General features: G+C 47.6%; 1 protein-coding gene and 1 long non-coding RNA gene across 2 annotated transcripts; one reads left to right on the plus strand and one right to left on the minus strand.

Annotated features, from left to right (window-relative positions):
- Window positions 1-8432: 8432 nt before the first annotated feature.
- On the minus strand, window positions 8433-13927 carry LOC129147885 (uncharacterized). The gene is made up of 3 exons (XR_008555101.1): window positions 13832-13927; window positions 13219-13332; window positions 8433-8935 (listed from the first exon to the last, which is right to left on the minus strand). It is a non-coding gene; the product is annotated as an uncharacterized LOC129147885 (long non-coding RNA).
- Window positions 13928-21959: 8032 nt separating this feature from the next.
- HES1 (hes family bHLH transcription factor 1) lies at window positions 21960-24467 on the plus strand. The gene is made up of 4 exons (XM_008151612.3): window positions 21960-22323; window positions 22456-22551; window positions 22794-22881; window positions 23553-24467. Exons 1-4 carry the CDS (start codon window positions 22216-22218, stop codon window positions 24101-24103), a joined length of 843 nt encoding a protein of 280 aa, XP_008149834.1. The 5' UTR covers window positions 21960-22215; the 3' UTR covers window positions 24104-24467.
- The last annotated feature ends 46957 nt before the right edge of the window (window positions 24468-71424 follow it).

Genomic DNA, 71424 nt, shown 5'->3' on the forward strand with positions numbered 1-71424 from the left:
TTTTTTTTTAAGTATACTTTAAATTGATTTTAGAGAGGAAGGAAGAGGAAGAGAGAGAAACATCAATGATGAGAGAATCATTGACTGGCTGCCTCCTGTATGACCCACACCAGGGATAGAGCCCACAACCTGGGCATGTGCCCTGACCGGGAATCGAACTGTGACCTTCTGGTTCATAGATCGACGCTCAACCACTGAGCAACATAGGCCAGGCTTTTGATCATTTTTTTTTATCAGCCTCTCAGGTTATTAGCACAGAGTCTGGGACATCATTCAGTCAACATGACACATAACATGGGGTTTAGCAAATATTTACAAATGAAGGAACGAATAAATGCAGGACAAGGATATCTCAGGTACCAAGGAGCCACCCAGCCCTGGGCCAGGTGCCGTCCCTGAGGCATGGAGGGCCATGGGAGAATGAATATAACTCACCACATTGCACAGAACTTCATCATAACTGGTTTCTCTTCCCTGTGGATCATGAACGCCACGAGGCCAGGGGCTGTGTCTGTCTTATTCACCCCAAACTCCAGCAACACCTGCAATGCCATAGAAGGGACTCTAGGGATGGCAAGGAAACCCCAATTTTCAACTTTGATTTCCTCCAACTGTTATTACTCACTAAACAGAACAGCAGCCCTAACTGGTTTGGCTCAGTGGATAGAGCGTCGGCCTTCGGACTGGAAGGTCCCAGGTTCGATTCCGGTCAAGGGCATGTGCCTTGGTTGCGGGCACATACCCAGTGGGGGTTGTGCAGGAGGCAGCTGATCGATGTTTCTCTCTCATCGATGTTTCTAACTCTCTATCCCTCTCCTTTCCTCTCTGTAAAATATCAATAAAATATATTAAAAAATAAACAGAACAGCACATTATGGGAATTGTCGCATAGCCTGCCCCTTCACTGTCCTTCCTCTTGTTTTTTGTTGAGAACTAAGAACTGTTGGAAATGGGGTGGAGCTCTCTCTCCGAGTTGGAAGATTACCTGGAGCTGTAAGCAGGAACCACACAGGTCCCCCACAAACAGAGCCTCAAAGGAGAATGCTAATCCCCAGAGCAGGTGGCTGAGCAACAGGCAGCATAAACAATTCACCCCAGTAATCTCCTCGGAATGGAATTGGGCAGCATGTCTTCAAACCTTCTTATACAAACAATCTCCTTTAAGAGACAGGACAGAAAAGCGATTTCCTAAAGTTTTGAGACAAAATCAGTTATGCGACATGGAGCTCTGTCCTTGAATTTCACAAAAAGATATAATAGGTTGTCCCTTGCTCAGCTCTACCTCAGCACGGTCTCAGTTATAAATGAGTTTAGCCCTAGCTGGCTTGGCTCAGTGGATAGAGCATCGGCCTGCAGACTGAAGGGTCCCAGGTTCGATTCTGGCCAAGGGCACATGCCTGGGTTGCAGGCTCAATTCCCAGTAGAGGGCGTGCAGGAAGCAGCCAATTAATGGTTCTCTCTCATCATTGATGTTTTCTCTCTCTCTCTCCCTCTCCCTTCCTCTCTGAAATCAATTAAAAATATATATTTAAAAAATGAGTTTATTGTCACTATCTGGAGCTCTGGGCCTCTCCCAGGGCCAGACGTCCTTCTTCTCTCGGGCACTCACTGGCTCCGCTCTCGCTGGAACATCCTTTGTGAGGCAGAGGCTTTCAAGCTCCTGAATTGGACATTCTACACCTCAGTACCCAGGAGTCAACATGCATATCCCAGGGCCACTCCTGAGACTCCGGCTCAGTTGGCTTGGGGTGGCAGTCTGGAATCTACAAATCTGCATGCTAACAAACGCCCCAAGTTCATTCTGATGCTGAGAACCCAAGGCCTATGCTTTGAAAAATCGCTATTTTAGTCCCAGGACTAAAACTCTTCTCTGGGCTTCCCGAGGCCATTGAGCTATCCTCTTCCCCATGACTCCATCTGCCCCCTGGACAAACCTCTCCTTAGGCACAAGTCACATTAGTGTCACGTAACTGTGGCCTTGTCTCTGTTCCTCTAGCACATCACACAGTGCGTGGCCTGTAGGGGGTATTCAGGAAATGTCTGTTGAATCAATGAGTAAAGAAGTAAATGAGTGAGTGAGCAAGTGAATGAATTTAACATCAGCACCGAGTAAGTACAGCCCTTTCAGGTTCCTCCCAATTCTTCCACCTCTAACTTGAGGAAACCGTGACTTGCTGTTTGAGACCATTTTTCATTCTCTGTGTCCTTGTGGCAATCTCTCGGAGACACTGAAGTCAGCACCAGTGGTGAAAAGCAGTTCCACACATACAGCCTAAGGGAGCCCGTCGCGTTCTCCCCTAAAGCCCAAAGATGGGTGGATCGAAGACGTCCATCCACAGGTGCGGGTGCTGTGGCTCCCAGGCCAGAGAAAGGCACCAGGACCTTCTCTCCTGCAGGAGAGCCCAGGTCAGATTTGGGGAAAGTGTGTGTGTGTGTGTGTGTGTGTGTGTGTGTGTGTGGGTGGGTAGTGGGGGGGGGAGGGGGCGCGGTGATTGCCCTTCTCCACCTCTACTGCTGAGAAAAGCTTTGGGCTAGAGATCCAGGTTGGGATGTTAATGGTGAGTTTTGAATCAAAACACAATAAGCTCCTCATTCCTTTCCCATTCACATCTTCCATTCTTAAGGCTGGAAATAAAAGACCCTGCCTGTCCTGCGTCCTGCCAGACTGCCCCAGGCTAAATCAAAACCTTAAGCTGCTGCCATTCACCTGTGCTCTGTGCTGTAAGCAGGTGACAATGATCAGGTTGGGTGTTGAGGACAGTGTGATGTAAGTGGGGCTGGTGATGAAAGAGTTGCTGACAGACAGTGCAAGCAGACACCATGGGAACAGCTTGGGCTATGAGGTAATTTGGTCCAACACGTAGGCCCTTCTGTTTTCTTCGCCTTGACATTCGATGCCCCAACAGTTATTCAGTAACCAGAAATGAGGTGGGTCCTATGAAATTCCTGAATCTCCTTGGGGATGGAAGGGGGGCTGTATTTCTATGATCAAGGGCACGAGAAGAGAAGCCAGAACCGGAAACCTACCCCAGACAGGTGGATGAAACAAAACTCGGGGAAGATACTCAGAAGCAAGGGGCACCATTTCTGAGGAGAGAAAGACAATGACTCTGCGTAACATTTAACTCAGACAAGCATGCCCGTTCTTCATGGGGAAGTGAAACGCGCTCCCAGACTGATGCATCACTCCAGCCTCTGCCACCATCACCACATGGTCAACTTCTCCCTCTGTGTCTCTTGTTTTAAGGACACCAGTCAGATTGGATTTAAAAACCACCCTACTCTAGTATGACCTCATCTTAACCAATTACATCTGCAACTGCCTTCTTTCTAAATAAGGTCACATTATGCGGTACAGGAGGTTAGGACTTCAACATATATTTTGGGGACACAATTTAACCCATAAAAGGTAACAACCCCCAACAGCTGTAATCAGCCCAGCTCATAAAAGGAAATCCCAGAGCCCACACAGTCTACCTAGCTCCACTCAGTCCTGGGAAGGCCCTTAGCTATGGATACATCTGCAATTCCTCCCAAAGATGGAAATGAGACATTCATTCATCAATTCTTTCAGCAAATATTTACTAAGCACTTTTTAAGTGTCCTACACACACTGGCTATGGGTGAGAGATAAAAGACAAGGTCCCAGTTATTGATGAAGAATATTCGAAGAAAAACTGTTTAGTTTTGTAATTCTTTGTTCAACTGTCTCCAGCCTATACCGCTTAAGTATGAGCAGTTTGACAGCCAGGTAACCTGGCCCAGGTGGCCTTTGAAACAGGTCCCACATATTCTTAATTATTTGTGGAACTGGGCTGCAAGGAGCCTTTGGGAAAAGAAAAACAAGCATTCAAGGGGCTAAAGCACAATGTACTACAGATTAGAGGAGAGAAAAATCCAAAAGCCAGGGAGGCACAGGGAATACTCATGAGATTTTAGAGCTGGAGAGAATTTTTGAGAGCATCTATTTGGTGGTTTTCAAACTTAAACACAAAATCCAATGGAAATTTTTTTAAAAAATGGTATGAAGACATGCAATGTGTGAACAGGCAAAAGCCACATGGTTCTGGTAGAAGGGTGAGAGGGTTTGCAAGTGCCCCTCCTGCTCAGAACCCCTCAGGCTCTGCCCGCACTCCCTGGGAGGAAGCTCCTCCCAGGCATTGTCCTTAAACCATGAGACTACTAATGGGGAAACTAAGGCCCAGAGAAGAGGCAATGAATGTGGTCCTCAGGGACATACACTGTGAGTCTACAGCAGAGGCAGGACTACTCCAGAGCTTTCGACACCACCTCATATTCTTGGGGAAAGTGGATAGGAAGATGGGTTTCCACCCCCTGGTCTCCCTTCTCATCCAGACTCGCCTTTTCCACAGGCTCCTTCTTGTCCCCACACTGCTTTCCTGGTAAGGGCCTATCCAGTGCTGTGATCCTCTGTCCCTGGAGGCAGGGGAAGGGACTCAGTGGCTTTCTGGTTCCTTCCAGCCAGTGGAATTAGACGTCCCCTCTCTACAACCCTGGCGAATCCTTCAAAACTCCCTGGGACATGCCCCACTCTATCCCTCTGTGGAGGAGAAAAATCGAGGTTCATGAGACACAAATTGGAAGTGATTTCTTCACAAGTTTGTTCTAAAACCAGCCTTTTCTGATCCAGATGTTTCACAGAGACAGAATAAGTTGGGGAGATGCATAAACTTCCACAAAATATTTCCACCTCAATTTGGGATAGCTTAGGAGTCTATACCCAAAGAACAGCCAACGCTCAGGTTTCTTAGCCCAACCAACTCAACCCTGGGAGAAACTTCCAAGGAGACCAGGTCTGTTCATGACGTGTCCTGTCCACAGTTGTGGTCAATTTGCCCTCCATCCATTGGAATTACTCTCCAAAAACTCACTGCAACCTTGGGGGATGTTGACTCCAGAGTCACTCTCCTGCCAGTCAAAGGAAGGGCAGTAGTTTGGAGAAATCTCCAGAGAGTGGTGCCTCTAGGAGGAATGATGGGCCTTGATGTGTGTACTCCAGCCTCTGCCACTTACTACCAGATGACTCAGGATCAATCTCCTGATTACTCTTGAACCTGTCCCGCCCTGTAAATTGGGGGTTTACCCACAGTCACTCAGCAAACACTGACTGAGCACCTACCATGAGCCATGTGCAATGCAGAGCTGTGATGAATGCTGCCCCTCCCTACTTCACAGGCTGGTGTGGGGATCATCAGACTGTTAGGAATCTGAAAGTCAATGGTGGTGATATTTAAATGTTGTTTCTCCTCCAAGATCCCGATGGAGTGGGAGACATTTATTTTCCCAGCATGTCCTTTATTCCTCCAGACCTCTTTCTCTGATTTTATGCCAAAACAATAGGATTAGATTTCACGTTTTTCCTAACTTTCCATCACACCACCCATTTTGAGGGCTGAGTTGGCATCTGAAAAACCATGATCCCTGCAAATAGGTATTCTCCCGTTTTTCTTAAAAACAGGACTTTGCCTTATTCATCCTGCATTCCCAGCAACATAGTAGGTGCTCAGTAAATATGTTGGATGAATAAATGGGAAATCTTGCTTCCAAAGAGAAGAATTAATAAAATTAGAATTAAGAGGAAGAACACCTTTCCTGAGTTTATTTTACCTATTTCCATAGAGGTCAGCATTCTCTTTAATACTGTCCTGGCTACTGTGACTGACTCCATGCTGCACGTTCCCTTTCTGGCTATGGCATAAAAACCCTTCATTCTACAGGACATTGTGTGCTGTCCAGCAGCCAGTCCCAGCTTCAATCTCCTGACATCTTCCTGTTACACCAGTTACACAAAAGGGAGTGAGCGATGCGTGTGTCCCCTGCCACCCTCATACTAACTGCCAGGGCCCAGGGGAATATTTTCATCCAGCCTTTCTCCCCCTTTCTTTTTTTCTTTTAAGCTTCTTCTAGTGATAAAAGCTGAAGCAAATTGAAATTGGCAGCTCTGTGGTCTTCAAGCAATAGGAAAAGTACTAGAGATCATGTGAACCACACTTTTGAAAACTTAAAAAAAAAAAATCTAATCTTGCCTCAATAAAAAACGACATCATGTCACGGTAGTCGGCAGGGGGAACGGCTTGAAAGTTGCTGGCAGTGGCCCAGCAGAGTTCAGGGGTTCTGCTGGCTGCGCCGAATTCCCACGGGAAAGGTGGAGGGAGAGGGCCGCCTTTCAGGTGAGCCCAGGAGTGGGGTGGGGGGTAAAGCTCCCCCTGAAACTCCCTGTAATCCCCTGCATTGCTGTAATCGCAGCTCGGGGGCTGGCTTCCCCCACCCCTCCTCCCACTGGCCTTTCTTCCTGATGTAGCTTCTGGCCGTGTTCCCCTGGCTGACTTTGAGGGAGAGATGACGGCCAACCTGGGAAATCTCAGTGACAACGAATCTCCCTGTGAGGGCACAACACCAGAGCCAAAGGAGGTGGTACCCACTGCCCAATCCCACTGAGTGGGGTGTCTTTGCAAACTCACCCCTGTGTGGTCTGCGCCAAAGACAACCATCAAAATGGCAGGTTGGCTGTGCTGAGCCAGCCCTTCCGCATGGAGCTGCCTCAGCCCCGGGAAATGCAGAGCCAGGGCTGGTTTTCACGGCACTCGGGTTACCTGTAGTTGATCGTGACTGTCTACTACCAGCCCCTGACTGTTCACTAGCCACTTCCGAATGGGTATGTACGGGACAGGAGTGAGTGACTGCCTCTAGAACACGGCTTGGGGGATGGGGCCACCCATGGAAGGGTTACTTTTTTAAAAATGTATTTTTATTGATTTCAGAGAGGAAGGGAGAGGTAGAAAGAGATAGAAGCACCAATGATGAGAGAGAACCACTGACTGCCCCACACTGGGGATTGAGCCCACAACCTGGGCATGTGCTCCTACCGGGAATCAAACCGTGACCTGCTGATTCATAGGTCGATGCTCAACCACTGAGCCACTGGGCTGGGTTACTTTTGTACTGCTTAAAATTTCTAACCATATGCATTTTTTTACATTCAACCCTCAGTGATGCCTGTTTCTCCCTGTACTCCTCATCTGACTTCTCAAGCTGAAATACACAGGACCCCCCCCTCCCCCCAGGGACACAGATTGGACCAACAAGAGGAATTCTGGAATTTTAACTTCACTTGAAAGATTGGGCAGAGGGAGAGGCAAAACCAGTTATTTTTACATGAAAAAAAAAAGAATATATGTGAAGTATAATGCAAAATGTACTTGGATGACTAAGAGGAAACATAATGTTTTCATTCCACCGTATGCCATATACCAACAAACCAAGCACCATGCCAACCAAGTGCTCGGTGCCGGCTCTGTGTTCAAGAGTCCCTGAGCTGCAGGGGTGTCTGAGAGCCTGTTTATCTCCAGGGGCTGCGCCTGTGAAGCAGACGCTAGTTAGTGTCAACAACCAAGAGGGAAGGTGTTCCTAGAGGGGCTCGGAGTGGCAAAGCTGAACCTTAAAGGAGGGGAAGGCTATTGTTTGGCAGAGCAGGGGTGGGAGACGGTGAGCAAATGGTGGTGAGTTGGCCTGGGCAGAGGTGGGCCTGGGGCAGAGAGAAGTGGGGGTGCAGAGAAAATGCAGGTAGACCCAGATAAAGAAGGCTCCAATGAGGGACTGCAGAGCTTAGACTCAAGGTGGCCAGCCCGTGCTTCTCAATCTTATTCCTGAAGCCCCACTTCAAGGTGGGAGAGGGAGGATAGATGCCCTGGGCGTTCAGGAGGTGGCCCAAGGCTGCTGAAGACCTTTCTTAGCAGTGTTAGTTCTACTGTCAAAACACATGCACAATCCAATCACCTCTTTGCTACCATTCTGGTCCAACCCACTTCCATCTCTTACCTGGATGATGTCATAGCTTCCCAAGCAGGGTCTCCTTGCCTCTGCCCTTGCCGACCACAGAGCAGATCTTTTAATAATATGAAGTCACATCATGTGGCCTCTTTGCTAAAAATCTTGCAATGGCTCCTGCCTTCCTCAGATTAATAGCCAGGTCATTAGAATGTCCTCAGGCCTGCAGGACTTTGCAACTTTGCAAAGTTGGCCCCGTTACTTTTGGCTTCATCACTCTCTCACTCCCTTTCCCACTTTGCTCACTTTGCACCCATCACTCTGGCCTCCTGGCTTCCTTAGAGTACTTAGGCTAGATGTGGTCCTGCCTCCGAGCCTTTGTACTTGCTGTTTCTTTTCTGGAGAAAGCTTCACACACTGGCTCCCTCCTCTGCTTCAAGTCTTCTCTCTAAGGCCTTCCCTGACCATGCAATTTAAATCTGCACCTCCTGGCACTTTCTATCTCTCCTCCCTTACTTGATTTTTCTCTGCAGTACTTGTCACCATTCAATATACTATCAAATCCACTTATTTATTTTGCTTGTCTATCTTTTCATCTAAAATTTAGGCTCCAAGGGTATAGATTATTTTTTTATTTCTGCTTTATCACAATGTAACATCATGCAACTCCTCCTTACGAAGAGTTGCAATTTATAAATGTAGAAGGAATAAGGGAAATAACATGACTTTTAGATTGCCACAATATTCATTGCCACAGGTGAGATCCTTTGATAGATTTAGTAGGCAGAAGTGTAAGTGTAATAGCATATTTGCATTGCTTTGAAATATTACACACACACCCCAAAAAAGCTTTTAAGAAATACAAAAAGGCGTAACTTGATAATAGACAATCCTGGAGAAACGATCTTAACCTTGTTATCTTGTTTAACGACAGTGAAATACGTCATGTACGTCTGGGCATTCTTCTCAATAATGCAGCTCCTCAATATCGCCACAAGAAAACGTCAGACAGACCCCAGTGGAGGACATTCTATGAAACAACTGACTAGGACCCTTGAAAGTGTCATGAAAGACAAGGAAAGATGGTGGAGCTGCCACAGAGTGAAGCAGATGAAGAAGATAAGATAACTAAGCACACTGTGGAATCCTGGAACAGAAAGAAAACACAATACATTAATGGAAAAACAATGGTGACATCTGAATTAAGTCTGTAGTTACAGTATTGGAGCAAGATGGTTTCCTTAGTTTTAATGATCACTCCATCGTTGTATAAGATGGTAGCGCCGGAGAAGCTGATTCAAGGGTATAAATGAGCCCTATGTACTACTTTTGCAACTTTTCTATAAGTCTAAAATTATCTCAAAATATAAAAATATATTTAAGCATCATTGGGAAAATCTGGAAGTCTTTTTTCACTGAACTCTAGGCGTTGGGGCAGAAAGAAGGGGGAACAAGTCTAGGAGTTATTATTCAAAGTGGAATGTGGGAGAAGGGTCCACATAGTTCAGTCAACAAACCAGCTGTCATCTTTTGACTCCTCCTTCCCCATCATTGTCCAGTCGAGGCCGGGCAGGTCTCTTAACCTCGTGAATCCCTTCTCTTCAGCCCACCAGCCCCACTTAAGTTAAGGCAGGGCGCCAGCTTCCCCTCTGGATTATGGGTCAAAAGGCAGATCAGAAGAAAATGAATGCACGTTGTACGGAAACGGAGTGGGAAAGTTGGCTCAAACCTATCAGTAAGTGAAAGGGAAAAAATCCACAAAACTCCAAAGCCCTAGTCTTGGTCATTGTACACAACCTTTCTTCTCCGAGAGAAAGCGGTGGACCCCACACAGGGTTATCTCCGGTTTTTAGTCAAAGAATTCAGCATATTTGGGTGTTTTTTCATCTTCCCCTTTCATTTATTGTTTCAGGGTAAACACTCGTGATTCATAAATGCCTTACGAGTGAATCAGTATTCTCCTGTTCAAACCAGCAGAGGCCACATCAAACAATAGCCCAACAAGGTATTATTAATCATTAAATAGGCACATAGAAGACCACTCAGGCAAGGGAGCCATTTTTCTTTTTGTCTCCTTTTTTTTTTTTTTTTTTTTTAAGGGAATTAACAGAGCAAACCTTGACTTTGACCTATTTGAAAAAATTTTTTCTGGGTGTTGTGCTCTTTTTTTTTTTTTCTATTAAAGATTCAGTCAACTTCAAGGCTAAAAGGGTAACTATTTCATGTGGGAAAATGCTCCTTCCTTTGGGGGTCTTCCTTCCGCTATGAAACAATGGCTTGCATTTCAAATGTTAGCACTCGTTTTTCCACATTCACGTGCCTAAGAAAAATAGATGTGCTCAGCCATAGTAAGTAGGTGCAAGAGTCCCTGGTAGCATCCCTGTGCAGCAGCCATAATCTGAGTGTAAACTGGTAAGGGAGGAAGCTCAGATCACACACAGTCTACAGAAGAAGCAGCCAAGTCATGTCAAGCATACCTTGAGCACAACCGTCCAACCGTCAGGGGGCCTCCCTCTGACCCTGCTTTCTCCTTTATACTCTAGGTTCAAAAATGGGGCTCCTACCTCTGTGGAAGGCAGATCAATGGCATCACCTTCCACAGATGTTGAAGTGCTAAAACATTAGTGACTGGGGAAGAATATTTCTTCTCAGGAAGCATCCCTGACGAAAAGATAACGGAAGAGACGGATGAAGAAACTAGCAGATGCCGTCATGGGCCCACAGAAGTACGATGGCCACATGTCCCAGCTGATGCCAGTTGTCCTGACATAATTGTTAAAAGCATTACCTCCTAAGACTCAAGAGTGTCCCAGTTTGGACCATACATTATATGCTCATCTACAAGAACCTGCTGGAGCAGGAAAGACCTCAGACAGTCATCTTGCCCACCAATCTTTCTCTCATATAAATGCAACTGGGGTCCCGGGAGGGCTTGTTCACATAACTCTTTTGGATTGTGTCCCTCTGCAGCCGCCCCATTCCTTCCCGGGGAGGAGGGACGGGGGTGGGGGGAGGAGTCACCCACACATCTTGCTGATGCCCCTGCCTCCACCAGAACTCTGCTTTCCGTGGGCCCGAGGCTCATTTCAATGATCAGGGCCAGGCCACACCAAGCTCTACATCGGCCACAGACAAAGCCGCAACCACAGCGCTAGGGTGGTAGAGACCCTCCTCCCTGGGAAAGGAGAAGAAGCCAGATCCCTTTTTTGGTTTGTCCTGCTCCCACAGCCTGAGATTCATAAAATACCGGCCGGAGCTTCTGCTTTGTCAAATACTCATGGACCAATTTACCACAGCGGCTGTCCATTTCTTTGCGAATATTAACATCTTGTGACTTTTTTCCGATGAATGAGGGTACCTATGTTACTCGTCCAAGATACGTATATAGCAATGCTAAAAACAGCTGACAAGGTACACTGCATTTACAATATGCCAGGCATTGTTCTAAGCACATTATATGCAGTGGTTCTCATAATGAACCTGGTAATATGAATGTCTCCCCACATAACCGGTAAGTAAACTGAGGTACCGAATGACCATGTCCCCTAGCCAGAAAGCGAACAAGCTGGGATGTGAACCAGGGTCGTCAGTCTCCAAAGTCTTTACTTTTTAGCCACTTGCTAGAGTCTCTTTTCTGAACAGATATAGAGATATGTGTTCAACATTCCTATAAGAAATGGTCACCGGGTCAGTCAAATCTCAGCTGTAAAACACTTGAAGTTCACAGAGGAAGGTGCTATTTAAACATGAGGCCATTTCAGCTCGCCTTTATAGCCCCTTTATCAATATCACTCAGCATCGTAAAACAGCAGGTGTGGTGGGGTGCTCGATAAAAACAGGTGGTTTTGTGTGTGGTGTTTACACCTATTGAACCGAGTGTGTCTGGGCATGATTACTCTCTACTTCTTGGTTATGCAGAATCTTCCATGAGGGGTGGCATAGAGAGACTGAGGGCACACGCAGAGGTAAGCCATGGCCCTCCTCCTGGGGACCTGCCCGCTTCAGCGACTGCCCACCAGACTCTCCTGTCCCAGGTGTCCTCCTCTTCAGTTCCCTTCCCAGTTTCCAGAAGGACCAGGGATCTCCCACTGGCCTCTCTTGCCGTTGCATCTGCTGCCCAGTGGGGGAACCTGCCTGCTTAAATCTTACTTATTAACTATACACAGATATGGCAGACGGCGATTACAGTAGAATTATTTGGGAGCTCAGTATCTCACTTCTTCCCACGAACCTTACCCTGGGAATTGCTTTGTACTTTCATATGGCCATGTGGTGGTGTGTCTTTAATAACCATCAATAAAGATAGGCCTGGGGAAACACGGACAGCCATAGACTCCGCTAAATTCACCGGATTGCAACAGAGCAGGGCTGTCCGCAAGGGTACCCTGGCTGCCCAGAGGTAGTCACCAGGAGTGGTCAAAGTTAATCCAGCCCTCTGATTCAGCAACCAAAGAAAACGGGAAAACAGGCTGACCCTCTGAGGGTTCCATGACATTGCCAATAAGACATACCTAAGTCAAAGTTCGTTTATGCAATTATTCTTCAAATATTTGAAAGTTAATTCAAGTTAAGTTCGGGTCATTGGAAATTGGATGGTTTAAGCCCCTGACTGTACTGTCTGACTACCATCAACACAGGTTCACCAGACACAGAGAAAATAAGCGGAGACTCCTCCCATCTGTCTGATGGCAGGTACTTCTAGACACGCCGTCTGGGTCTGTCCCAGGTGCCAGACTTTGCGGGCAGGTGATGAGGGTGCAGAGGGTTGAAGAGCCACCCCGGACAACGATGGCAACTACTCGAACGTGGTTACTGGGCCCTCTGTGACTGTGGGAGCCCAGCGAGATGAGGCCCCAGCTGGATACATGTGTGAGAGGTGCACAGCGTGGCCATCTCCTCGGGAAGCCAGTAACACGCTGGGACTTTCTCGGGGCCCTCCCTGGGTCAGGCAGGCGGCCACACACCAGCATGTCACACAGAGCTCCCCTCCCCTGCTCCTCTGGCATTTCAGTCAAGGCTGGCCGTGGTAGTCCGACCCTGCAAAAAGGGAGGTTCTTTTCTCTTCCTCACATAATGTCTCACCCAAGCAGCCCCTGAACCTGGTCCAGGCCATGGGACTTTATGTTATGCTGACAGCAATACAGACAGCATAGAGCAAAGCTAACTAGAGAGGAAAAGCGATGCCGATTCCAGAGTTCTACAAGGGCCCTCGGTCACAGACCTGGTCTCCCTTGCCGAGGGCCTTCCAGGAAATCCCCCCAGAAGGCACTGGATGCTGAACCAAGCAGCTCCAGCCTCAGCCCAGGAGAAACTACGGCCATCACCTTTCCGTGTCTTTCCCAGAACCTGCTCAATCATCTTGTTGCTCCGTGAGATCTCTTCTCCTGACTTTCCTCCTCCCCAACCCCCCCTCCACCCCCGGCTTCTCACCAAGAGGAAGGACCTTTCCTCTTTGCTCCAAAGATGCATCCTCTGGATTACGAATATGCTACACCAAGTTGTCCCCTCTGTTCCGGTTTCTGGAAATCTCATTGTCACCTGTGGCTGAGAAAGAAAATGCGGTTCTCTCCTGGCCTCTAAGCTCCCTGCCCAGCCTTGTCTCTCTAGAGCAGGGGTGGGAAGGTGAGGCCTCAGGGCCATATAGGGTCCAAGAATCGTTTGGTCTGGTCCTGCCAAGGCATTAGGGGCGAGTTAATTAAATGTCTGACTGAATATAGCAGACGAATTTTTAAGATGATAATTTTATATGGCCCACAAATGATGTTATAAATATCCAAATGGCCCTTGGCAGAGGAAAGGTCCCCCACCCCTGCTCTAGAGGTACTATTTTCCAGAAAGCTCATCTGTCCTATACCCTGTGCCCCCCGTAGCCCAGGGCCCCGTCGAATGTCTCCTGCACTGACCACTTGAATCCTGTCTCTCCCCCCCATCCTCCCACCAAAGTCTTTCTAGATCATAAGGCTATATGTAATGACAACATGTCGCAATGGACTAAAAAGTGCCTTGTCAACTGTCAAGTTCAACAAAGCAGGGAAACAGGTACCTCCAACTCCGTGGAAGAGACCAGAAGGCCCCAACCATGCCAGCGCCCACCAGGCTTACGCTGCATCTGTGGCGGCTGCCCGAACATCTTCTCTTCATTCCCTAAGCCTGATATCCAAAAGGAAAATACAGGGTGGGCAAAAATAGGTTAAATTACCAGCCGTCATTACCTAAAAGATGAATCGTAAGTAAGGATACAAAATAATAATAATAATAATGATACAAATAAATACAATAATTAGTAAATAATATGAGGATGAACTGCTTCATATACAAAAAACTATAAACTTACCTTTGCCCACCTCTGTATATACTTCACATGCAAATACCATTCATAGGCCACTGGGAAAATCTCTTCTATTTCTCCCCTTTCCCTCTGCTAAATGTGAGTCAGCCAGCAGCTCGATGTGATCGTGCCCCAAGGCCTTCACTGTATCACCAGCATCACACCTTCTCTGGGCCTAACACAAGCCTAGTATTGACAGAACACAGATTCAGGGCTGGAAATATTCTCTCCCCCAACCTTCCTTTTCGAGCACAAATAAAGGAAACAGGTTGGCCATTGTAAGAAAGAAGGGATGACATGAGGCAAGAGGATTGTCCTGTGTGGGCCCTCTAAGTGGCTTCCTATCTCCTGGGACTCAGAAGTCAAGATCCCTCCTTTTCCAGAGGTTATGGAGTGATGAGCATATCCGAGAGGGAGTTACAACGCAGCAAGCCTGAAATGTAACCGTGCTCTGTGCTGGGCATATTCTGTCATACCACCAAAATCACTCACCAGCACGTAGCTCATCCGGAAAACCCGTCTTTCGTGGTAATGTTACTCACTTGCTGTAGATGGCATTTCAAAATGTTCTCATATAGAGATACAGTGGGGCGGTTTTCTGGACTGGTGGGCAGGAAACCTGAGCCTATTTTGGCTTTGCTATTCCTTCTCTGGGGAGGCTGCCTGACCTTGGGCAAGTCACTTCCTCCTGGGCTCAGTTTTCCAATGCCTTCAATGAGGGGCCAATTCAGTCGCTGTTTAAGTCCCTTCCCCTGCCTCCTCTCTCCCCTTTGCTCTGAGAGACAATGCAGAGATAATACTGACGGTGGTTTTAATTAAAATGTTATACACATTTGCCCCATATTACTTTTAGGCCCTAAATTTTACCTAAGTAGTTTTCCTGGCTAGCTGAGTTTTGCTTTTGTTTGTGACTTTTTGAGAAACTTGGTCTGATATCCCCGTTTGAACAACTATCAGCAATCCAAACCAACGCATGTCCTGGGTTGAAAGGGGCTAGGCTTTGCCTCCCTTCCTGGGCCTTCCAGAGCGCCCCCCTCCCCCCCGCCCCCAGTCACCAGCCAGGGTATAGTTCTGAGCCTTTTACACACAAGGGTACAAGTCAGATCCCTCGGGAACGACCTCCTGTATCCCGGGCTTGCAGGCTTGCCTCACTGCAATGCTGCTCAGAGGGTAAAAGGTTAGCCAAGAGCACATTCAGAGCCTTCCCACCACGCTGCTGTGGCCAGGCCAAATGTGGGAGTTAAGGGCGCCCTGCCCCCACCCCATTGGGAAAGGCTTTCTTGGCAACCATCCTCCTTCAGAGCCCGTTAGAAAGCACACATTCCCGTGGTCTCTCTGGCTCTAGTCGAGTTTTCCAAGAGGCGGTGGGGGTGGCGGAAAGCACTACAGGCTGCTGTTAGCCAATGTTGAAAGCTTCTGTCTTCCACCTCCACCCGCAGCTAGCCGTCCAAGGTCCCAGCTTGGCCGGGAACCAACTAAGCAGTTTTGTTCAGAAGTAGCGACTTATTTTTATCGAAGGTGGACTGCAGAGCTGCAGTCGTTTGTAATGCCCCCGCACGGCAACCAGGACTCTGGCTCCAAGCTCTAGGGAATCCTCGTCTCTGCCTGGACCCTTGGCTTTCTAGCCTATCCCTTTGCCACCCAAAAACTGGGTGCAGAGCAACTCCCGTGCCTCCGAATTAAGACAGAGAAAAAGTTCTGGAAATTCAAAGTGTCTTTATTAATGTGTCTATTTCCAATCCAGGCTTTGGCGGTGATAGCCCCCTCTGTAACCCCACCCTAAACTGACCCAGGACCACAGGACTGTGGTGTGACCGAAAGAGCTCCCCGCTGGCGGCTAGCCCCCACTCTGGCCTATGGTACTGGGGACCCTTGAGCCAGTCCCTTGCCCTCTCTGCAGCTGAGTATCCACTTGTAAGTGGTGACTGTCTGGCTCAGTTCCCTCAGTCTTTTGGGGTCACAAAAATGCTTTGAAATTCTGCTGAAAGCTATGGACCCCCTCCTCAGGGAAAAAAAAAAAAATAACACATCCATTCGTTCTTTCAAAAAGTATTCATGGAGAACAATTTTGAATTCCATTTCACGAGCTTTATAGGCTCTCCGGGAGTTCATCCATGAACCGTAAGGTAAGAAGTCCCAGTTATGAGTCCTGCTGTGACGCGCATAGATGGGACTCTTGTCTAGAAGAACCATAATAATGATTCTAGTAAAGGATCATAAAACGAGCCGTCAGGCAGGTGCCAGAAAACAAAGGCAGCCAGGCAGACATTACGAAGGTGATCTCAGGCTTCCCCTCCCCTTCGTGCTGTGGTGCCCCCCCACCCCGCACGCGCACAGGCAAACAGGCAAGCACCGCAGGCCTGGAATGTGCTGCTCCTGGGCACCGGGACCGCAGGGAGCCGGCTGCAGCCCCGGAGAGACGACAAACATCTCTTCTATCCTGGACTTTATTTTTCTCACGGTCTCTGAAAGGGCTGCGATCAGGTGATATGTGTGGGACTGCTCCCGGTACAGGTGCGGAGCAGGTACCAAGGGGAGGAGAAAATCCGCCCAGTGTGTGCTTACTCAAGGCTCTTTCAATAGCTCTCCCAGATAGCTCTTGGCAGGGCCGCGACCACGTCTCTGGCAGGCTGCAGGGAATCTGAGTGTGAGAAAGTCAGTCAAGCGGAGGAAAAGGGGGGGGGGGGGGGAGGGAAGGGGGGAGAGCTTCAAGTCCTCAGGCAAAATACCTTTTTTTCTTCTTCTCTCGCTCTCTCTCCTTTCTGTAGCTTTAAACCAAACCCACAAATCATTCAGATACTCCAGGACAAAGGGGAATCTCACTACATGTGGATGCATTATTTGTTTTAAGGCTTAAAGCAAACAGGTGAAGCAATAAGACAGAGAAGAACCCTTCTTGGGAGCAGAAAAGGGGAAAGAGGAAACACAGCAGCCTCTGGTCCTACCAACCGGGCATGATACAGTAGCAAAGATGCCTTGTGAGTTGCTGGTCTCACAGTGGGATCAAAGACGTGACCGCTGATGAACACGGTCCAATATTCTCTCTGCTCTGGGAGAGAAAGGAGGATGACTGAAAAATAAAGGTCGCTGCGATCTAAGAGGAGCCTTCCAAATCCAAAGTCTTTTCTCGAGTTTAGGAGCTTAATTCTCCACTTGAGAAAGGGGTGGAGAGTGTGTCAACGTGGTGCTATTTTCACTGCCCAGGAAAAGGATACGGAAAAATAGTCTGTGAGCACATTTGCAAAGAAGCTTTCTTCTTAAACAGTTAGGGTGGAGGGCCAGCAACTTCCTGGGTTGGTTTTTATCTTTGTTTGTTTGGCCCAAACACAAATTCATGGCACATTTTTGGTTACTCAACTGACCTGTCTGCCTATCTAAAAGTGTGTGTGTGTGTGTGTGTGTGTGTGTGTGTGTGAGAGAGAGAGAGAGAGAGAGAGAGAGAGAGAGAGTTAGTTAGTTGCTCATTCTCCCAATCTACACACTCCTAAAGTAGCCAGAAACAAGTTGCTGATTCACTGACTAAGGAGGCTGCTGCACGCACTGCAGTAAGACCCTAACTTGACTATATTCAATACTCATTCAACATTCTCCATGCACCTTCAGGGTGCCCAATCCTGAGGAGATGGAAGTTAGACCAAAAAAAAAAAAGACTTTTAGGCTAGAAAGGGCAGGAATGGTATACCCAGCTAGTTAGTTAGGGCCCAAGAGCAGACAGCAGTCAATGTCATAGCAGAGCTTCCTGGAAGAGTTACTGACTCTCAGTTTTGGGGGAAACCTAGAAAGGGTTAACATGCTTCCCTGGAGGAGTTTAGTTCCTCGGAAGAATCTGGGTCAGAGTATTTAGGCCGTTTTTAAAAATTCAGATGCTGAGCAGAAGCATTTTAAGAAGCCTACAACGTCTGCATGGCAGAAAGGAGGGTAACTTCATAGGCTCATCACCTTTCACCAAGAGGATTTCAAACACACAGGAAAACTCCACCATTTTCAAAAGCAACAGACAATTTTCTGTCATCATCACTTTTCCATCTCTTTAAAATAACAAAGCAAAGTACTACCCCCTTGGCCCAGGTTGCAGGTCAACAAAGGAGACATTGTTCATCATTTCTTCAGAACATGATAGGGCACAGCCTGCTCTGCAGTGTTAACTCTCTCTCTCTCTCTCTCTCCCCCCCCCCCCCAGAGTAGCCTGAGGGGCAAGAATGAGTAAATCAAGCCTGCAATGAGCTAAGATTTGGTTGCAGACTTGAGGGCTGTCCTGAAAGGTGGAAATGAGGCTTGGAAGGTAAATATGGTAAAAATCACAAGGATTCCTTAGTTCAGTGGTCGGCAAACTGCGGCTCGCGAGCCACATGCGGCTCTCGAGCCGCGGTTTGCCGCTCTGTTGACTAATGAGTTTGCCGACCACTGGGATAGGGGCTTAATCACAAGGAACAATAGCCTGTAATTATTGGAATCGAGAGTCTAGGTCAGTGGTTGGCAAACTCATTAGTCATGTGGCTCGCGAGCCGCCGTCTGCCGCCCACTGCCTTAGTTAGACTCCAGGTCACAAGGGGTGCATTAAAGGGAAGGCAGGTTTCCACTGAACTTGGATCATTGGACAGTGTGCAGTCATTGCCCAGTGAGCTGGTTCTGGGCAGGTGCCTCCGGGAGAGTATCAGCCTACACCCGTCACTTAGGAACCTCCTTTACTGGCTTGAACCTCCTAACTGGGCTGCCTTCAAATCCTACAACCCACTCTCCACACTTTTGCCAGAGCCATCTTTGTATAGGAGAACCTTAATGTCTCTTCTCTGCTCAAGAGCATTTTATAGCCTTCCATTGTCTAAAGATAAGTCCAGAGTCCTTTATCCAAGGGTCTTGTGACATACCTTCAAGCCTCCTCCTTCAGTCCCTTCTTATGATCCTCCCAGTCACACACCCTGGGGTCCAAATCATTTCCCTGAATGAGGACCCCAAGTTCCAGTCTATGACTTAAACGCCATGGGTACTTCCACCCTCCCCGGCCCCATGACTCACCACATTTCCAATGCCCCTAATCCTGTTTTTTAAGATACAAAACATAGGCCACTTCCTCCAGGAAGTCTTCCAGGATACCCCAACTTATGAGTAATTTAATCATCCTAAACCTCCTCAGCATTTTAATTCTGTCTAGACATATAACTGTCTCTACTGAACCTAGGACATACCAGAGAAATATACTGGGAAATAGACATTAGTTGCACTTATGGATATAGTATCTCTACTCTAGTCTGTGGGCTTCCTGAGGGTAACACCTATCTTACTCATTCCTGTATCCCCAAATAGACCAATACTGTTCCCCATTCATGTATGCATTAGTGTTTCTTTTAGGTTCTCCTGATCTCTCCGGCCATCATCTAAGCCCAAAGAGAAAGGAATGGTAGAGGAATGCCTGGTCATCAATCAAAAAATCAGGGTCTGCCTGCCTCCAGAGTTGACTGGAAACTCCTTGTAGGCTGCCACTGTCTCTCTCAACGTGGTAATCCGGGGGATTAACACACTGTCTGGCATACAGTGGCGTTCCATAATGAAAGAAAGAGGGGGGCTTGCACAAGGTCACCCAGAGTCAGGAATCGCCTAATCTCAACCGGGAGGAGATGTGGTGAAATCATTTACAACATTATCTCAGTGGGGAGCTCGGAGGAAGGAAGGAATGAAGTGTCTGAGAAATGTGTGCCAGGCCTTCAGCGGCCTCCAAGCCTGGGGAAGGGCGGGGGGGAAAGAGGGGGGCGACATCAAACAAGACGCCTAGGCTGCCCCGAGCCGCCGGAACAGCGCGCCGAGCTCCCGGGCGGCGGGAAGGGCGGAGGGGGTGGGGGCGAGGGGTGGACGACCCGGGCAGGCGAGCCAGAGGGAGGGAGGGAGGGAGGAAGGGCGGCCGGCAGGCCGGGGTAGTGCGCGTCGCCCGCCCCGCGCGGCAAATCCCCCAGGGAGGCCGCCGCCAGAGCCCTGGCGCTCCCGGCCCGGCGCCCGCCACGTGGCACCCGGCGGCGGCGGCGGCGGCTCCTCGCGGCGCGCGGCCCGGCCAGCCGGCAGCACGCAGCCGCCCGCGCCGCCCGCCTCCTCCCGGCCGCCCGCCGGCGGCCTCCCGGGCGCAGTGAGGGGGAGCTGCCCGGCCGCCCTGGACCCCGGGAAGAGGCGGGTGGCGCGAAGCCGCTTTAACCGCAGTCGCCGAGCGGAGGCAGGAGGCTGACCCGGCCGCTTCCTAAGTGCGGTCAGGCATCTCGTGACCGCGGCGGGCGCCCGGGGCCCCGCGGGGGGAGGGAAGGAGGGCTGGCCGGGGCATGGAGCAAACAAGAAGGCCCCCACCCCTCCCCCGGGCTGTTGCTAGTGAGGCTTTCGCCCGAGTTAAAACCCCAAGCCTGAAATCAGGGGTGGAGTGGGAAGTTGGAATCTTTCCCCACTCTCCACCCTGGGGCTTGCGCTCCCCGCCCCGAAGGGCTGACCTTGGCCGGGGGAACGCGGGGGAGGGGGGCAGCAAGCGCAGGGGCTCGGCTCCCAGCCCGCCCGCCGCCCCCTCGGATTCCCAGCCCTAGGAGGGGGCCCCCGGACACACACACACACACCCCACACGCAGCGCGCGCCAATGAGCCCTGGCCAGGGGCAGGGGGCGGAGTTTTCCCAGGCTCGAGCACAGCAGCTGCTATTTACCTTCTTGGCTTCTCCTGGGGACCAGGAACCAGCCCCCGCGCTCCGCCGCCCGCCGCCGCCCCCCGCCTCTCTGCCCCCGGGGCGCGCGCACACACACTCACACACGCACGCACACACACATCCTCCCGGCCCCGGCCGCAGCCGCGGCGGCAATAAAACATCCTGGCACGTGCTCCGGCTCCAGGCGCGCCCTCGCCGGCCGGCTGATGTCAAACTGCAGCTCGGCTGGTGTAGCTCTTAAAGGGCCCGCGTGCGCCTGGTGCTGAGGCTGCGCCGCCGCCCGCCCGGCGAGGAGGAGGGGAGAGGCTCCTGCACAGCCCACCACCTCTAAGTGCCAGAGAACCGAAAGCCTGCGGGTGGAAAGGGAAAGAGTGGAGATGGCGCGTCCCTGAGGCATTGCCATCAAAGTCCTCCTTGTTCATCTTTCATTTGAAATTCTATTTCCTTTTAGCCCAGTTGGAAATTATTCTGATTATTTCCAGAGGAAGAGCGGGATCCAAGCCCCAACTCCTGAAGAGGAATGAAGGGTGAGGATCAAAAACCACCTTGCTCTGAACAACCTGCAAATGTAAGGTGGGAGGCATTTTGTCCCTTTTCTGCATGACAAAAGGACATATATTTTTCTTTTGTTCTTTTTCTGCATGATCGACTTTCACCCCTGCCCCCAATGTATAGTCTGAGCGGGAAATTACTTAGATGTTTCGGTAACTCACACCCTTGCACACGTTCCCCCTTTTCTTTTAACCACTGCAAGTATAATCTTTTACCCTGTCCTTCTAAACCTTTTAAAAATATTTTTCAAATTAACTTAGCGTCAAAGCAGCTCTATTACCCATTTGAAAGGAAATGAAGAGCAAAGATCGTAGCCCCCAAAGAAATAAACTAGACTAGAGCAAAACCAATGCGGAAAAAATCCTGCCTAAAGCAAAGCCCAGCAGGGATAGTATCAAAGGGTTAAAATCCTTTTGATTGACGTTGTAGCCTCCGGTGCCCCGGGCTCAGGCGCGCGCCATTGGCCGCCAGGCCTTGTGCCTGGCGGCCAATGGGGGGGCGCGGTCCACGAGCGGTGCCGCGTGTCTCCTCCTCCCATTGGCTGAAAGTTACTGTGGGAAAGAAAGTTTGGGAAGTTTCACACGAGCCGTTCGCGTGCAGTCCCAGATATATATAGAGGCCGCCAGGGCCTGGGGATCACACAGGATCCGGAGCCGGTGCTGATAACAGCGGAATCCCCTATCTACCTCTCTCCTTGGTCCTGGAATAGCGCTACCGATCTCCAAGTAGCCATAAGATATAATAAACCCTCAGCACTTGCTCAGTAATTTTGTGAAAGTCTCGAATAAAAGGGACATAAAACAATTTTTTTATGTGTGTCTGAAGGACTCCAAAAATAAAATTCTCTAGGGATTAAAAAAAAACAACAACAACAGAAAATGCCAGCTGATATAATGGAGAAAAATTCCTCGTCCCCGGTGGCTGCTACTCCAGCCAGTGTCAACACGACACCGGATAAACCAAAGACAGCATCTGAACACAGAAAGGTAAGGGCAGTACCTGTATCTCTCTGCAGCCCCAAGAAATTAAGCTGGGGTGGGGGTGGGGTCTTTTATCCCTTAAAACCCCCTTGGCGAAATGGCAGATCCCATGGGAACTCAGGACTTTTTATTTTACAGTCATCAAAGCCTATTATGGAGAAAAGACGAAGAGCAAGAATAAATGAAAGTCTGAGCCAACTGAAAACACTGATTTTGGATGCTCTTAAGAAAGATGTAAGTGGATAATGCTGCTTTTTTAGTTTTAATAAGTGAAATACTATTTCTCAGGTACTACGTAAGAATGAAATCCTCCCACCGGCGGATCTTCCCCGCCAGCATTGCGTTCTTTGAGGCGGGAGAGGGCTGGTCCCCTTCAATGGGGGTCTGGGGAGGTCGGCGCCGTGGGAGGGACCCCCAGCACTCCGAGGCTGCTGGCGGGGGTCTCACTTGCCTTCCTTGCCTCCTCTTCTGTGCAGAGCTCGCGGCATTCCAAACTGGAGAAAGCAGACATTCTGGAAATGACAGTGAAGCACCTCCGGAACCTGCAGCGGGCACAGATGACGGGTGAGGGCGGCTTGCCGCATCCCCCTCTGCGGGCGTCCCTCTCACCGGGCGGTGATTTCTTCCAGACTTCCGCCCGTGGTTGTGAGAGGCATTCAGCTACATTTTACTGCCTTGGCTCACTCTTACGTTCCCACGGTCTGGGGCTTATTTATAGCCACAACTCCAAGTTGTTACTGTTCCGGAAAGGGAGGGAGAGTGGTTGCAGCGGCGAGGGCGGCGGGCGGTTTGGCAGTGGGGAAAGCGGGTGGGGGCCAAAGGGCTTAGGCGTTTTGAGCTGCGTAGAGCCTGGAGGTCTTCTGGTTTAGCAGTCCCTCCTCCCCCATTATAGAAGGGGAAATGAGGTTCGGATGGCCGGGAAGGGCATTACCCAAGGTCACATCGCACGCGCTGAGTGTGTGTGTGGGGGAGGGGGGGCGAGTCGGGGGGGTAGATCTAGGGCCGAGATCGGTTTAAATCCAGTGATTAAGAATGGAGAGAAGGAGCGTCTTGGCTTAAGTCGCCAAGCTAGTGTGGAGAAGTGGATAGTTTTGCTAAACCCACCCACCCTAGCTGGAGGCAGTTCTGCGGGCCCAGTGGTCAGGAAGGCGCGCCGCGGGGACCTCCCAGGGCGGAGGCGGTGGCCTCGGGGCCAGGGCCTTTCGGTGACCTGTCTGTCTCCTTCTGGTCTGCAGCCGCGCTGAGCACAGACCCGAGCGTGCTGGGGAAGTACCGCGCGGGTTTCAGCGAGTGCATGAACGAGGTGACCCGCTTCCTGTCCACGTGCGAGGGCGTTAACACCGAGGTGCGCACCCGGCTGCTCGGCCACCTGGCCAACTGCATGACCCAGATCAACGCCATGACCTACCCCGGGCAGCCGCACCCAGTCTTGCAGGCGCCGCCCCCTCCCCCGCCAGGACCCGGCGGTCCGCAGCACGCGCCATTCGCGCCGCCGCCGCCACTCGTGCCCATCCCCGGGGGCGCGGCGCCCCCTCCCGGCGGCGCGCCCTGCAAGCTGGGCAGCCCCGCTGGAGAGGCAGCTAAGGTGTTCGGTGGCTTCCAGGTGGTGCCGGCTCCAGACGGCCAGTTCGCCTTCCTCATCCCCAATGGGGCCTTCGCTCACAGTGGCCCCGTCATCCCCGTTTACACCAGCAACAGCGGGACCTCCGTGGGACCCAATGCAGTGTCGCCTTCCAGCGGACCTTCGCTCACGGCCGATTCCATGTGGAGGCCCTGGCGGAACTGAGCCAGGCCACCCCTCCCCCTAAACTCAACCTCTCTCTCTTCTCTCGGGACACTAAACAGGAACTTGGATGCTGGGAAAGAAGAGAACTTTTGTGATTAATTGGTTACTTTGTTTTTTTAATTTCTAAAAAGTTACTTTTTTTGTAGAGAGCTGTATTAAGTGACTGACCATGCACTATATTTGTATATATTTTATATGTTCATATTGGATTGCGCCTTTGTATTATAAAAGTTCAGATGACATTTCGTTTTTTACACGAGATTTCTTTTTTATGTGATGCCAAAGATGTTTGAAAATGCTCTTAAAATATCTTCCTTTTGGGAAGTTTATTTGAGAAAATATAATAAAAGAAAAAAGTGAAGGCTTTTATGTCTTAGAACTGATTATTTCAGAATATGTAGAAAAAAATAAAGGCACTTGGCAGAATTTGAATTACATGTAATCTGAGAATTCAGGAACTGGTTCTTTTGTTATTCAAAGAATATTTTTAAAAACCCATCAAACCTTTCATCATGAACTATATTCCATTTAATTTGCAAGAACCCATGGGATATGGCTTCTCTGATCAATTTGTGATAAATTTCTTAAAGGATTTCAAATATTTAGTTATAGTTGGGTAGGTCATTCAGTGTACCTGCTCCTTCTGAGAAAGGTTGAACGGAACTGAATTCATGAAGTTAATGGATCTAGTATCATTGCCCAGGTCACTTTAAGGGAGGCTCCTGCAGCCCTACCCCCCGGGGGTAGCTTACCAACATTCAAAGTAAAAACACTCTTAACCAGTGCAGCCTCCAACCTTCAAGTGTTGAAGTCTTCCTTTAATTAGCCAGTCCTTAGGTTCAGCTAGACATTCCCTCGTACCAGCATCCAAAAGCTGAAATGCCTCTCTGCACCCTCTTCAAGCAAGCTGAGAAGGTCAACAGATTCCTTCTGCCAAGGGACAGCTAGTTAGACTCCCATGTGGAGCCCAAGTCCAGATGATTAACACCAGACATATGTTTTTGATAAGTTTCTGTGCTTGGCTCTAATAGAGAAAGCATGTGGGGGCCGAGCTGGCAGGCACACAGGCCATCTTCCCCCTTTTAATACAAACAGCAAGCGACCCCTTCGCTTGGTCATGCCCCATTTCCAGGCAAGATGTGGGCTCCAGATAGGAGCAAAAGGCTTGTCTCGGGTTTCAGCTCACATAACCCTCCTTAACAAGTCCTAACTCAAAGCGGACAGCTTTAAACTGTGCCAGGATCTGCAGGGAATTTCTTCCAAATCCCATCACAAAGGCTTGTCAGATTTTGTCAGATTTGGCCAGGTGTTTGACTGCATCCAGGTGTTGGGGAAATGAAAACCACGAGCCCTACGAGACCAGACACATCAGCGGCGCTGTGGGTCTGGCGGGCGCGCCCTCCTCCCGCACTGCCGGCCAGTCCTGCTCCCAGCCAGGCCCCTCCCGCCGGTCTCCTCTCACCACCCGCCTCCCCCCCCACCCCCCTTCCTTTAGAAGGGCTTCTGGGAGGAGAAGGATGAGGCGGGAGAGATCAATCTTTGAAGCCTTCCTAACAAAGATAAAACCAACGATTTTCTGTCTCGTTTCAAAAGCTTTACCGCCTCCCCTGCCTTCTCTGGCCTTTCCCACAGGCCAGTGTGGAGAGCAGCTCTATCAAAGGGATGATCTAGCAGACGGCGGTTAGTTTCCTCCTCAGATACCTTCTATCCAACTTCAGACTCAGAGGGAGAGATTTAAAAGATACTTTTTAAAATTTGGCTTCTACTTGCTTCATTTCGTGTATGTGAAAAGGGTCCATTACACCCTCCGCCCAAATAAATACACACACACACCCTTCTTTATCATAAATTTCCACGATTCCCCTCTTGTTTAAATGCAAACATCATAACAATGGCTCTATCAAGACTCCCAACCTAAGCTCCAATACTTCATTCGGTAAACTTGTCTTCTGGCCCCACTAGAAATCCTTAACTGTCCTGGCAGTAACAATGGAGACATCAGTCCCACTTTTTATAAAAGCACATTTGTGTTTTAAAAAATTCTACATCCCCCCGCCACGCCCGGCCCAGTGCAATCTCGACACCAACTTTAAACTAAGTCTCTGTGCTTCCCTGTGCTAAAGGTGAATTTTTATTAATATCAACAGTAGGTAGATATCTTGGGGAGAGGAGTAATAATTTTTTTAAAAAAGAAGTAAACGTTTGTTCATTTGACAATAAAAGTGGCATTTTCCCTGAAATACGGGTTTAGATTACTAGGTGAGGCATGTGTTTCTGTACAGTATGGAGAAGGGGAGACCCTGGGCTCCGATGGGGATTTGTCAGGCTCTTGGGCCAGCTCTGCTACAAAACTCAGGGTCACTTTGCATGAGTCACTTCCCTTCTCCGGGACAATTCTACATCCGTAACGTGAGTGGGTTTATTCCTAAGACTTTGTGCCCTCCTGCACCCAGGCTGTCTCTGGAGTCCTTAGTTGGGGGAGAGGCGAAGCTTCAAAGACCACTTCAGTCTTGCCCCACCCTCACCGGGATCCCTGGGACCGGCCTACTGATTCCGCCTCGGGGCACACCCAGCAGCCCCTCTCCCGGCCCCCGGCAGTGCTGATGGCTCCAGGAGATAAGGCTCCGCACCTAGCTCCAGGTCCGGATGCGGGCCCCGGGCCTGGGCCGCCCCCGCATTAGCCTCTCTAGGGAGACCCTCTCGGAGGGACCCTGGCACCGGGAGCGGGAAAGCCGCTGGCCTGGAAGGGGGGCTCTCCTAGGTCAAGAAAGGAGCCTTCCCTAGATGGTGAATGAGCGCGACTCCGGGAGGCGCCCCTCCTCGCTCCCCATCCCACCCCCCGTGTTTCTGGAGTGGGGACCCAGGGGTTAAACTGGACCCCCTCGGCGTCACCACCGTCCCGGGAAACCTGTCATTAAAGTCAATTAACTTTTCCCACACCCCTTGGCCGGTAACTACTCGCTGCGAGCTTCCTCCCGGCTCCTAAGTGCAACCAGATGGGCGGCCGAGCGGCCCCCGCCGCGCGCCCGCCCGCCCGCCCGCCCGCCGGGACGGCCGGGGGTTCCAGGGAGGCGGCCGGGGCCCGCGGCCGGGCGGGAGCAGGCCAGGGCGGCCACACCGGGCCAGCCCCGGCGGCCCTGCGGCCAAGGTGGTTTGCTTAGCAGGCCCGGCTGCTTTCTGGCAGGAAATGAATAGCTCCCAGATGAGCTCAGGCAACCTGAGAGGTCGTGAGAACGGCGCGAACCCCCGCCTGTGCAGCCGGCAGCCTGCCAGGCCGCGGGGGGAGCGGGCGGCGGCGGCGGCGGGAGGCCGGGAGGCCCGGCGGGCGGGCGGGCGGGCGGCGGCGGGGGAGGGAGGAGGGAGCCGCTGACACACGAGCCCGCGCCCGCTCCCGCTGACAGGCAGGCAGCCGCCCGCGCCCGGCCGCCTCCCCCGCTTCCCCCGCCCCGGGCCCCAGCGCCTCCCAAGCAGCAGGCCCTCGCCGCAGAAACGCGGCCGCCCGGCCCGCCGGGGCCTGGGGGTGGGGCCGCCTGCCAGTGTTTTTCCAGTTCTCCCGGTAGCTCCCGGCCGTGGTTAGCAGCCGGGGAAACTGGGCCGAGGCCAGTGTCGGGGCACCAGAGGCCCCGGCGGCCTGCGGAGCGCTGCCCAGCGGGAGGCCGGGCCAGGGCCGGGGCAGGCAGGGCGAGTGGGGGCGGGGCGGGGGCCTCTCAGCCCGCAGAGGCGTCCCCCAAAAAAAGACAGTCACCAGACGGCAACTCTGGACTCCTTAAACAATCAGCCTCTTTTCCCAAAACCCAGCACCTACTAAGGGCGCCGCAAAGCCTCTGCAAGCGCTGGAGGGGCACCAGGAGGTGCCACGCGGCCCCTGCCCGCACCGAGCTCTCGGTTTAGCTAGGGAGATGCACACGGCAGTGACTCAGCCCAGGCGTGACGTGGGAAGTGCCAAAAACCGAAGTTTGAACAAAGGGCAGCTCAGCACGGGGATTAATTCTGATTGGAGAGGAAACCAGGTAAGGTTTTCAGAGAGTTGGCACTTGAAGTGGAGAGGTGAAAGATGAGTTCAACAGGAAGAGAGAGGAATAGGAAGGTGAAGGAAAACCAGATAGGTCCAGTCTGGGGAAATGTCAGGAAGTTCGCCCGTGGTTGTTATATTTCACTTTTCAAATACATACATTGGCTTAGAGGTAAGAAAAGAATAAGAGAAGGCTGGCTACCTTGTCTACATCAGTCCTGGCTCAGTGCAGTGTAGTCTGGGGGTGGGGGTGGGGGGGGCGCATATAAAAGCGCATGATCTGGTTTTGGATGCTTAGGTTGTAAAACCAAGGTAAATTATTACTTCATTTCTCTTTGCCTCAGTTTTGTAACTCTGTGCCACATTTGGGACTTAGGGCTCTTCGGATAGTATTTCATAGGCTTGTGAGGATGAAATGGGTAAACGTTCATAAAGCATTAAAAACAGTGCTTGGCCCTAGCTGGTTTGGCTCAGTGGGTAGAGTCGGCCTGCGGACTGAAGGGTCCCAGTTCCATTACAGTAAAGGGTACATACCTCATCTGCAGGCTCCTCCCTGCCAGGGCCCTGATGGGACGCTTGCTCCATGCGTTTCTTTCACATCGATATTTCTCTCTCTTCCTCTCTCTTCCACTCTCACGCTAAAAATCATGGAAAAGTATCCTCAGGTGAGGATTTAAAAAAAAAGGGTGCTTGGCACATAAGTCCTCAATACTTATGTCAGCTGTGACGATTTTTAAACAACCAGGGTGACGTTTGTTCACCAAATAAGAAACCCAGTCCTGGCCTTTGCCCAGCGATTTCAGGATCGGCTTGTAATTGCACCAGGCCTCATACGAAAGGATCACTGCTTCTTCCTTGGTTTCTGAATTTCAAGTATTCATTCAATAATTATTGAGTCACACTCTATGGGAATAAGGGAGAAGAAAGGCAGAATCTCTGTAGCTATAAAGCTCACAGTCTGGTAGGCAAGACAGACCAGTTTTTAAAAAAATAATTACTCTGTGTTAAATGCCATAAAAGAGTAGTGTGCACGGTGGTACAAAAGAAAGTCACAGGTCATGACAGGTAACTTCTTGGTCCTCCAAATTATGATGAATCTTTGTGAATTTTTGTGACCATAGATATTCCCGGGACAGTAAATAGTCAAATTCCACCTAAAAAAAAAATTGTTGTCAAATGGTTAATTTGTAGGTTAATTATTTTACAATGCTAATATTTTCTGAGTCTGCATCATCACCTGGATGAAGTCAAGGAACTCAACCAGAGTCACAAAATCCTGGTTTCAAATTGGCCACTCCCTGTGAGATGCTGAGCGAGTCCCCATAAGTCACTGTGCTTCAGTTTCCTCACTGATTCTGTGAGAAGGCTAGACCGGAAGTCCTTTTCAACTCCACAGTCAGTGATTCTCTTTGCTCAGCATGCTTCTCTGTGCCGGCTACAGTTCAACATGTGCTCTATGGCTATAAGAGCCTACATGGGGCATATTTCAAAACTTTCAACCAAGTCCTGGGATGATTTTACAACCAAGTATTTATCTGCAGTTAAAGATGTGGTAACAGACCTAAAGGATGGGCATTGTAGTCCCACTGCTGTAAGGAAATAGGTCACACGTTAGATGCTTGGAGACCTGCCCTGTTAGTGAGAACTATGCCCACTGTGTGGCACATCCAAGGAGGCTGCATCTGATGGGATCTTCTCACAATGTCTGGTTATCTTACTTGGAAAACAGACTAGCAAGAGTTAAAAATACCATCACTTTTCCTCTTCATCCTAAGAAATGTCTTCCCACCTTGTCCGTTTGCCCACTTGCTTTTTTTTTTTTTAATTATTATTATTTGCCCACTTCTCTTCTGAATGGAGAATGTGGTCTGTTGGTTATCAGGACTCTTTCCACCCAGGAAACATATTTCCCCAACTGGCTAGAGTTTTTCCACTGGTACACTTGCTGAATTAGTCTGGTTAAACAAGGATGTCAGTCTGAATTAGTGGAAACTCTGAATTTTAAATATCCAACAGGAAAATTAGGAAACTTTGCAAATACTTGTAGTGGGTCTGAATTCAGAGCTTACAAAAGCACTTGCTGTCATAAAACTAATGCATTAAAGTCACGTAAAGAATGTATTCTCTCAAGCAGGTAAAACGTGGCTCTTGCAATATCATATATACTATTCATCTTTCTTTACAGTAAGAATAAGAGCAGCCATGATTGCAGCCCACGTAAATAATTTCAGTCTAAATTAATAATAAGGCTTTACTGTTACTATTCTTTTTATGTCCAGATATATTTATATTGAGTCCAGCAGGAATCAATGCATTTTCCCCCTTAGAATTGAAAATATCACTTAATGATGGTGATGTTAAAGAGCACTGTTTGTAACTTACTATTTTGTTATTCACTAATGTGATCTGTTTTCATGTTAAACTAACTTTGCTGGTTTAGTCATCAATGTGAGACCTGAAATTTATAAATCCAGTTTATAAAAAACTCTAGCCTGGAAAAATCCTATTGATATTGACAAACACCACCACCCATGACTTCATGTTTTCTGCCACGCAGTTTCCCTCTATCAGCTTTTCCCCTGAGCCATAAAATTTGTCCCTAAGGCATCAAAATGTAAAACAGGAATGTTATTCCTTAACAGGGCAACGACAGGGCAAATGCCATGTAAAATCAGTTTCAGAAGCCACTGCCATACGTGACATTTCAGAGTAAAAGTAAGTATAAAAGTGTCTAAGGCATTTCTTCATTTTAGTGAAGACCTAGTAGATATTTAGGATCAGGGATGGGATACAAAACTTGTGGGAAGGCTTCCCACACCCCAGATTTGGGAAGAACAAATACTTTTCAGCACACAAAGTTATTTTTTTCCTGTCTTCTGTTCCATAATTGGGACCTATATTATTCTTTTCATACAAACAGAATCTTGCAGGAGCCGATAGATATTTCCCTTAAAACTCTACAAAACAGAGTAATTGTGGAATTGTCCATTAATGCCTTGCAGCGGAGAACAAGTCTCTAAAGAACCCTGAAACCAAAGACTCATTGGTGTCATTTTTGTTTTCTTGTTTTGGAGTTTGGGAGAGGAGCAAAATGGGGAGGCCCAGATTGGAGGGGGAACATCCTATATAATAAAAGCCTAATATGCTAATCGACCAAACAGCAGAACCACCTGGTCAGCGGGGGGGCGGGGCCAGCGAGTGGGTGGCACCAGGCCAGCCAAGGAGGGTGCCAGTGGGCAGAGGGAGGGGACAGCAATGGGGGGGGGGGTTGGGGGGGTGGCAGTGACTGGTGGCGGAGAGGAGGGTGGGGGAGCTGGGGGGGGTAGGGGGGTGCGGCTGGCCACTCACTGGCCACCGGCACCATCACCCAATTGGCCCACTGGTTGCCTCCCGCAGAGGGAGGCAGACTGCAGCTCCATGGGGAGCGGGCCTAAGCCCTCAGTTGGACATCCCCTGAGGGCTCCCAGGAACCCCCCTCCCCTGAGTGCATGAATTTTTGTGCACTGGGCCTCTAGTAATACATAATTATGTAGACAATTCTGAAACTACTTTCATGTGATCTCTTTGAGATTTCATTTTAAGTTCAAAACAGAGAGTATGCATCCAAAGAAGAGACATTTTGAAACAGTTTGATGCTGGGAACAGTTCAAAAGAATAACTTAAAATGTTGTTCTTGCTTCAGATAGTTGCAACAGCTCCCATATCAAAGACCCAAGGCTATCATCATATTTAAACACATACACTGGCTTAGAAATAGAAGTTGAGTTTCAAACAATCGATTGTGTTGAAATACAGCTAAACTGATATTGAGCTGAATTCAACTTAAATTTTAAAAAGCCAGGTTTTCTTTTTCAGTATACAACCTCTAGCCACAGGTCCAGATCTCAGCTCCGTGCTTTCCCTAATTGGATGGGTCCCTCCTCAGACTTTCACTGGACTCCCTGGAAACTTGTTCTGTTTTAAATACATGCCCCTCCAACTGCAGCCTCGGTATGAACCCCCTCATTGCCTGGTTCTGCCTTTCTTTTGAGCCTGCTGGATTGATGACTTCATTTTCCCACCCTAGGTGTGACTAAGGTGGAGAACACTGATAGGGGGATGGATAGTGTGGGTGCCTGGGCTCAGGAGTGGGATCGTATGAGCTGGGGTTTGCATCTGGGCCTGGGAGCATGGGTACCATGGACCAGGGAGTGCACACTGGGCTGCATGAGGACACATCTCCGCCTTCCCATACCCATGCTAAAACAGGGCTTCTCCTTCCTCGAGTCAAAATCTGTCCTCCTGCCATTCTGGTCCTTGTCATCTTCTGACGACTCCCCCTCCGCTTACCTTCACCCGGCTTCATCCTGCACTCCTTTCTCAGGGCTTGTGCTCTGGATCCCATCCCTTCCCCCTTCATCAGGGAGGTGGCCCACAGAACATCTGCTTTTATTCCTGAATTTTCAACCTGCCTTACCTTTTTTACTTGTTTCTTCAGCATATAAACACAGTTATTCCTCTACAGTCTCTTTTTTAAAAAATATTTTTTATTGATTTTTACAGAGAGGAAGGGAGAGGGATCGAGAGTTAGAAATATCGATGAGAGAGAAACATCGATCAGCTGCCTCCTGTACACCCCCTACTGGGTATGTGCCCGCAACCAAGGTACATGCCCTTGACCGGAATCGAGCCTGGGACCCTTCAGTCCTCAGGCTGTAGCTCTATCCACTGAGCCAAACCAGTTAGGCTCCTCTACAATCTTTAAGAGTCAACTTCTCCAACCCTCTACCTCCCTCTCTACCTGCAACTTCTCTGCCCCCTTCTCACCAAGACTCCTGAAACCTTGCTCAGAGCTGCACTGCCTCACTTGTCTCTCGCTGCCCCCCTCCCCGCTTGAGGCCAGGCTTCTGTAACCCCGTCTCTACTGGCATGCTCTGGCCAGGGTAACTCAGAGAACAAACCAGATGATTACTTTCCTGTCATTTCCTCTGTCAACATGTGTAAGGTTTTGACCATGTGCAAACTCTATCCTTGGAATTCCTTCCTTCCTTAGCCCCCGTGGCATCTCCTTCTGACTGCTTTCAACCTTTCTGATGACTTTCAACATCCACCATGGATTCTTTCCCCCTACCCACTCCATTAAGGTCACAGTCCCTAAAATTCTATCCATGTCCTTTTCCTCTTGTTACTCAGCCACTCATGGCAGTGATTGGCATCTTCATGAAGACCAGCAAAGCTGGTTTCTTCAACCCAGAATTCTTTCCTGAGCTCCATACCATGGACCCAGCTGCCCACAGGACATTTCCACATGCAAGTCAGTATGTTTCCAACTCAATTCATGACTCCGGTTCCCATCTCTATGAGGTTCCCTACCCCTGTTTCCCAGGTTCTAAGTGTCCCTTTCAGCCCCATGACCTCTCTCATCCCCACATCTCACAGGTCACCAGGAACCATCAGGCTTCCCTGTCGTCTGAATCTCAACCCCCATCGTCATTGCCTTTGTTCAGGAGTTTCGAGTTTTTTGCTTTCACCTTCTCCAAACGGATTTCCTCACCTTCAGTCTTGCCTCCCTCCAATCCATCAGCTGTTACTTATCCAATCATGTCTCTATGAGAAAACTTCCAAAGGCGTCCTACTATCTCCAAGACCTCCGTTCTTCCTCACCTCCCACCTTCCCTGTCCTTCTCACCTCCAGGCAGCACCCCAGACCTCAGTGTGCCTGCTTGCCCCACCAGGGCTTCACCGAGACCAGCCTTCCACGAAGTGCCCGGTTACTATTCATACCGCACTTGCCCAGTCTGGGCGTTCTGGTTTGATGAGTGGACAGAAGACCCAGGAAAAGCCCTGGCCGAGTCTTTTTCTCCCAACTGCTTCCCTTTGCAAAAGGCTGGGAAGATCTCTCTGTGAGTAAATACTGATTGGCCCCCCAAAGCCACCCATTCCTTAGCAGTTTCCCAAGTACCCCAACAGCACCCAGTCACAGAATTAGACTGGGAGGTACCACAATGGAACTGTTAGAGTGGCTGTGTTGAAGGAGAATATGGGTGGGGTTTGTTTTTTTTCCCCTCTTCCCATTTTCCAAATATTCTGTAAAGTGATTATGCTACTTTTCTAGCTGAAATGTTTATGTTTTTAAAAATGAGTTTTTTACAACAGCTTAGAAGAAATAGTTCTCTTTTCTAAGTGCCAGCTATGCCAACACTCGGCACAGTTTGGCTCAGCATTTAATTATTATGTTCCTGAGTCCTGAGTGTCTTTGTTGGGTCTCTCACAGCTAGCCTGGCACACAGAGGCAGTCCGATGCTTTTCTCTGCTGAGATCAGTCCAGGGTCTGCCAGGCACATTGGGCTGCTCAGAAACATTGCTGGGCTTCTTTGCTCATGCAGCAGGATGGAGAGCAGCCCCAGGGCTTCAGCCGGAGGGCTTGGCCCTGCCTGACCACTCTCTTCCCCAGTCATGATGGCTAATGAATGTCTAAGTCTCTGAGTTCAGTTCTCTGGTGGATTAAGGTGGAGGCAAATTTGTTGCCATTTCCCCAGTAGAGAGGAAGAGGTTTTTTTCTCCTCCCTTTGATTCTGGTCTGGCCCTGTGACTGTTTTTAATGAATCAAAAGCAGCAAAGTTGCCCCTGTGCCACGTCCAGGCCTGAGCCTCAAGAAGAGCTGGCAGCCTCTGCTTTTGCACCTTGGGGAGTCCTGAGCTGCCATGTAAGAAGTCAGCTACACTAATGGAGAGATCTGGGAGTGGGAGCGGGGGTAACCACATCAAGAGGACGAGAGAGAGGCCTCCAGAGTACATGGAGCAGCCAACTGGTGTGGCTCAGTGGTTGAGCATCAGCCTATGAACCAGGAGGTCACCGTTTGATTCCAGGTCAGGGCACATGCCTGGATTGCAGGCTCAATCCCCAGTTTGGGGGCATGCAGGAGGCAGCCAATCAATGATTCTCATCATTGATGTTTCTATCTCCCTCTCCCTTCCTCTCTGAAATCAATAAAAATATATTTTTAAAAAACTACATGGAGAGAGAAAGAGAGGACCCACCATCACAGCATGCCAGCTGGGCCTACCCCTCCTGCACCACCACCAAGGCACCAGATATGAGAGGGAACAACTTGGTGTTGCCGCTGGTGGAGTCCCGAGATGACTGCCGCACAGCCAGTGGCATACGGAGCAGAAGAGCTGTCCAGCTGAGCCCAGTCAACCTGCAGAATGAGGAGAAATATTTGGCTTATTTTTTAAGCCTATCAAGCTGGCTTGCAAATAAAACCAACACAACCTGTTGATAAGACAAACCTGAGCTTAACTTTTTTACTGTGGTAAGGGGAAACACCACATGGCAAAGCTTTGTCAGTATCTCCAAGGAGGGGAGATAAGGTCAGAACATATTGATAACTAGAAGCTTGGTTTAGGCAGCGTTTCGTTAGAGAGACATGATTAGACTTGGGCAAGAATCACCACATAACAATCTGAGATTGGTGGAAACAGCAAGGCAAGGGATTTTTACTGGAGGAATTCAAAGAATCTTACAGCCACAATCTGTTGATGTTTCCCATTGAAGAGTTGATGAGAAGTTTCTTTAATGAACAATCAAACCATTTCCCTGGGCAGGGAAGAAATAGTCATATTAATGAAGGCAGAGGAATATTAAAGTTCTGCTCATAAAGACAGAGAAAGAGCACAGAGTCCTGTTAAAATAAACAATAAGATGGGGTTTATGTTCTCATGTCCAGGCTGAGTGTGGGGCTGGCTGATTTCGGTTCTCAAGCGCTAAGTTTGGGGATGGTTTGTTATACAACAGTGAACAATTGAGACACTTCCCAAACCTTCCACTTCTCAACATCTCTGTATTTCTCCATTTACTCATCAAATATGATACGCCTATCATGTGCCAAGCACAGGGCGAGGCCCTGGAGATACAGAGGAGAAAAAGACAGGGCCCTGCTTTTTCAGAGCTTCAATTGTAGTCAGGAAGAGATAGACAGTAAAACATTAAACAAAAACATGAACAAGGTAACTTCTATACTAATGAAGTGTTCTGAGGAAAATAAAATAGGGCAATGGAAGCCCCCCTGAGAAGATGCGCCGGGTGGCCTCTGAATGGTGGAAGGCCCCAACAAGCCAAGCTCAGCAGAGAGCATACCAGGCTGGGGCACAGCCAGGGCAAAGCCCGTGAGGCAGGAAAGAGCACTGGCATGCTGGGGGGACACAAAGGCTAGCGTGCCTGAGACATGCAGACCAAAGCGGGTGGGGCCCAGGAGGCGGCCCGAAAGGCTGGCAGAGGTCAGATCACACAGGGCCGTGGTCATGGTGAGGAACTCAGATTTCAATCTAGGGCAATGGGAAGCCACTGGAGCAGCGCAGCCCACTAGAAGTCAAATGGGAGCAACATATGCAATTCTTAATTTTCTAGTAGCCACAGTTTTTTTTAAATTTTTTTAAAAATATATTTTATTGATTTTTTACAGAGAGGAAGAGAGAGAGAGATAGAGAGTTAGAAACATCGATGAGAGAGAAACATCGATCAGCTGCCTCCTGCACCCCCCCCCCCACTGGGGACGTGCCCGCAACCAAAGTACATGCCCTTGACTGGAATCGAACCTGGGACCTTTCAGTCCGCAGGCCGACGCTCTATCCACTGAGCCAAACCGGTTTCGGCACCACAGTTTTTTTTTAAAGTAAAAAAGAAACAGTTCTTAACTAGAATTAATTTTAATATTTTATTTACCCCAACGTATCCAAAATATTATGTCAACATGTAATCCCTATGTAACATTATCAGTGGGATAGTGTATGTTCTTTTTTCGGTGCTAAGTCTTTAGTACATGTGCACATCTCAAATTCAGAATAGCCACATTACAGTGCTCAGGAGACCCCTGTGGCCAGTGGCTGCCGTCCTGGCCAGAGCAGCACGGAGGGTCTAACAGTCATCCTGCTCAGAGCTTTCACTTCTCTCTTCCCTCATACTGACCTGCCGTCATTATCCAAGAGTTTGCATGATTCCATCTAAATACTGCCACGTCTCTTCCATCATCTTTACCCCCGATCAAGTGTCTTCGATACTTTGTACGTCAGTTATTGCTACATCCTCTGAATTGGGCTTTCTGCCTTTGCTCTAACTCCACCAATCTCTCCCCACCAGGCTACTGATGTGCTCTGCTAAAGCACAGCTTCCATTTTCTCCCTTCTCCCCTTCAAAATCTTCCACAGCTCCCCGCCCCCTGAAATTCAAATTCCTTTGGAAGCCTTACAAGACCCCTCCTAAAATAGCTCCACCTGTCCTTTTAGCCTTCTTTCCCACGGCCCCCTTTATGTATCACAGTTAAAACGCATGTCCCAACTTGGTCCACATCATTACACTTGCCCCAGTGACTCACAAATGTTATGTTATTTCCCAAAATATCATTAAATACCATGGATTAATTATACTCAAACATTGGAAGCTTTCAGGATTTGTTTCTGCTTATTATTTTTCTTTAATAGTAATTTTCTTCTCTGTATAGTTTTTATTTTCTAAAGTGTTTTTTTTCTAGTTTTTATTTGATAGTTTTTATTTTATAAAGTTTTTTTATTTATTTTAAAAGCTATTCCAGTGACCTGCAATGTTTCGATATGAGTTGCCTGCTCATTGCTTGATTTGTTTGTTCTTGTCCTATAGCCAACTCCTAGCAAAAGTGATGCATGGCAGCTGTACGTAATCAAGCATCACACGTGTGTGTGTGTGTGTGTGTGTGTGTGTGTGTAAATTTTTAAGCTAAAGTAGACTTAATTGTATTTAAAAAACCTATGACATCACTTGAAATTACAGGAACACTATAGGATATAACAAGTCCAGGCTGGGAATCTCTAAAATCCTCCTCAACTTTGGTTATGACCTTGTAAGAGCATCTTAACCAACCTCTTTGAAGTATGGTTGAAGGCCATTCCTCATGCTTTTCTTTTTTCCCTTGGTTGAAGCTTTTAAGTAACTGAATATGTAATTTTTGCAGACCCCATTCTAAAAGAGCCATCAAGACAAAATTCACATGATGGCCACATGCCGGTGCATGCCACACAGCTGCTCTTGACTATTTATGGGTGAGAGATATTAACTCCAGAGCTAGGCTGGAAGTGAAGTAAGTTATAACTTGTTATTGAAGGAAGCTTGTACTTGCATCTCTGAAAACTAATATTAAAAGGCCAAGGGCTCGTGGGCTTGTTCCAGCTGGAGTCCCCATTCCCTAGATCTTCTCTACCAACTTGATTTGGCTTGATTTTAATTTGGTTTGGGAGCCTCCTTCAGTCCTTTGCAAACACTTTCTGCTTGTCTAATGGGTACATTTTAAAGGCCCTCTCTTTGCAGACCATGGGTTCAGGGCTCTACTGAGAAAACCTACAGACAAAGCTATCAAAACAAAATTAATTTTAAACTGTAATAAGGAATTGAATCATTTATTTGAGCAAAAAGTGCCCCAGTCGGGAAGACACAGATTCAGGTAGCGACCTAAATTGTGCCCCTGAGACAAAGGGGAGGCCACCTTTTATAGAGAAACTTCCTGCCCAGAGTTCCCATTTTGGTCCATTTCATGCAAATGAGGTTTCCAATTTGTGTACTTCTGATTGGTCCGGGCAAGTTGCAGTCTATTGGCTGGATGGTAGCATGGCGACCGAAGGGGGAACTTCCCTACAGTGATGGGCTCAAACAGCAGCACAGACAGACCGGATGGTGCAGGAGGTTAGAAGTTCAGTGTGTGGTTTCTCCTGGGGTGCAAGGTTCATGAGATTTACATTTTAGGTTCATTAACCACGAGGAGTCTTGACAGGTAAATTCCTTCTCGGAGTTCATAAAACTCATGCCATCCCAGGCTGCCTAGAGTTTTGGTCTCCATCTTTTTCTATCCCCCACTAACACTAAACTCTTACTGAGCACCTACTATGTGCTATCCTATAGAGAGACAGATGAATGGGACACCTGCCTCTCAATCTCTGGAGCATTTAGGTGTAAATAAAGATTTTTTTGAAGAGGTTCCTTAAGAAAAATGAGTGCTTCTTTTAAGGCTGGAGCTTCCAGACAGTGTGGTAGGTGAGTGAGGCTGAAGAAGTAGACGGAGAAGAGACTAGAAGAAGCTGCAGGGCTGGGTGTGACTTAGAGAGGGAGGGCAGAGAAAGGCCAGGTTTGACTGGTTTCATGTGCTAATGAGTCACAGTCATCAGTCAATGATGTCCAGAAAAAGCTGCCTCTTTAAATCCCCCGAGAGGGCCAGATACAGCCAGAAGAACCTGACCTGGACATGGGCTCTGCCCCAACACACCAAGACCTTGACACTGTCACTTGCCCTCATTTAACTCTAGTTTCTTTACCTGTAAAATGGGAGAGGTGGGTCATATGGTCCCAGCTCCAACTTGAGACCACAATCCCCACAATGCCTTCCCAATAGTCCTGTCCCCTAAATGAGGGTCAATATGTGCAGACAATGTGAGCCATGGAACTAGGTATGCCAGATGCCGCAGTTAGAAACTAATGGTTATGATTCATGAGTTGCAAGTCCATGTTATCTGCCCAAGGACACAGAGCCCCTTTCAATCTCTCATTCATCCACCCTTGTCCCCAGTCTCTGGCCACTTCTAATTTCTGCTTCTTTTGTCTTCCCCTGCTCTACACTCCTTTTGGTTTCAATTTTAATCTTCCTTCCTTCCTTCCTTCCTTCCTTCCTTCCTTCCTTCCTTCCTTCCTTCCTTCCTTCCTTCCTTCCTTCCTTCCCTCCCTCCCTCCCTCCCTCCCTCCCTCCTTTCTTTCTTTCATTCATTTATTCAACAAAACGGTTTAGCATCTGCTATCCCAGCCTCACTCTGGGACAAACTTTCTAAGTGAAAGTGCTGTCAGGCTGGTCCCAGGACTCTGATGCTCAGCTCTGGGGAAGGTCTTGCCCATTCTTTGGATTTTCAGCAAATGGAGAGTGGGGGAGTTACCATACATGGGTGTCCCACCATATTTGAGACTCAGTACTTGAAAATGAAACTCAAGATTTCCTCCTCCTCACATCACTCCTTTCCCATCAGTTCACAGAAATACCCTTCCTGTCCCCTCCAGTTAAAGCCATTTCAGTCCCTGAGGCCTCCTTACACTCCTTACACAGAGGAGGCAAGGACGAGTGTGGTCCTGACAAGCATCGAGGAAAGGGCACTTGCCCACCAGCAGAGGACTGAAGCCCCAGAAGGAAGTCGTGTTGGAAGAGGCATTAGCCCAGGGAGGCTCCTTCCTGCCAAAGCCAGCCAGTAGCTGCGTAATCTGGTTTCAGGGTTCAGGGTACCTGACAGCCACTGGCATTTCTCTCCTCCCCCCGAGTCACCTTCTTTCCCCTCCCTGTGGCTCCTGATTTGCTTTGAACTGGGAGGGCTGGTTATGGAATCTAATCGATGCCCAGAACTTGAGGACACCTACCTCCGGGGAGACCCAGCAAGCTCTTCCAGCCACGGACAGAGCAGGCAGGCCCGGGCTGCTGCTGGGGTTACAGCCCTCCCTCCCTCCCCAGCCTGACCTGGTGGTTAAGGCCCCCCATGGGAGCAGGAGCCACAGCCTTTCCTTCTGTCCTCTGGGAGGCCACATTTTCCCCCAAATCTTCTTTGCCCTGAAGAGTGTTTGTATTTGTAGTTAAAGAGGTGGTGAAGGCAGGAAAGGGATGCTGAACTGGGAACCCAGGCCAGCCCAAAGGAGTTGCAACCTCTAAATGAAAGAAAAGAACATCTCTGAGCTGGTGTGGGGAGGGTTGTTTAAAGGCAGAAATGAATTGAGGTGAGAGCGGGATGGTGAGTATGTATGCAGAGAGAGAGAGAACAAGACGGATTTGCAGTATCCTGAGAGCCCAATGTTAGAAGCTTCCCTCTGCGCAGCATGATATCAGACTCAGCGTGAGAATCTCAAGATTTCCATCTCTCCCATGACTCCACCGCCCACCCCTCCCCCATGCCCCTCTCTCTCTTTTTTCGCTTCAGTGGTTTGCGTTATCATTCGCCAAGTTCTGAGAGCTGCAGGGCCCATATCTCCTTCAGCCCCAGCTGTAAGTCTTCCTCCCCACTCCAGGCCTTTCACAAATAAATCACTGAGAACAGAGCTCTCCTCACCACAAACAGCACGCGGGCTTCTGCTCAGCCTCTGTGGCCTTGGACTGGCTCCTGGAAAGGGCCCCTGCCTGGTGACAAGCACTCACACAGCCTGCCTCTCAGCCACGGGAGGCCCTGCCTCCCAAGTGACCCGACAGGCTCCGAGGGACCTGGCAAGGTCAGGCTGGGCTGCTCACACCACCCTCACCCTCACCCTCACCCTCACCCTCACCCTCGCCCTGGGCTCAGCTGGGTCCAAGGCACAAGGCTTGTCTCCCAGGAGACCAACCACACAACTCAGCGACCTTGAGAAAGTTATTTTAGCCTCTGCAGACTTCCCTTTCCCTGTTTTAAAATAGATCCGAAATTTATGCTATTTAATTCACAAAGAAGCTGCCTGGAAAAAGAAGGATTTGTTCCGAAGTGTTTTGGCTTCCTGAGAGGAACCCGGGGTTCTGGGAAACCTCCTTGAGCCGGCACAGACACAGGTGTCTACACATGCGTGATGCACAAATCCACCCACACGCTCACGTCACATCCATTCACCAACTGGGCTGCCCTCCTGAGGATGGGGGCATCATTCTGTGCACTGCTGGGTCCCCCACAATGTAGTGCTTGGAATAAGGTCAATGCTCAATAAATACCTATTGAATGAATACACTTGACAAATAGTTCCTGTGTCCCCTTCTCGTGCCAGCCATTGTGCTCAGAGCTTAGGGCCAGCCCTGGCCTTCAGGTTGCTCACAGTCCAGGAGGGAGACAGACACGTAAACAAACACAGCTGACAGAGGGTGTTACTGGGGACAGAAGAGAAAACAGGGCACAGACAGGGAGGCTCAGAAGAGGGGAGTTCAGCTCTGGTGTGTGTGTGTGGGGGGGGGGCAGGCAGGAGGGGAGTGGCAGCTCTGGGCATTGAAGGAAGGGTAGGAGTTCATTAATTGGGTAAGAGGGGAGGTGGTGGTTGGGGGAGGTGACACATATCTCCCAGCTGAGGGAGAATGTTTTCCAAAGCACAGAACCCTGGGACAGCATGGCAGAGTCCAGAGCTCCACACACTGTCCCTCCCTCAAGGCTGGACCACAGGAAGGAAGCTGAGCGTTAGGAGATAACCGGGGGAGGCAGGAGGCTGGATCCTATAGGTCCGGCATGTCAAACTCGAGTCCTGTGGGCCGCATGCCTCATTTATTTGGCCCATGTTAGCCTTTGAGTTTGACAAGCTTGCTGTAGGTCATTATGTCCCGATATTTTTGAGAGGTTCCTATACTTAACTTCAACATTCTTATTAGATCCTTAAAATGTAGTCATCTTAACTTTTCTCTCTGCTGATTGAGAAACTATATAACCATGATGGACTTACAACCCCCCCCCCCCACCCCCCACACCCACACACACACACACAGTAACTCTGAGACTCCCCCCACACTCATGTCTGTCTCCACACCAGGGCCCATAGGTTGGAAAGCGTTACTTAAAGGTACCCTCTACAGCAGTGGTTCTCAACCTTTCTAATGCCGCGACCCTTTAATACAGTTCCTCATGTTGTGGTGACCCCCAACCATAAAATTATTTTCGTTGCTACTTCATAACTGTAATTTTGCTAGCTGATGACAAATGGGATAAATTCATGTTCTTCTCTGTAAGACACTTGAAATGTAATAGTTCTTTGAAGGGGGAGGGGGAAACTCGTAGTTGAAATCCATTTAGTTCTAGACTTGACTAAAATGAAAGGAATAGAGATGAACAATTCAAAAATGGAGCTTCTTAATTAAAATGAACTACAATTGCACAACTTGCTAGGCAGCTCACAGGGAATGATTTCTCTCCTGCTAGCAAAATTACAGTTATGAAGTAGCAACGAAAATAATTTTATGGTTGGGGGTCACCACAACATGAGGAACTGTATTAAAGGGTCGCGGCATTAGAAAGGTTGAGAACCACTGCTCTACAGTGACATATCATCCAAACTGTTTCGCTTTGGGGACTGAAAGGGTCATTATGAATAACTGCACCAGGGCAACAAGTAAGAACTTAGGGCCATTCCAGGCAAACCAGGAGGCATGGCCACTCTAGCTAAAGATCTGCCACTTAAGGGTTTTAGAGGCAAATGATGGATCAGATTCATGTTATTGAAATTGAGTTTCTCTCCCTCATTTCTTCACAAAACAGAAGGAGTATAAGGATAAGGATGGAGGCCCTTTCCAGCTTTGGCATTCTATAAATCTATGTTTGGTAGGCATTTGTAGGCTTAAGTAAAATAGAAACTCAAGGAAGTTTGGGGGGTGGACTGCAATTCAACATAAACCTTGAAGATCCATACCAATATCCTGTGTTTTCCGTTGAAACCCAATAAAAGTGCCCAAGAAAAACACTCCCAAGGAAACTCCACTCATCCGCCCATCCAAGAAGGGAAAGGCGATGCCCAGGAAAACATTCCATTGAAATTGAAGCCTTGTTGCCAATCCACCTCTCCCACAAGTCCTAGCCCTCTCTTCCTCCTCCTCCTCCCGACTGCAGCAGCATAGGAAGGGGATCGGGTCTCTAAGAGGATGAGAGCATGAAGAGGTTAAGTTAGTGTTGTTGATTCAACTCCTATAACATCCTGTCCACCTTAAAACCTCATTTCTCTCAAACAACAACAACAACAAAATAACACACACTCTCTTAAAAAAATATTCATGGCTACTCATTGTCTAGAGAATTAAGCACAAAAGCTTCAACCTCCATCTCTACAATATGAAGATAGCCCATTTTCCTCATGCACTCTTTCTTACAATCTAATTGGAATTCTTGCTGAACATACTTTATATTATCCTCTGTACGTCCTAACTCGTGTTCTATCTACTCCTTACCAAAATTTTACCAATAAATTTCATCTCTTCTATGAAGCTTGTCTTTTCTGCTTCCTCTCTTTCTTTCTTTCAAGTTACTTAAACATTTATCTTTCAAGATATGTATTTGCTATATTTCTACGTAGAGGTATAATCAGTGAGTGTCGGTATCTACCTCTGAATTCTCTTACCTAAGACACTGGTAACCAGTGTGGTTTAATGAAGTTTAACAAATTAAACAAATATAAAAAATGGAATTTGGATAAAATATTTGAAAATCACAGATCTGATAAGATATTGTATCCAGATTATATAAAGAAAATTTAAAACTCAGTAATAAGAAAACAAACAAACCAATTACAAAATGGGCAAAAGATTTAAACAGATACTTCATCCAAGAAGAGTATGTGTATCAAACAAGCACATGAAAAGATATATGTTACTAGTATTAGAAAAATGAAAATTAAAAATTACAATGAGGTATGCAAACATTAAACACCCACTAAAACTAATTTAAACCTAAAAAGACTAACTGTATGAAGTGTTGGCAAAGAGGTGGAGTAACTAGAACTCCCACACACCACTAATGGGAATGTAAAATAGTATAACCATTTTGGAAAACAATTTCTTTAAAAAAAGTTAAAAATATGCTTAACATATGTTCCAGCCAAAAAACTTCCAGGCATGTACCCAAGAGATAAAAGCGAATGTCCAAACAAAGATTTATACATGAATATTCAAGAAAGTTTTATTTGTAATAGCCCCAAACTGGAAACAATACAAATATCTATCAATAAGGTAATGCATAAACAACTGTAGCATATCTGCACAATAGATCATTATTCAATAAAATGGAATAAATTTTGATACATGTAACAACATGGATGAGTTTCAAAATAACTATGCTGAGTGGAAAGAAAGCCAGAAAAAGAAGAATGCATCCTCTGTGATTTCATTTATACAAAATTCTACAAAATGCAAACTAATCTATAGAGACATAAGACAAATCAGTGGCTGCCTAAGGACTGGGGGAGGGCAGCAGAGAGGGTGCTGGAGAGGGCTGAGAAGGATCACAAAGAGGGATCCTTTGAGGGTGATAGATATATTCACTATCTTGCTTGTGGTGATGGTTTCATGGATGTACACATATGTCAAAACTTATCAAATCGTTCACTTTCAGTCTATGCAGTTATCTTATGTCAAGTATATCTCAGTGAAGCTTAATTTAAAAAATAGACATAGTCTGTCATCTAGGAGCTCAGAGTCATCGTCTCACTGAAGAGACACTGCTCGAAGGAGGGAAGGGTTTTCATGTGTTTATCTATTCTGTTTTGGCATCATCTAGTCCAGCATTCTCTGCAATCACTCAACACCTGGCCTAACATACTTACAATGTGCTACTGTCCCCACTAAGCAGCCACACCTGCTGTTTGAGCATCTGGTGGGAGGAGGAGGAGATATCTAAGCCTGACTTCTTGAGACTTGCACTAATTGATTCTGAACCACAAGTGACCTCTGGGACAGGATTGAGGGACTTGTCCCCAGGGCCTGAGACCTGGAAGGGGCCTGGGGGGGGGGGTGTCTTCTAATCCCACCTCCACACAGTGTAGGAATCCTCTCTACTTCTGAGTAACCATCATCTACTCTCTGACAATGTCTCTGGGATGGAAATTGCCACTGTTCACCGAATATAAAGCAACTAGCTACCTTCCAGTGGGAAGAAACCGGAGACGGACAAGAGGAATTGTGAGAGCTGTCCCTAAAACCCACGAGGATCTCTATCCTTTCTTTCAATGTGGTTCCTTGGGAACTCTAAATTTGGGAGGAAATCAGTTATTTTCAATGGAGGAGGTAGAAGAAGGAGAGATGAATGGATGTGAAAAATGAGACTTATGTGGCTAACAAACTCTTTTTAAAGAACTGCATTTCGGACCCCGTGGGCCGTTTGTCTGGTTGAAGTGGTTTCTAGGTTAGTTCGCCCTCACTAACTTTGAGCACGTCTCTTAAGGTCTCGTTGCCTGGGCTTTCCCAACTTTGTGCGTTTAGACCCAGAGCGTGGCCTGCCTTCCTCCTGAGCAGCCACAAGGCTCCTGAGAACTTTGGGTTCCGAGGAGAGAGAAAGCTCTGTGTAGAGAGATCAGGGCTGTATCATTTTCATTTGATGCTGTCAAGCTTGGTGACTTCAGCTACTTCTCTGAAGGGAATAATCTTTTCAGCTCTCCATCCAATCTGTTCTCAGACAGGAGTTTAAGCTCCCCCATTCGAAGTTTATCAGACAGATCTACAGAGACTTTTCCGGGAGGATGTTTACAAAGGCCGTTCAGTGTTGCCAAGAAAAGGGAGAACGAGAATGATAGGGCTTCTGAAGGGCAGTTTCAGAGGCAGTGAGATTTAAGCATAAAGGGACCTTTCTTTCTCTTACTAACAGGTTGTCCAAAGGCCAGTGATGGGCAAAAAGGTTTGCAAGGGGCATATGGCTTCCCTGCTGGAGTAGGTACCTCATAATCACACGAGCCAGTGGAGTTTGCCTCTTAGGGTTGTCTTGCTTTCTCTTGTTGCAGAGTTGAAATTATTTCAGGGATTAAAGCTCATAGTTCTATTTTCCTCCACTCCTCTTTTTTTGGGGGTGGGGGTCTTCTTAAAAGGTGATGGCTTGCTTAGTAACAGCGTCATATCTGCATGACTGTGTAGCAGTAACCATGTAAGAACAAATTACTCTTCTTTAGGGAGAAGGGACTTCTGGAACAGGTCATTTATATCTAATAAACCATGTGATACAGGCACAGAGCATTTTAAGTACTGTTTAGAAATCTCAGAATTATTTTGAAATGGTGTATCCGTTCAGATATTTACAACTCTGAAACTCCCCACTTGCAAAAATATAAATGTATTTGGTTTATTGAGTTTGGAGTCATTCTGTGAGAAATGCCCCCGTCAACTCTCCCCCCACCCCCATATTCAATCATACACTAATACAGAGTGAGGTCTGGAGAACAACTTCATTTAACTATTGCTTTAGGGGCATTTTTGAAAAATTCTAACAAAACAAACATTTCTGCAGCCAGTCTAGGGAAACAATTTTCCTCTCTGATAAGGATGACTTCATTTTATCCTAGTGAAAGATAAATTTTCATCATCGTAATCAAGCAGGAGAGAAATCATTCCCTGTGAGCTGCCTAGCAAGTTGTGCAATTGTAGTTCATTTTAATTAAGAAGCTCCATTTTTGAATTGTTCATCTCTATTCCTTTCATTTTAGTCAAGTCTAGAACTAAATGGGTTTCAACTACGAGTTTCCCCCTCCCCCTTCAAAGAACTACTACATTTCAAGTGTCTTACAGAGAAGAACATGAATTTATCCCATTTGTCATCAGCTAAAGTCTTCAACTGGAGGAAGAACTTGTTATTCATGACAACATCCATGTGTGATGAAAAAGAAAACCTAAAAAAAGACCTTCTAAAGAACATCTACTGCAAAGCGGGTGGGTGGGAGGGCTGTGAGCAGGGAGGGAAGGGAAGAAGGCTGGCGCTCAGCAGGAGTTTTCCATGGGCTCAATAAATAGGGAAACCATAATATTACATACAAAGCTCTAGCCTTCAAATCATGTAACATATTCCCATGAAGAAAAGTTGGGAACCAAATGTTATGTTTCATGGCTGTTTTCAGTGTAACACACACACACACACTTTTTTTTTTTTTAAATGTCTTTGTCTTTTAGAACAGTTTTAGGCCCACAGTATTTTTTTTTTTTTTTTTAAGAAGAAAACCATAGGTCTTAACGTATTGCCAAGAATGACTTCCAAGAACAAAGCGTAGCTGTATGATGATTGAGAATTAAGCAAAATTCTAGAACAGGCTTTGTTTATCCAAGTTACTTCCACCCACCACTGGGTGGTAGTATGATTGAAACCTCCATTCCCAGGTACACTGTCCTCACACCTCCCCCCTGGCCCGGGTCACTGATGTCACCATCTGGGAAGTGTGTGTGTGAGAGTGTGCGAGTGTGTGTCTTTTGAGTCAGTAGAATGCTGTCCTGATTGAATGTGATCTGCCGCCCTCATGACAGAAGGTATTGTTCTGTCCTTTTCAATCAACAGTTTTCCATCTCGAGGACACAGAGGTGGCTTAGAAAGAGGTCACCCCGGGGCATGTGGTCTGCATTATGGTCCCGGGCTTGCTTTATGACACCAGAAGATATGCATAGTCAGCCCCAGGGAAAGAAATGAAAGTCTCCCAATTAAATTTTAATCATGCGCCCGTCCACGCCACTGTCAGAACGAAAATCAAAAACCTTACAGTCGCCTGGTATAAAGGGCATCAACCTTTCATCAGCTAGAAGCCCTCCGAGCTACACGTTTTGAAAGATTTTTGCCTACCAATGTGCTGCTTTCATGAAATAATAATTCGACGTCTCATGTTTTCGTTAACCACAGCTACTAACAATTACAGCTACCTTTAGTGGAGGGCTTGCTATGGACCAACCCCGACAACTCTGTGAGGTGGGTGTTCTTATTGTGCTTATTTGACAGACGAGGACACTGAGGTTCAGGGAGATCAAGGAGCTCCATCAACATCCTTCAGTGAGAAGTGGATGGGCACGGGCTGACCCCAGACCTGTGTGCTGTCAAAGCGCAGGTGATTCATCGCTATTCCATTTGGCCCAGCAGAGCTTCCCTCCGGTTTACGTGAGGTGGTCCCCGCGGTGACCACACAGCCAGAAGCAAAGAAACGGGGGCATTTTGATGAGACTGCAACCCACATCCAGGCAAATGAGGAATTGCCGTCAAGCTCTTTGAAATATTGAAAATTGCTCACAGACCTCCTCTCTCATCTTCCATGCCATTCACACCTTTAACCATTCCTAGTGGTCTGGGGGCTCAGAGACAGGGACCCACTTGCTAAGGCCCATTCCCTCACATAGGAGACATTTTGAGATTCAGTGAGGCTGTGCGGAAGGTTCGTGTGCAAGGACACGGAAAGCATGGTTCCCAGCCCCCCTCCACTGTTGGGGACCCCTGGGAAGGCAGAAATGGTATATGGGCTGAGATAAGACATCACTCCTTACTTCCTTTTTTTTTTTTCTTCCTCTGCAAAATTGCTTTCCCTGGGATTCTGTTCCTCACTGCCCAAGAAGTAAAGGCTTCATTTTCCACGAACAAATGTCAGATAATTTTATTGTTTTCTATAATCCCTTCGGTTGTCTGATATTACTAGCGTGCGACCTGATGCCTAACATTTCAGAGACACCACATGCTGACTGCTCTGGCCATTTTGAAACAATCTGGATCGAAACTACCGGCCAACAAATACAAAGAGAGAGCCAGGCCATCAATCATCAGCAGACATCCCGAAGGGTCTTTTCTCACACTTTGGGGCGGGGGGTGGGGGGTGGCGGGGTGAAGGCAGAAGAATGTGAACATTTAAATAGATCTTGCTGGGTCTTAAAGAATGAGTTGGTATCAAAAGATCTTTGACACGAGCTGAATCGACGTTGAAAATAATATTTGAGGAGCACGGGAACCCCGCTTCTCTTTCAGGTGAGCGGCCCAGTTCACATTTCTGTTGACGGTGAGGGCTGGGGGGGCCTGGCCTGAGCCTGTTGATCTCTGCGCCCCCACAGTGCCTAATATACAGCATGGCACACTGGAGTATTCAGGAAATAGTGGCTTTATTATTAGAAAGGAAGCCCAGAACCTACAGGGTTGGCACTGAGAGGAGACTGGCTAGGCCGGGGATAAGAGGCGGGTTGAGAAAGGCAGCTTTGGAGACCCTCATGGCATATCTCAGATTCTCCTTCTCCTTGGAGTGATCTTGGGCCCACCACTCCCACCTCCACGGTGGTCTCTGGCCTCCTCTTACATGCTGGTCCCACCATCTTTCCAGGTGAGGTCTGGAGTCTCCTGAGGGGAGGTGGAGCATTAAAAAAAAAAAAAAAAAAAAGACATTACCAGCCAGTAGGAAACCACTAGAAGGGGGTAACAGAGATCCAGCAAGTCTTAAGGACCTGGCTTTAAGGCGCAGTTTTATATGGCAGGAGCTCGCGGCTCACCATGGCCCTTTTCCCTGCCTCTGTGTGGCAGGAACATATCCGCCCCCCCGGACTCCCCCCAGGAGGGCTGCCTTAGGCCTCCAGAATTCTCCATGCCCTTTGCCCAAAGACATTCCACACAGCTGACTTGGAAATTCTACAAGCATTATGGTTAAATCTATATTTCATAATATAGTTAGAAATATTTTTAAAAACTAAAACAAGAAATAATATGCACCTGGCCGGTGTGACTTAGTGGTTGAGCGTCGACCCATAAACTAGGAGGTCACTGGTTAGATTTCTGGTTAGGGCACATGACCAGGTTTCGGGCTTGATCCCCAGTAGGGGGTGTGCAGAAGGCAGCTGATCAATGATTCTCTCTCATAGATGTTTCTATCTCCTTTTCCCTTCCTTTCCCTCTAAAAGAAATGAAAAACATATTTAAAAGAGTGAATTATTTTTTTTAAATACTATGCATATTCCATGGAATTATACTACATTAACACATCATGGACCACTAACAGAAATCTCTAACTCATTCTCAAACTCATTTTAGGGCCAACCTCAGAATAAAAAGTTTGTTATCCCTGCATACTTGGAGTGTCCCCTCAGGAAAAAGTTCCCATTTGCAACCTGGAAATGTTAACCTAAAAGTAACAAGTCCGAATGAGAGGCAACGAGTGTTTATTTGAGATCAAACAATTGCAATCTGGGGAGAGCAAATTGAGGCGGACCCCCTCCTTGCCCCCCCCCCCCCCCCCAATACAGGAAAGGGACTCCGGGGTTTTAGGGGGAAAAGGGAAGAAGATGAGGTAAGCTGTATTAAAGAAGAGTTATTGGCGCTAGATGAGGTAAATTTAGATTTTATACTCCGTGGATTAGCCGATCTTTGGTCACCAGGCAGGAGGCTAGATTTCTACTTCATTGATTGCTTAGCAATTCAGTCTTTGGGAAAGTCCAATCTTGTCCGTTCTTACAAACAGGCTCTTCTCCTTCTCACTGACTTCTTGGAATGTTGGTGGTTTGGTCCAGCTCAGAAAGTAAAGAAAAACAAGACGTGCAGGAAGTTCCTCTCAAATGGCCACTCGGGCTCCACTTCAACGTGGCTCCATTCCTGTCCTCCTTCACAAAAATGATGCAACGAAATAACTTAGAGAAGTTTATTAGGTGCAGAGGCCGATAAGACAACAGCTGTCGCCCGTATTCTCCAATTTCAAAGCGTTGTGCTAAGCAAAGCAAACAACCTCCCATTGGGTTTATAATAAACGTCACAAATTTGAACATACAAAATAAATGTATGCCAGCTAAACGCCACTTCTAGTTGTTTTACATATTTAGGTTCCACATTAAATTTCAGTTTTAGAAAGACTTTGGTGTCTCAAAAAGTTTGAAAGCCCCTCCCTAGACCATTAAAGGGAGGTTGCACCTTTTCACCTGCTCCCCAGACCCACACTTGCATGTCCTGCTCCCCAGGACCTTGAGACCTCCCTGCCTACAGACTTGTCCTGATTCTGGCAGGATCCAATAGGAGAACCAAGGTCTCAAGGCAATTCCACGGAGGCACTTTGCAATGAGGCTGTTGGGGGACATTGTCGGAGGAGTGCTCATAATTAAAACCCTTTGCTAACTCCCCACTTTTCTCCATTATGGTGGCTTCCTTGGGCCTGAAGAACCACTTTCTCCTTCTAAAGCTACAAGATGTCAAGGGTTGGTCCGCAATACCCCAGCATAAACTGTTTTATCATAAATGTTTTAAGGGGTAATTTTCTTATACACCACAGCACAGTGACAACTGAAATTATTGTTCAACATCCTTGCACATCAGCGCCAAAGGGCCCCTTGGAGGGACCTAGACCAATTTCCATATAAGGGAACTGAGTCCCCACATTTCCATATGAGAGAACTGAGGCCCAGAGAGGGAAGTGAATTACCCAAGGTCACACAGCGCATGCTCCCTTGACTCTGTGTCCCCTCTTTTTCTCACAATGCTCCACGTCCTCACTTGCCATAATGATCACCTGTCAGGTGAGAGGGTTAACCTTCATCCTGAAAGATGTTAGTAGTGATTTATATTTTTAAGTGTGGCTAATGGTAGAAATAAAATGATAATGAGAAAGCAACACATGCTTTCAAAGTGACTGTTCACCAGAGCGAACATTAAGCCTGATTTGATCACACCCATTAGAGATTTCAGCTGAACATTATAGAGATGTTTCTCAGGAATTTGTCTGATAGATGTGGCAGGGTCAGCTGCCAGGGATAAAGAACCATCACTGAAATGTCCAACTAGACAAAAATTTCTCAGTTAGAGGTATGAGAGACTTTGAAATGCTACACGTAAATCAAATCATTTTGATTGAAGCAGCTATTTTTTAAAAATTCATTTTTTACAGTGTAAGCATTTTTACCTTTACCGGCCTATTTCATAAGTAGAAATGGTATTTGGGGAGGGTGGGTTTTATTTATTAGTTGTTTCAATGTTGGGTTTTATAACGTGAGATGTCTACCTGGAGAGCCTTAAGCCTGGAAGGTACCTTAGAGACTATCTGCTCCAACCCTTCATTTTCAAATGAGGTAGCTGTGGTCCAGAGAGGGCAAGTGACTGTCCCAAGGTCACACAGCAGCCAGCATCAGAATCAGGACTACAAAAACACCTCCAGATCTAGATCAAGGAGTTATTTGATTAACAGACAGTAGAGCTCCCTGGGCTGTGAGTTGCAGGAACAAGGTTACAGTACTGAATATACAAATGACCACAGTTCACTTTCTTTATAAGTAATTTCTTTTGGTTTTTAGAAATATAATATTTTTGCTTACTCAACTTCAAAAAAAAATTTTAAATAGTGTACAATAAAACACTTGCAATCAAACCAAAGAAAGAGAGGGGGGGGGCAGAAATAAGAATGTGTGTAAAAAGCATACACATATGTGTGTGTGTGTGTGGTCTGTGTGGGTGGGGAGAGGTGGTAAAACATAATTTTTCTGGGGGAGGGTGTGAAACCAAAACCTCTAATAAGAATGGCCACTAAAATTGATTAGATCTGAGTTCCTGGTAATAAAGTCTCCATTTGCTTATTTATTTAAAAAACACACACCTTTAATAGAGGTATGACTAGAGAGTCTTCCTTTCTTGCTCTAATCCTATCACATCTTCCTACACACCAGCCTGAGAACCATGGAGCAGAACTCAGCACTTAGGAGCTAGAAGGCTCCTCGTACACCACCCAGTCCAACCCTCTAGTTGACAGAGAGACAACTGGAACCCCAGAGAGGAGGTAATGGCCACAGTAATGGCAGAGCCCAAGAAAATGGGGGGGGGGTGTGGTTGCCATAGAGGCACTGGACACCTCATGTCTGAGTTTCGGGGTTGTTATAATAAAAAAATAATTTTTAACTTGCTTTTACAAATAGCCCCAGTTGCATAGCAACAAACATTATTCATGACCCCTTTAGCCACCTCCCCAAGAAGCTTGAGCCTGATGGTCACAGAACTTCTTACTTCCATGGTGTTTCATTAGGTGCAGTGTCCTTTCGTGCCTGGCATGCCCCGTGGACCAGGGCTGACCCCTGAGAGGTAAGAGGGCAGAAGAGGAAAGTGTGCTTCAGAGAGCCAGGCTCCGCCAAGGTGGCTGCAGGCAGTGCTGCTGGAGGCTCAGCTCCTTGCTGAGTCAGGCTGCTGAAGGCACGTCCACTCTTCTCCCTCCGTGCTATGGTCCCCCTAAAAGAATGACAGTGACGGATGGACCAGTGTACCCCATTGCCCGCTGACGCCACCCCTGCAAGGATGCTGTGACAGCTTGTTGGGGTGCCAGCTCCATGGTCAAAGCACCATCTCTTATAAGTATTTATTAAACATCCGACACAACCATTTGAATGAAATGGCTGTTTTAAAGTAATATGTTTCTTTTTCAAGGTGAAAGATTCAAGGACTTAGGTTGGAAGTTTTGCAGAAGACTAATGGGTACCTTAACAGATGACCTGCAAACCTCGTGGCCACCCAGGGGCTTCTGGGATTAGGTTAACACTGCTCATGATTCAAGGAAATTAAGAGAAACTTCAAAATGAGATTCAGGGGGTCTGGGTGCGGCAAGAACTGAGAGAGACACAGGGAACAGTAAAGCAGTTGTCAAGCATGGGGTCCCACCTCTGGGCCTGAGGCTTAAAGTTTAAAATAATAATAATAATAACCTGGCATCTTGATTCGATTTAAGTGAAAAACCAGTGTCTACAGGCGGCTGCTGAGCGGGCCGCCCATCCTGCTGGGGCAACACGGATCCGTCATCAGAGACACGGATAACTCGGAGCAGAGGGCCCAGCTGGGGTCTTCTCCCCTCCTCCGCCCCCCCCCCCCCCCACTTTGAGTCTGCAATGCCAGCGGTTAGAAAAAGTGTCTCCATCTTGTAAACACAGCAAATTTGATCTGGAAGTCATTGAGAAAACATAAACACGGAGCCTCATGCGGTCCTGTGTACACTCCCCCAGCCCGGCTAAAGCTGAGCCCGTTGTGGAAGGATTGGCTCTTTTCGAAGGCGCTTTTCTTTGTAGAATGAAAATCCCAAAAAGTACAGGTTACCATGTAGATCCAGATCCCGGCAGAGAGACCACAAGTGCGTGGACAAGTGTTGCCTAAGCAGGTCAGAGACAGAATGTCACACTTATTTGGGTTGTCTTCTGCAATTGCAGAAATTGCTTTTCTGAAAAACCAATTATTTTTGAAGCAGAAATTAATAGTACAGAAACAGCTTCTGAGCGATACCCTTAGTTAAGAATACGGTTTCATAATTATTCCGTCTTTTTCAAATCCATTCCACATTTGCAGTAACATGGCCCAGGAATTTAGCCCAGTTCCCTTCATTTAACCAATAAGTAAATGGAGGCACAGATGGAGGAAGTGACTGACTTGAGGTCACAGAGCTATTAGTGTCAGAGGTAAAAAAGAGGACAGTGATTTCCTGGTTTCTACTGGTTCTTTCAGGACACGTCTCTCCCAGGGGTGTTGCTATTGACTAACATTTTTGTCCAAGGGCATTTGTTAGGTATCGTGTTTTACATGGAGCAGGTAATGGGCTTTATTCCACCAATGTAAGCTTGAAAGAAATGCCACGTTATAATTTTTAAAATGACCTAATTCTGATAAGGAGCATCCAGTTCACTGGGTTGGTAGACAAATGCTCCCACTCAGTCATGAGTGAATGGAGCTCATTCTGGAAGAGGCAGTGGCCCCACCCACCTGGGGGCCATGGAAGGGCCTAACGTGTGCAAGTGGAGCAGCTGTGAGGGCCTCTGGTTATTCATGTCCCCACAGCCCAAGGTCACTGCAGGCTGGCATCTCACCTGCTCCAGGGCTGTGGCCTCTGCAGAAGAAGGGGCCCTGGGCCCACTGAAGCTCTGCCTCTACCCCGGGGCCCTGAGAGGGAAGGGAGTAAGGGCCTGGAACCCCAAACTTCTCTAGCCCACTCTCCCCTCCCCTTCTCCCACTTCCTGCTCCCCAGCCTCCCTGCTGCCTCCTCCCCAGTTAGCACAGTAGCAGGATCTCTAAAGCCAGGCCAGAACGGGAGAGAGAAGGATCTTGTAGAACCACTGCTTTCAATTCTAAGGCCCAAAGAATCCTTAAACACGGAAACCCAAAGTCCTATCTATCTACCTCCCTCAAGTGAGAGAGGAAAAAAATACAGCAAGAACGAATTCCAAATGGATAACTCAGTAAATCATCCTGCCATTGGGTATACGCCACCCTCACCAGGCAGAACTCAGATCTTGTCATAATGAGAACAAGCATGCGCCTCGACAACACCCCCCAGGCCAGAGGTCTGTCCGCCTCACCAGCTCCCTATATCCCTCAGCCCCGAAAGCTAGCTCTTTGCCACCCCATTTACAGCCGAGCCCAAGGCTTCGTGAAGGGGTGAGGTATTTGTAGTTCCTTTTTTCCTGGTCCTGAGAAGAGGGTGGCAAGCCATGCGTGTCAAATCTCCTCTGAACTTGGCCGAACTCTCAGTAAACCAAAACCTGCCCGTACCACACCATGATCTATTTCCTCCTCCGCTACTAAGCTGCCCGGTGAACTTAGGTGAAACAACCTAACGCAACTTCTAACCGTCTTCTGGTGCTAGCTCCATTGTTTTTGTTCACTCAGCTGCAAGGTTTTTAAAAAAAGGAACCAAAGATCATAAACAATATCAGCATTTGGAGGTTTTGGAAAGAAAACCAATGAATGAGGAAAAGAATTGTTGAAATGCCTGGGGGCTATTTGGTTGAGGAGTTTGTGCCCTGGTACCAAGACTCCCGAGACTGTGTCTTCAATCTCTGTCTTCACACCCTGCCCCGATGGATTCCCACTTCGACAGGGCTGTGGCACCGCCTGCCATCAACTTCTTCCTCTCCCTGGAGAAGCAGGCTGCAAACGCACAAGAGCTCCCCCAGTCACTGTGGTCTGAATGTTTGTGTCTCCCCAAAATCCGTATGTTAAAACCCAGCCCCACTGTGATGGTTTGAGGAGGTGGGGCCTCTGGGAGGTGGTCAGGTCATGGGGGTGAAGCCTTCAGGAATGGGACGAGTGGCTTATGAAAGGGACCTAGGAGAGCTCCTTTGCCCTTTCCACCACGTGAGGACACAGTGAGGAAACAGCCCTCCGAGAACCAGGAAGCCGGCCCTTACCAGGCACGGAATCTGCGGTGCCGTGACCTGGAACTTTCCAGCCTCCAGAGACGTGAGAAACGAACTTCTGTTGTTTAGAAGCCACCCCGTCTATGGCATTTCTGTTACTGCAGCCAAACTAAACTGTCGCTCGGTGCATCAGTCACAAAACAAACATTTACTGAGCAACTAGGTGCCAGGCATTGTTCTAGGCACGTGGGAATATAGTCGCTAACCAAACAACATCCCTGCTCTCCTGGAGCTCCTGTTATGGGGAGGGAGGTCAGGGCAGATGGTAAAGAGAAATAAGTAAAGGATATTCCAGGTGATGCTAGAGAGGGATCTTCTAAAGCTCGTCTCCAGCAGTGCCTGGGGACACTTACTGACTCAGACACTTCCCACCACTATCTCATCTCCCTTTCCTAGGTCTGTGAGGTGAGCAGGCAGGGAACACGGAATAGTGTGAATGTGCCCTGAAGGATGTAGGGCTGTGCCCATCGCAAAAGCACCAAAACGCAGGCTGCCTGGTGGGGCAGGTGGGTATGAGGGATGCTGCTCTGGGTTGAAGGCAGCAGTTCTGAGCCCCATATCCCCATCTGCCACCCTCTCCCCATCTGCCTCCCCCACATCACTTCACCTCTCTGGATCCTAATATTCTCCTTTGTTAAATGGGACACAGCCGGCTGAGAGGTTCTTCTTTCCATCCATCATGTCCCCGTAGTATTGCATTCTCAGACTTGTATTCCGCATGGTCACTTTATTTTTGACTCTAACTAGTTAAGTCAGAAAAATGACCTACAGAATAGCCCATAGACCTGGTCACCGAGATGCCTCAGGAGGGGAAGGCACATTGCTTCCACCAAAGGAGGAAGTCAATCACTGAGAAATCAGAGCCTGTTGCACGAACTTTATCTCAGAGAGTCTAAAAAAAGTAGCCAAGAGAATTTTTAAAAGGAATCATGAAGAGGAGCTCATCTCAGCAAACATCACAACTAACCATAGAGCTGGGCCGCTTTGAACAATGTTCCTGTGTCGGTGCAGGAACCGGCAAGTAGAGCCAGGTCGTCGAGGACATCCATGACAGCTGACGAACACCTACTCACTGACTTCTCATGCGCCCTGCTGACCCGGCCACCCTGTCCTCTCTCTTGGGACACCCCCTCCCCAGGTCCCACTTCAGTACCACAGGCTGATGGCCAGCACCTGCACTGTGGACAGGTAGTGTTCAGTGTGTTCATACCCCACCCCTGAGCCCTCAGGCTCCATCGGCGGTGGCTTGTCCTTCTGAGAGTATAACTTAGCAGTTTCTATTGAAATAAAAGTACCCTTCAACTCAGCAAAAATATAGGGCAAGTAGTCCAGCCGGCATGGCGCAGTGGTTGCGTGTCAACCTATGAACCAGGAGGACACAGATTTCCGGCCAGAGCACATACTCAGGTTGTGGGCTTGATCCCCAGTGTGGGGCATGAAGGAGGCAGCCGATCAATGATTCTCCCTCATCATTGATGATTCTATCTTTCTCTCCCTCTTCCTTCCTCTCTGAAATCAATAAAAATATATATGGCAAGTATACATATATTCATAAGGGTACAAATATATACCTGAGAGTAGAATAGAGGGGGGTACGATTGTGGTTGGTGTAGAGGTAAAGGAAGGGTGGGGCTTTTGCTTTTAACTCTAAATTTAAATTTTATTTAAACTTTTTAAATTAAAAACTAATTTATATGTTGTGTAGATTTTTTAAAAATTAAAATCAAAAGCAATATTACTTGGGCAGGCCTTAGCTGTCTTCTGACTAAAGTCTCAACTCTAGCATCCCTGAAGATGTGGCTCGACCAACTCTCCATCTGCAATGTGGCTCAGCACGGCTGAATGTAGGAGGACCCCAGGTTACAAAATTGTGGTGCTTTAAAAAAAAGTTAGTGGGAGAAGAAATTGGCTTGGGGAAGAAGTTGGCAGGTGCTATTTTAGCTGGTACAGGTATATTCAGGCCCCTCAAGCTGTAGCTGACATCCATCTAGTGTAGGAATAAAAATGATCACTGAGATTAGGTGGTGGGAGAGGAAGAAGAGAACTTTGGCTCAGTATCAAATTCAATCTCTTTTCACAATTAACTGTGACCTTCATTTTATATCCAATGGAATGCAGCAGGAGGGAGTTCCAGAAAAATGCCCACTACTTCAGCAGTTCAATTGTGGATTATACCACCCCAGACCTCCACTCTGGGTCCCATACCAGAGCTGTGATCATCCTAATTGCACTCTTATATTCATTCATTCACCAGTTTCTTCTTCTCCTTCCCCTCCTTCTCCCCTTCTCCTCCTCTTCTGTGTGCCAGCTCTAAGGAAGGAAATGATGATGATGATGATGATGATGATGATGATGATGATGGAAGGAAGGAAGAGGAGGGAGAGGAAAACCACAATGCAGGATGAAGGGAAGAAACAAAAAGGTTAAGAGGAAGAAAGGAGAAAAAAATAAAAAGAAGGGAAAAAAGAGATGGTGAGGAAGAGAAGAAATGGTACTAAGTAGGGCCACTGGTTTCCTAAATTATGATTAAACTATTTCACGTGAATGTTAGAGTTGAACCCCCCTGTTCCGGAAGACTGTGATGACAAACTGGCAGCAATGACGATTGATTACAACTTTTTTTTTTTAAGTAAGGAAAGAAGGTGCAAATCCAGGGCATATAGCTGCCTGCCCTCAACTGACTAGAGGGCAGGGAGGGAGGCGTTCAAAGGATTAGTGGCTAAAGGAAAGAACTGCTTTTTCTTCTTTAAAATAAAAGAAAGAAAGAAATAGAGGTGAGGGGTGGGGGGGAGAGAGAGAAAGGGTCTACCAGTAATGATATTGTTGCTACTGTGAGTCCCACATTCAGCTACAACAATTAATCTTGGACAAACACACCAAACAAGAGAAATGACCCAGAGGATACTGAGCCAGACGGAGTCAGCCGGGCAAGGAGCTGAGTTGCTTCCAAGTGAGGCTTTGGTGATGTGACTGTGGTCACCAGAAGAGCCAACATCCCTGTACATTCAAACTGTGCTGGCCCTCCCCGTCACTGCGGGACCACTCCTGAGCCCTGGAGTCAGAACCCCCCACACACAGCTGTTGGGAAACGTCCCAGGCCTCGGCCGGCCAACAAGGAGAGCTTTTCAGGGATTACCAGGCCATGGCCACAGTCCTGGACTTAGTCAGGAGAGCCTGCCACTAACCTCTCAGATGACCTCGGACAGATCGTGACCTTGCTTTCAGGAGCTCATTTTTCACGTCTGTAAATGGAGGGTGATCGTGTGGGGAGAAGATTTCCGACCTCTTGTTCCCAGATGTGTATCCACCAATAAACCACATCAGATTCACCAAGGGCGGGATGAGGGGCAGGAGCACTTAAACACACTTTCTGAGCCAGCCCCCACTTCTGATTTCATAGGTGCAGGAACCTCCAAGCTGGTGCTGATGACTAGCCTGTTATCGTTTAACATTACTGTTAGGTCACCACTGGACTTAAATGACCTCTGGAGTCTCCTTTCTGGCCCAGAGACAACCACTAAAAAAGGTTCTATAAATTACATCAAAGTCTTTGGGAGACGGAACTTTCTTTCAAGTAACAAGGAAAAGGAAGACAGGACAGCTCGTGGACTTCAGAAGATTTCAAAAAATAATGCCTGTGATGGGAAGTACAACCCACATACATAAACAGAATTGAAAAGGCAATTAAAAAAAAAAAAAAAGCATTTCCCCTCAACGTCAACTCCTTAAATATAACCTAGTGGCAGTGTAGGGGTGGCAGGGAGTGAGGGACGCCGCTATCTCCCAGCCATTTACCGAAGTGATTTATTGTGGCGGTCACACCGGCCCTTGTTGGGGCCTGTTACAGTTCGCTAAGCCCCGCTAAGCTCAGGTATTAGGGGTCCTTCCCTGGAACAGTTACGGTGAGGGAAGAGAGGAAGCTTTACTTTTGTTCGTTGCCTGAGGCCTCGTGGAAATCTTGGGACACAGCTCTTGTTTGTCTTTCTTTTCTATTCAGGTTGCTGGTTCCAGGCCTTCCTTGCCCCATTGCTTAGTGTTTGTTTATGGCAGCGAAGTAGAAAATTGCAATGTCTGTAATTGTTATTGGTTTGCTGATTGTGTGACCACCTGGTTTGCCGAATCCAGGACTAAGGCAGTAAGTCCCCCTTTAAAGCTAAAGCCGTGTGCTTTAGGAGGAGGAAGGGGAGAAGGGGATGCCTGGATGGCCTTTGTTTGAGTCTGTGTGCTGTTTTGTAAAGAACCATTCAAAGTTGAAATGATTTTTAATTAAAACAACCCCCCCCCCACATACACACACACACCTTAGTACACTTTTCATGGCACAAGTCTGCACTAGAAGCCTTTCTTTTTTTGCAACAGAATGCCCTGAAACGGAGAAATTTCTCAATAAACAACTTGGTACTTGATTTGCCATGTTGGAGTTGGATGTGCAGTTTCCAGATGTTTTCCAAAAAGGCCCCTTGCCCTGAGGTCCACTGACTGCTTCGAGACATCCCTCCAGTCGGCAGGGACCCCACAGCTGTTTTAGCAGAAAATTGTTTTCTTTTAATTTCATAAAATGCCACATTCAACATGCACCTTTCATCCAGACAGGCCGCTAAGACGTTCAAAGGATTCGGAATGACTGCCCCGCCCCCTACCCGCTGGAGCCATACACAGAAAATATTTAACATCTGTACCGCTGTACCACCCAAAAGTTTTAAATTGAAGGAAGATGTGTTTCTCTCACCAAATTACCAAAGGAATGTTCAGAGTCGAGCTCAGTTACCTAGGTCAGCCAGGACACCACCGTAGGAAAACCCTTCTGTTATTTTCAGCGCCAGGCACTCTGAATGGTCAGCCAGACAGCCCCTACCTGTGTACCTTGTCTAGAGATGGCACCACAGGTAATTCCTGTTCGCCAGCACTCAACTGGCTCTGGTGTAATGATAATAATAAGAACTGCTTCCACTGGGTGCTTGAGTTCAATGCTTAAGGTACATGATTTCATTCCAACCTCATGGCAACATGGCTAGGTGGGTATTGTTATCGTCCTTGTTTTATAGAAGAAAAAATATGTGAGGCTCTGAGAGTTTGTCTAGTCAAAGATCACAAAGTTGGTAAATTAGAATTTGAATCCAGGTTTGTCTGACTTGGCGCCCACAGTCTCGGCGCTTTGCCCCTCGTCCCGACACTGTGCGGTCCTGGTGCATGTGGGGAAATGTCAGCTGCCTTTAGACCAAGATACAGTGCATCTTACCAAGAACGTGTTATGTGCAGAGCTGTGGGTTAGGGTCAGAAATGAGGACAAGAGGTGAGTAACCAATGCCTGCCCTTGCTCAACTAGAGTGACCAACAGCCCCAGTTTGTTTGGGACTGTCCCAGTTTTTAAGCCCCAAGAGTGGTTCATCCCAGGGAGGGTAGGCAGAATTCTAGGATGACTCCCAAAATTCCTGGTCCCTGCTGTCCCCACAGCTTCACCCAGTTATTCAATCAAACATTCAATTTAGGTGTTGCTGTGAAGGCACTTAGCAGGTGTAAATAAGTTGACTTTAAGATGGATTAGCTGGGTGGGCCCAACCTTACTAGTGGAGCCCTTTAAATCTAGGTATGGCGGTCAGAGACAGAGAAGGCAGAGAGATTTGAAACACAAGGGATTAAAGGAGGCTTTGAAGATGGAGGGGGTCACCTGGCAAAGAATATGGGTGGCCTCTAGGAGCTAAGTGGCCTCCAGATGCCAGCTGGCAAGGAAATGGGGATCTCAGCCAGACAAGAAACTGAATTCTGCCAACCATCTCAATGGTCTTGGAAATGGATTTTACCCAGAGCCTCCAGATGGAAACTTAGCCTGGGGGACACGTAAATTTCAGGTTTTGAGAGTCTGAGCAGATGCCTGCACTCCTGCCTATGGAACTACAAGCTAATATGAGTGTTGTCTAAGCTGCTAAGTTTGTAGTCATTTGTTATACAGCAATAGAAATGCAGTGCCCCAGGGAATTCTTCAGTCCTGGGCAAACTGGGACAACTGGTCACCCTAGATGAGTTGCAGGCCTGAGTAATGTGTGTGCTGGGGATCTGGACAGCTTTCCTGGAGGATGTAACTTATCCCTTCAGTAGAATTTAGACAAGGGGAAATGGGCTGAACTGTACTTTAGAAGGAGGACACAGCATCAGCAAAGATAGAGAGGAAGGAATATGCCAAGGGTGTCAACCAAGATGCCACCGAAGACACCAACCAGATCCTTGAGACAGTTAAGTGTCTGGGGCAGAGACTTTGAAACTTCAGCACATGCAGTGTCTATTCTGGGGTCATGAAAATAACAGTGAGATTAGCAGCCAGTTTGTTTCTTTCATCCTGGCACTGATGCACCTCAACCTTCTCTAAGAAACTCCGAACTCCTGTAAGGGAGGGAGATAACATATTCTGCTGTCACCCTAGTGCCTAGTGCACCATTGCATGTTCAGAAAATGCTAAATAGATAAATCGTTTAATGTGGGCAAAATAATAGCACTTTAAGCCAAACACATAGCCAGCCACATTGTCCCTGGAAATACTAAGAGGTTGGCAAGGCTGAGCCATCACATCTGCCCTTGCCTCCTCCAGGACCTGACCCTCCAGCTACCTACAGGGGCCTCCCATGTTCTCCTCCTCAGACCTGGGCTCCGATGTCTGAGTCAATCTCAGTGCTGCTCCTCACCAGCTGTTTGACCTTGGGCAAGGAACTTAGCTTTTCTGTGCCTCAGACTCCTCATGTGTAGCAGGGCACAATAGAACCTGCCTCACCAAGTCATTGTAAGGATTAGAGTTGTTGATACAACACACAAAGCCCTTACCACAGAGCTCAGCAAAGGGTAAATTTCTATAATAATTGCAATCATTCAATAATAATTTTAGTTGTTATTATGAAAAATTTTTATTTTAAATAGCAGTGACATTAGCTGACCAAATTCAGGTGGAGACCCAATCTGTACCCCACCCCAACCCAAGGACATTTTCATTTTACTAGAAGATTCTTGAAATAACAATTATAAAACTTTGAGCCCCAATGAGAGGACTTCCCAATGGAGGTAGTTCAGACCGGGGACTTCCCCCGGGTGAGTAAGCCAGGCCACTCCAGTGTAGCGGGGGACCAGCACGGGCTGCACCTGGGAGCTGGTGAGAGCTGCAGTCTCAGCCTTCCTCCAGATGGCCTAAGTCAGAATCTGCATTTCCCCAAGCTCCCCCCAGGGAGAGGCCCTCGTCTAGAGCAACTCCTATCAGCCCTGCCTCTGGACAGCACAACGTCTCTCTGGCCTTTTCTTACGATTTGCTTTAAATGTGAAGTGTTCAGGCACACAGGCGAGCCAGACCACAAAACTCTCAGCTGGCAAGAGAGAGCCTCATTTCTAGAGACAGCTGGCTCTCTACATGTTTCAACAAACTGGCATTCTCCAAGAGCTGTAATGGTCTGAAGTCAGGCTTAAAACTCAGCAAAAATAAACCTTCCAGGAAATTTCTGGCACACCCACTTTTCAAACCCATCATCTCAGGAATGTGATCCAAGCAATGGCCTCTTTCCTCACATGTAACCCTATTTCCCAGTTTGAGACAGTTCTCTTTCTGGCCTTGAACTGACCACACACACACACACACACACACACACACACACACACACACACACACGAGAGAGAGAGAGAGAGAGAGAGAGAGAGAGAGAGAGAGAGAGAGAGAACAGGGGAGCCACATTTAAGTGCTGGGCTTTAGCTAAGTCTTTGGGAAAGTCCATAATCTCATTTTAGCACAATTAGTTCTACTTCTTAATGCAAATATTATTTTAAAAGATCTTAAATCTGAGGAAAATCTACTCCTGGTCACACTAGAGTTCAAAGAGGCATATTTGTAAGCATAAGAAGCAGAATCCACAGTTTGCCTTCATGTGGTCAACAATGCAATGTTCTCCATTTTCTTTTTTAAGATTTTTAAATTGATTTTTAGAGAGAGAGGAAAGGACAGGGAGAGAGGGAGAAAAACCTTGATGTGAGAAAATCAATCTGCTCCCTCCTTCGTGGGAATCAAGCCCCAATCCAGGCATGTGCCCTGACCGGGAATCGAACTGGCAACTTTTTGGTGCTTGAGAGGATGCCCAACCAGCCAGGGTGCAATGTTCTCCATTTTCTTCTTTCCCAAGCAAGCAGAACACTCAAATCTTCCTTGAGGACCAAAACTCAAATCAGTCACATCTGTTGAACCCATTCACCAATATTCATGAATGGACTCTTGTGTGATAGCTGCTCTAGGAAATAAAATAAGGCATGATCCCTACACCACAGGAAACTTCTCAGAAGGGAGAGATGTTTGTGTAATATCTGTCCTAAGAACTGATTGATACATAACAATTCATTCCAATTTTAGCAGTTTAAAATAACAATCAATTTAGTATCTTTCATAGTATCTATGGGACAGGAATTCAGGAAGGGCTCAGCTAGGCAATTAGGGCTCCAGTCTCTTCTTTAGTTGCTGTCAGATAGGGGGTGCTGAAGCAGATGGAGATTGGACAGGAATCTCTCTCTTCATGTAGTCTCAGGGCCTCTCCATGTTGCCTCTCCATGTGGGCCAGCTTGGGCTTCCTCACAAGATGGCAGCCTGAGTACGTACTGTTTACATGACATCTCAGGGCTCCAAAGATCGGGAGTGTCCTAAGAGAATGAAGCAGAAGCTGTATCATCTTTTATGATTAGTTCAGAAGCCACAGTGTCACTTCCTCTTAAGGGAGAATTGTCAAAGTCACATTGTAAGAACAGCATATGGGACGGGAGGTACTGTTTTAACCACCTTTGGAAAATATAATTTGCAACAGGATTTCAGCAGAAAAACAAATGTCCCATCTGAATTAGGATAACTCAAGGAGGCTTAACAAAGGCACAAGTTATGAAAATATAGGCAGGGTGTAGGGTAGGGGTGGGGAATGTCTGGCCTGAGGGCCATATAAGGCCTATAAAAATCACTTGTTCTGGCTCTGCCAAGGCATTAGGGGTGAGTTGATTAAATGTTTGACCAAATATAGCAGGCAATTTTTAAGTTGATAATTTTATATGGCCTGTGAATGATGTTGTAAATATCCAAATGGCCCTTGGCAGAAAAAAGGTTCCCCACCCCCAGTGTAGGGGAGCAAGAGTTAAGTGCAGTATCCTGATGTGGCTGGCAACAGAGGAATTGTTACCGCCCCTTTTCGGAAGGAACAGAGGACGGGGAGGTTACAGGAGCTCAGGAGAGAAGAGCTCAGGAAGGGCTCCCTTGAGAGGACAATCAAGAAGAGAAGCAGCAGGAGAATAAATGCCCTGACTGCACCTTCCCCTCCCTGCAATCTCCTGCCAGGGCTCCCTCTTGGCTGAACCCAACAGGAAGCCCAGAGGCCTAAAGCCCACACTGACCAGCCTCTTGGGAAGACAGCAGATGGAGAAGAGAGGAGAGTACACCTGGAGAGGCAAACAGAAGATATGAGCAGTAATAAATATCTGCAATACAAGGAAGATTTTCATCTCATGCCAATTGAGAAGTAACAGAGTTTAGTTCTGCAAGAGAGAAATCTGGGCTGTTTCCATGTAATGCCACAAAAGTATAGATATGGCGAAGAGGAGAAGTTCACATCACCAGCAGTCCTCTGGGTGTCTGGGATTCCACCCTTCATCTTGGGGCTTAAGAGAGTCCCAGGCTGTTGGAAAGGGAGTTGTCCCCATGAGCAAGCCAGATGGGGACTATGCAGAGCCTCTGGGCACTAACAGGAGTGGTTCTTGATGGATGGTCCATGGCAGTGTCCCAACAGGAGGCGAGCTGATGTAGCTCCTCAACACCAACAATGTGCTGGTGGAATGCAGACTTGCTGGGGTGGAAACTGGGTGGTCTGCAGGCAGGACTGTGGCTGACAGTGCCAGCCAGTGCCCACCAGAGCAAAGCCTGCATGGACCCTGGAGACTGATTTCTCTTTTGTCCCTGGAGTGGACCCCTCCAGGCCTGGTTCTTCCATCCTGAGCCCCATCAATTTCTCTCTTTCATCATGTCCTTCCAACTCCCATCTCTCCCAGTCTGGAGAATCTTCATCTAATCTGAGGATAAGGAAACCTACGTCTTAATCTATTTTTCCAAATCTATTATTTATTATATCAAAAGTCCAGGTTCTTGTAACCCACATCCTTGACTTTTAAAAGTCAAAAGCCAAGATCTGACTTATTTGAACTCTGCATTCTGCCCTTTCTTGAGGCATATAATATGAAAGTGAGGCAGGATAGAAAGAAGCTAGGAAAATCCCTTGGCAAGTAGAATGGGGAAGCTAGGACAGATTGCTGAACAAACTGGCCAAGCAATTTATAGCAGCTACACCAGGTCATCAGGGCAGAAAGCCCCAGGTGCTTAGCAAAGGCCAAAACCGGTGCCTGACCTCGCCCCCAGAGTGGCCTTTGCTTCCCTGGCATAGTGCTGGTCATTCAGTTTAGACCCCTTGACCTTCCATATGCAGTTCAGACCCTCTCCTGACCTTTCCTCCCTAGAGATAAAATCTAGGCCTCTGTTGAATTTCAGCTCCAAGCCCAGGAAAGCAGCAAAACCAGATCTGCAGTGACTAAGGATCCTCTGCCCTGGTGCTGACCAATCAGTGAAGACCATGACCCTGAAAGAGGCACACCTGGAAAACTGATGAATATTTCATTGAGATTCTCCCCTAAGACCTCCCCTAAATTCCTGTACGGGGGCCTGATGCGGCGGGGATCTCCCTTTTCCGTGGCCAGCACGGAGAGAGATGAAACTGGTTCTTGATAGAGGCGTCCAGGGATTGAGAAATAAAGAAATAAAGAGACACAGAAGTAGATGCAAGCTGGGTCCCAGGTGGGTCGCTGACCTCTTCTGCTGGAGAGACAGACAACTCCCTGAGCCACGCAGCACATTTATTTATACTCCCATATACAAGGGGGGTTCACCGGAAAACTTAAGATTAAAGGAGCTTGGGAGGGCCTAGGTCTATTTCATTTCCTCTTTTCCAGTGCTAGACTGGTTCCACATCTCAAAGCCCTCTTCCGGAACCTAGACAAAGGTAAGCCAGGAACTGACAACACCTCCGCACTCCTGGGGCGGGGTGCAACTGACATGACTCTGTCAAATATCTTGGGCTTAGTCAACAGCAATCTAAAGAATGTCCATGTGTCTTCCCAGGGGCCCCTCTACATTCCTGGCCCTTAAAACCCTCAAAAGGAAGGTCCCAGTGCCAGCTCTCTCTCTTGGGAGCAAACCCACACCTTTCCCTTCCCCCTCTTCTTCCCTCTCAGGCACGCATCTCCTAAATTCTAGGGGACCCCATGAGATGTGCAACCAGAGGAGCAATGGGAAGCAGCAACTAGTCCTGGGCTAACCCCCTGAACCTGTCTCTAAGGAACTCTTTTGTCTAACTTCTCAGTGACCCAAAGCAACCCCAGCTAGGCTTTCCCCTGTCTTAAGCCCTTCCATGTTTCACTGTATCCAGCTTTAATAAACCTACTCTCAAAATCACCTGAACTCATGTTGTGAAATCTTTCCTGCACAATGTCAAGAACTTACACATTACAGGCCAGCCCCAGGCAGACCCGCTCTGGGCCGATCCCTGTCTGTTAATACAAGTTTTGGGAGCTGGGGAGAGTCACAAGGTATGTGGTGGTGGTGGGTAGAGGGGTGTCACAGAGCAAAAGTATTATCACAATTCAAACTAGGAGGTATAAGAATACAAAAGACCACATATGGGGGTGACCAGGAATGCTTTCCTTTGATTCTTTGAAGAACCAGTAAGATTTCAACAGGAAGAGATAGGAGAAGTATTCCAAGCAGAAGGAAGAGAATGAGTGTGAGAATTAAAGCACATTCAAGAAAACACAGTTTAATTTATAAGGAGTGTGAGGGTATTTGCATGTAAAGAGAATAATTCTAGAAGGGCAGGGTGAGGCCAGGTCTTGAAGGACCTTGACAGAAACATTGCATTTTTCTTTTAAAAAGCCACTGAACATTGTGCATATCGGTGGGGTAATTGAGTCTGAGTTGTGCTTTAGAAAGATTAATACAGCGACAGTGCATTAGACAGAGACACTGGTTAGGATGTTGGACATTTGTTTAGGCAGAAACACATCTGAGCCTCATGCCCATGGCTTCTATCACCACCTGGTGTGCAAGCTTGCATGGTCGGCTATATTGCCTCTGTGACTCCAGGCCTGTGTTTCCAGCTCCCTATAGGGCATGCCCACCTACATATCCCACAAGCTTCTTAACCCGATGCTCTCAAAGCAGAGCTCATCATTCCCTTTCCCCTACTGCCCCACATACTGCCACACCTCTGCCTGCTGCCCGCGCCCCCCGCCGTCCCCCCACCATACACCCCTAGATACACCACAGCTCTCAGGCCAGAATTCTCATTTTCCTCCACTTCCCCTACCGCTTTCTCTCCCCAACCTCATGGCCCCTCTAATCACCACTCACACCATAGCCAGATCCTTCCCAGCCTCCCTTCTATTTTTTTTCCCCCTCTTGAATCCACCTCCTTTTTGTCCTTATTGGAACTGTCCAAGGTCAAGCCATCAGCGCTCTCCCTTTAACAATCCCAGCAGCCTGGCAATTGGTCTCCCTACTCTCTGCTGCCCCTTCCTCCACAGTTCAACCAGTCTTTCTAAAGTTTAGAATCTAAACTAAATCTAAATCTGATCATGGTATTTCCCCTTTAAAGACCTCCTCTGGCCTCCCTGACCTATAGGATCAAGAAGAAACTCTTCTATTTAGCATTTAAAACCTTCAGAAGCTGACCATGGTTACTCTTCCAGCCTTGTCCCCTGCTATTCCCTGGTGACAAGGAGAAATGGGCGGCGTGGCTCCCTGCATTCGCTGTGATATTCTTCCTAGAAGCAGTGAGGGAAAGCATTAGGCCCCATCTGTGTGGACTAGAGAGGAAGGACCCCGAAGTAGAAGGAAATCCTGGATGTGTGTGTCTGCTGGGTGTGGGAGGGGAATGAGAATATAGCAGTTAATCCCTCAAAATGTTATCTGCCACCCAGTCAAATAAAGAGGCATATGCTACCTAAGAAATATTTGTTTTGTCCTATGTTTAAGGACTGAAAAGAAGGCTTCAAAAGAAACAACAGATTGAGATAAAATCTTATTCTCTGAGGGGCTGCTCTGGTGAGTCTGAGGTGGGCATCCTTACAGGTTCTTCCCGTGAGACAATAGACTAGAGTTTCGTCCTCTGGCAAGGGGAGAAGGAATTGAGGGCCATTTGGTGAATCATAACTAATTGAATTGCTTTTTCTTCTCTCACTCTCTGGCTTTAAATACACAAAGGTGATGCTAGTAAAACAAGTTTCAGCAGACTTTATGACGTCCTGTTATCAGCACTGGAGCCAGGAAACCTGGTTTCCAATTCCAGGTGTGTCGCTAACAAGCTGTGTGATCTTGGACAGTCCATGCCCTTCTCTGAGCCTCACCATTCCTATTTCTATAACCAGAGGGTTGAACTCACTCGCACAAGTCCCTACGTACTCAATTTTACATTTCTTCGATTGTGGACCAGTAAAGTATTTCCCTTCTTGCTATTTTTCTGTTCCTGAATTTTACATCAGTTTCATCTTCTCTTTATGTATTTTTTTTTAAATAAATGTTTTTATTGATTTTTTAGAGAGAGGGGAAGGGAAAGGGAGAGAGAGAGAAACATCGATGAGAGAGAAACATCAATCATCTGCCTCCTGCACACCTCCTACTGGGGATCAAGCCAGAAACCCGGGTATGTGCCCTGACTGGGAATCGAACCAGGAACCTCTTGGTGCATGGGACAATGCTCAACTAACTGAGCCACACCATGGGGAGCTTTTTATTTCTTTCTTCTTCTCAGCCAAGCAAGGCATGCACTTGTCCGGCTGTTTTCCAGACTCTTGACTTAGGTTTACAGAATACGTTCTGCCCACTGAATCTGTTCAGGAACTAAATCTCTTTGGCTAGGACAACAGCAGCCAATAGACCTTGAACCTGTGCTGTCTAGAACCTTTTCCAGGCCTGGAGGAGATGAGACCTAGGGATTCTGATGCATGAAACATCATGCTGTTCTCAAAACTGTATCTTCCTCTAACAACGTTTTCCATTTGAATGGTCCAGTTATGAAATTAATTTTTTCACGAGGGCAAGTAAATTCCACAGTAACATAAGCTGCCCTAAAACAAGCAGTGACCAAACCAAGACCACGGCAGTCATTCTAATGGGAAGGAAATCAGTCAGTTCCCCAGCTCAGCAGTCTTGACACCATCTCAACATGTTGTATCAGGATATTCTTGGACCATGGAATGTATATGTTACCGAAGGTTATGATATTTACTTCTTGAAGACAAAACATTATCCAAACAAAACATCTGGATGGATGGTTGAGTTTTCCACATAAGAAATGATGTGGTGACATGACCTCAGGACCACAACACCCCAGCATTTCCGAACAGGCGGCCAGGTGCACATGGCAAGCTCTTCTCCATCAGTCTGTGAAGCAGCTTATGATGTTAAAATGTGTCAGACAATCACCAGCTAAATCAAAAAGAACTCAGAAAACTAACACAAACTGAAAATGCCATGAACAATGGAGATATGCTATCCTCTTAGCCCTGCCTCATCACCAACCTCAGATGGCATGGGAAAGGGTCCCTTGAAGAAGGTTTTCAGACTAGTTGTTTAAAAATCTTTTTCTCCCAGTAAAGTCCTTTCCTTTACTGAGTGTTCAGTTTACTCATGAGCCCAAT

This window comes from Eptesicus fuscus, chromosome 3 (genome assembly GCF_027574615.1).
Source record: "Eptesicus fuscus isolate TK198812 chromosome 3, DD_ASM_mEF_20220401, whole genome shotgun sequence".
Taxonomy (NCBI): domain Eukaryota; kingdom Metazoa; phylum Chordata; class Mammalia; order Chiroptera; family Vespertilionidae; genus Eptesicus; species Eptesicus fuscus.

Excerpts from the sequence above, each read along its gene's own strand:
- HES1 (XM_008151612.3), top strand. The coding sequence starts at position 22,216 with ATGCCAGCTGATATAATGGAGAAAAATTCCTCGTCCCCGGTGGCTGCT. Across the intron at positions 22,324-22,455 it reads CAGCATCTGAACACAGAAAG|TCATCAAAGCCTATTATGGA; the intron begins GTAAGGGCAGTA and ends TTTATTTTACAG. Across the intron at positions 22,552-22,793 it reads TGGATGCTCTTAAGAAAGAT|AGCTCGCGGCATTCCAAACT; the intron begins GTAAGTGGATAA and ends TCTTCTGTGCAG.